At 40.1% G+C, this 72,089-nt stretch overlaps 1 protein-coding gene across 4 annotated transcripts; it reads right to left on the reverse strand.

The window, feature by feature from the left end:
- Nucleotides 1–4,279: 4,279 nt before the first annotated feature.
- Nucleotides 4,280–37,069, reverse strand: CD28 (CD28 molecule). Of its 4 annotated transcripts, none has more exons than XM_011992483.1 (4): nucleotides 36,796–37,069; nucleotides 16,454–16,519; nucleotides 13,717–13,841; nucleotides 4,280–8,347 (listed from the first exon to the last, which is right to left on the reverse strand). In XM_011992483.1, the coding sequence occupies exons 1-4, from the start codon at nucleotides 36,845–36,847 to the stop codon at nucleotides 8,219–8,221; spliced, it is 372 nt and encodes a 123-aa protein (XP_011847873.1). In that variant the 5' UTR covers nucleotides 36,848–37,069; the 3' UTR covers nucleotides 4,280–8,218. The 4 variants fall into 4 exon arrangements, with proteins under 4 accessions (XP_011847873.1, XP_011847872.1, XP_011847874.1 ...); XM_011992482.1 differs by having other exon boundaries at nucleotides 16,163–16,519; XM_011992481.1 differs by having other exon boundaries at nucleotides 8,219–8,347; nucleotides 16,163–16,519; nucleotides 36,927–37,020.
- Nucleotides 37,070–72,089: the final 35,020 nt, after the last annotated feature.

Consider the following 72,089-nt stretch of genomic DNA (forward strand, 5'->3'; position numbering starts at 1 on the left):
GGTGGGCGCCTGTAGTTCCAGCTACTTGGGAGGCTGAGGCAGGAGAATGGCGTGAACCTGAGAGGCAGAGCTTGCAGTGAGCCGAGATCGCACCACTGCACTTCAGCCTGGGCAACAGAGCAAGACTCTTGTCTTAAAAAAAAAAAAGAAGAAAAGAAAAAGAAAAAGAAAAAAAATTGTTTCCTTGGAGATTATAAGGATGTGATGCCTAGAAAAGAAGGAAAAGAGTAGAAAGGACTTGAGAAAAGAGTAACAACATTTCCCAAGGCGTTTAGGCTTTCATCAATAATATAGGCTGGGCACAGTGGCTCACGCCTGTAATCCCAGCACTTTGGGGGACCGAGGTGGGCGAATCACTTGAGGCCAGGAGTTTGGGACCAACCTGGCCAACATGGTGAAACCTCATCTCTACTAAAAAATAAAAATAAAAATAAAAAATAAAAGAATTAGCCGGGAGTGGTGGCATGTGCCTGTCGTCCCAGCTACTCGGGAGACTGAGGCATGAGAATCGCTTGAACCCGAGAGGCAGAGGATGCAGTGAGCCAAGACGCTGTCAAAATTAATAATAATAATAATAATAATAATAATAATAATAATATAGAGAAGACTCTGTCATCCTGAAACAGCTTCTCATTCCCTTTGCTTATAACTTCCCATTTCTTCTACCTCAAATAGCTTTCCTTAGATGAAAGCTCTTCCTTCTTCTTTGTTGATCCATGTCCTTCTTTCAAAAGAGATACTTGACTCTCATCACTCCCAAGAAGCCTTTACACACATTCAAACTGATTCCTTCTGGCCCTAAAAATGTAGAACTCAAAAATAAGCTTATAGCTAAGGTTGCGGCTTAGATCTAAGTCAAGGATCAGCAAACCGTAGCCCATAAGCTATGTCCAGCCCACCACCTGCCTTTGTACAGCCCATGAGCTAAAAATTGATTTTCCAAGTATAAATGGTTAGGGGAAAAAACCAAAAGAAAAGTAATATTGCATGACATGAAAATCACACGAACTTCACATATCAATATCCATAAATAAAGGTTTATTGGAATGCAGCCATGCTTATTTGTTTATATATTGTTTATGGCTGCTTTCACACTACAATGGCAAAACTGATTATTTATAGGAGACAGTATAGTCACAAAGCCTAAAATATTTACTATCTGGCCCTTAACAGAAAAAAATTTGCCAATTCCTGGTCTATGACGTTGAAAGAGTTAGAGATGTTAAATAGGAACATGTCAAAGAAATCAATTTCAGGCAAACCAACAAAGGCTATCAAGTAGCCACATTAAGACCTAAGTCCCAAAATCAAGACTAAGTGGTTACCCCTAGAGGCAGGATATATGGGACAGGAAAAGAAGAAAAAAAAACTGAAGTAATATACAAAGCAGACATTCTATACTTCGGAAGTGTGGAGGTAGTATCTGTGCTGCTCAATGCCACATCCCTGTACCTAGCCCACATCTTAGTGCTGGGCAGGTGCCCATTAACTAGTTCTAGAATGAATGAAGTAGAAGAGAGGAAGGAGAAACATAAAGCAAATGAAAGAAGCATTGCATAGGGTTGGGGATAAAAGAGGGTCCCCAACAAAAACCTAAAGTTTGTCTGCCCTATGTAATATGTCACAGGTTCTCAAAAGTTAGCAGGAACTCCCACTTGGGAAGCTAAGTATGTGCCCAAGAGACTGAAGAAATGACTAAATAATTATGGTAACTACCCTGATGCCCATTCAAGGTCACCTTTTCCACCCCTTCCTCAGTCACCAGATGCAAATATATTTAGTACAGAGACTAAATTCAGACATGGAGATTAGCAAGGAAGGAAATCAAATATAAAGCTCATGAAATAAACAGCACCACTTGTCACTGTTGATCTTTGATTAACTGGCTCTTCTTTCCGAAACAGGGCCTCCTTTTCTTCTTTTTTTCTCTCTCTCTCTCTCTCTTTGTTTTCAGGTGACACCCACACATATCCTTCAGTGTTGGCAGAGATGCTCACTCAGATAACAACTGGAGTTCATGCTGCACATTTTCATCTTCGTGTGTCATCATCACCATGTAAAACCACAACTATAGGAAAACAAAGCTGTTTGCTGCTCTTCTTCTCAACTGACATTTCCACCCAGCTCATGATTTGTTCTTTGGAGCCAGAGGAGAGTTTCAATCTATCATTGAGATAGCTCTGCCTGATGAAGTGAGAGTAAAATCCAGTCCACTCCCACCCTGAAATCCATTCACCTTTCTTCAACTTTTTGTCCCTTCAAATTCCTAGCATTCAAGGGTCTTTCATAGAGTTTCAACAGGCAAACCAGATAGGAAAATGAGCTTCAGGAAGCACACATTCTGGCCCTGAGAGTTGCACCAAGAATGAGGTCAGCTTGGAAGAGCTGATATATTCTTTGATCACCTCAAGCAATTGATCATCTCAAGCAATTTTCAAGTGTTGGGCCCAGTGTCAACACCCTGAAATGAACGAAAGTCACTCTGAGAATGTGTGTGACTTTCTGTTCTGGACAGTGGCCTTGGTTTCTAAGTGCTAGGATCCTGTGAATCTTCAAAGAGAAAGCACATATTTCTTCTGGGATGCCAAATCAGGGAAAGCCGAGAGGCCCCACCATTCACATGTGTTCTTGAAGGGGTGTGATCCCAGTTCACTGCAGCCTCAGCCTCCTAAGTAGCTGGGACTACAGGCCTGCACCATCATGTCTGGCTAATTTTTTTTCTTTTTTTTTTTAATAGAGACAGGATCTCCCTATGTTGCTCAAGCTGGTCTTGAACTCCTAGACTCAAGTGATCCTCCTGCATTAGCCTCCCAAATTGCTGACATTACAGGCATGAGTGACCATGCCCAGCCCCAAACTTTCTTATGAGCATTACTGTCAAAAAGGCAAGAGTTAAGCTTCAGTTTAGGAAACACAAACAGACATTAGAAGCAAAGTTACCAGATAAGGTTCTGGTCTGCTTTCCAGACCATCCCATTTGCTGCTGCACAGTGTGATGGTTAGGTCCCCATTACAATGGATCCAGAAGTTTCTTTAATTTTTTCTCACCTATCCATTATCTCTGATCCCGACAAGATGGGAGAGAAGAAAGGGTATTGCTTTAGAAAAGGAATCAATCTGTTTTATCATACTGGAGGGAAAAAGTGAATTCAGGGTTGTGGACAATTACAATATTCACCCAGTTGAGTAGCTAGAATGTGGTGGGAGGTGTTAGATGAAGCAAAGTTTGCATTTGATTTTGTTTTGAACTTGAGTTTCAAGGTACTAGAACCTTTTTACAGAAGTGGGTTACACTGTTTTTACTAGCACAGTAAAGGAGTGCTTATTGAGCAGATTCATTTAGTAGCTGACTTTTTTTTTTTTTTTTACCCACCTTGATCCTTTCCAATTGATTTGATTTGTCTTATTGAACTATCCATGAGTAACCAGCTGAGTTCAGTCTTTCTTGGAGTAGTAAGAGACATATAAGCTCATCTTTTTCAAGTTTAATTACCTTTATTAAGTTTAATAAGCTTCATTTCACCAAAGAAAAGAATCAGTTTAGAGATGAACTCATTGCACACCGATTTAATTGACTCTGAGTCACTTTCAGAGCAAAATTTCAACGAAGGAAACAGAAGGTACTGCATGAATTATTAGACCAGCTCTTGTGTCTGTTGTTCAACCACCTTTCCCTTCCCCTACCCACAAGATGATAGGGGGGTGTGTGTGTGTGTGTGCACGCTATTAGAGTGTTCAGCTATGATATGAGTATGACAGGTGAAGAAGTTGAAATTTTCTGTCCCCAGCATTTCCATTTGTGAGCACTTTTTGAATCAGAGTCAGAGAAGGCATTTACAGAATTTGTTGGGGGTAAAATCACCCCAGAAAAAAGAGCAGCAGGTCACTAGTGGGATGGGATTTTAACTACAAAGACAACATTTTCAGAAGTCTTAAGCTAAAGATATGTTTAAGACATAACCAATATTCCATTAAGAGGGAATTTGGGGGCTTCAGTGGAAAATCAATTTACTCCTGACAGTGGCTTAGTTGGCATGAATTTTCTAACAGTATTGGTTCTCCTCACTGCACAAAAATTTCTAAAACATAAATGAACTTATACGCATCAGATTTTCTTTCACCAGATTTGGCTGTGTATATATTTTACCTCCTGTTTTTTTTAATAAAATGAATTTTTGGACTTCTTAACAGGAAACTAGAAAATAGAACTGGCTTTCTCCCTCTCAAAGTATGATTATAACATTTAGACTGACCGTTACATAAGGCCGTGTAAAACTTATTCACTCAGTCAATAAATATTTATTATATACCAGGCACTGCTCTGGGCACTGGAGATACAGCAAGAAACAAAGCAAAGTTATTTGCCTCATGAAGCTTATAAACCATAAATAAATAAGAAAAATGTCTAATGTAAGATATGGTAAAATGCTATGGAGAAAAACAAGCAAGGAAAGCAGACAGCGTATGGGGGAGTTTAACTAGGGGAGAAGATGACACTTGAGCAACGACCTGAAGAGTGACGAGGCTAGCCAGGTCATCTACAGAAGGACATTCCAGACAGAGTAAATAGGACATGTAAAGGCCCTGAGGTAGGAACATGCCTGTGCTGGTTGAGTATTCCTGACACATTCGTATATGTCAGAAAGTATGCATCTATCTATAGGAAAGAGAGACTTCCTGAGCCTCAAATGGCCTTGCAGATAACACAGACTCCCTCACCCCGGGTCTGAGAGAATCTATGTCACTGTCTTTGACCTGGATTAGTAATAAGTCTATGCAATCAAGATCCTGGTTCTGGGTCCATTATTGGCACCATCTCTAATCTCCAGGATGTAGTTTACTTTAGCACTTTGGGATCAGTATCCAGGTTGGGTATAGTTCCCCTCTGGCAGTGCAAATGGCTGGGATAAGGGATGAGACATCCATTTAACCACCAATATCCTCATTAAAATAGCCCTGAGGACTGGTGGCTCAGTTTGTTAACCTGAGGGACTGATGGGGTCAAGGCTGAAGTTGGATCTCTCTCAAATTTCTGAGCACTCATATGACACAGAACACATAGGTAAGCCTAACCTGACAGCTCAAAGAGGTCAGCCATTGGTCTAATAAGAAATTGTGACTGAAGTCAAGCAAACAAACCAGAAATGTAACCCGCTTGAAGTGAAATTAGTATTTGAAACTCTAGCTTTTTCAAAAAAGGCTAAACTGGAGATTGACACAAGGATTTACCCCACACCTCTTTTAAATAGCAAGTTCTCTCCAGATTCATTGCCAAAGCGAAGCGTATCTATTCTGAAAGCATATTTTTCTTAATACTAAAAGACAATATTAAAGTACAAATTTAAAGCAGACATATAGTAGTTTAGTAATTTTATCACTGAATATATAGAACATAATGTACACTTGGTCTCTTTAAACTGGCATGCTTAACCCAAATAGGTGAGCTCACAATCAAAAATTACAGGAGTACCATTAATTATAAGACTCTTACAATAATAGCAGCAAATGACATTGTTTTCTTCATAACTACCATATCTGAAACTATAAAAGCATTGCTCCAACCACTGTTTTTGAACCATTTCTTGGTTCATACTAATAGTGAAAACGGACTTCCCTATATAACATTTCTTCTTTGTTTCTGTGCAGAGTGAGTAAGAAACATCTCAAGTGTGATTCATCTTTAGTAGGCCTACTTTTCCAGTCAGAAAACAAAATCATTTATTACCATAGATCAAGTCTTTCCATTTAAAAAAAACCTATTTATTTATTTGCCACTGCCATTTCAAAAAACTCTCCAGCTCTGTCATTTTCAAATACAATCTGATAAGTGGGATAACTGTGTGCCCAAGAAACTGGCAAGTGGCATAGGTGCAGGGCAAATCCAACAGTTCTTCAGCACCCAAGTACTGCTGAGTTTGATCTTCTTGGGACTGATTAAATTCACGGAATGGAAGCCCATTTTAAAATCAACCAAAGTACAGTATTTTCTATCTGGAATCTCAAGATTCCTACTCCTCCCCTCCTTACATTAAAAAAAAAATTAAAATACTTCTTTCTATACATAAAAGTGGGAGGTGCCCTATATTCCATTACAAGATAAACTATTTCAAGAAACAGTAAAATGATGGAAGTTAAAAGGTCCTCATATTATAGCACCTCATCCCTGCGTAGTGGGTTTAAATTTGTGTTACAATATTCCCCCCTTCTTAGGCTATTGCCCAGTTTAATTTTTATACATAATTTATCTAAATGGCAATAATACCAATAGCTAAATATGTCAGGCATACTACTAAATGTCAGGGATAGGCAGAGACAAAGACAGACTTGGGACATGCCCTCATGGAGATTATACTATAGGAATATAGTGACCATTTTCTCCATTTTATAGTTGAAGAACCATCATCTTAGGTGGACAGTGACTTGCCTGAGGCTATTCAACTACTAACAAGACTTGAACCAAGTCTATGTGCCTCTAAAACCTAAGTTCCTTCAACACCTGAATTAACTGAAGCATGAACAAATGGTGAGGGCTGCTGAAGGGCCATTCTTCAAGGTCCCCAGGCATATTTTAGTTGACTCAAACTGTAGGCAGAAAAATATCCATAGTCATTTCAGAGTCAGGCCTTACCCAGTCCCTTAAGAACTTTGATGTTCTCTTAAAAGATACATTCCAAAATACTTTCCCATGTTACAGGAGCAGCTGAGCCCAGAGTTTTGGAATTCTGAGCCCTAAACCACATAAAGTCCCTGTAAAGGAGCTCTCACCACGGCTCCTTCTGCCTGACACCCTCTGGAAGATTGTCACCTAATGCTGGCCACCTCCTCAGCACATGGCAAGAATTTCATCATTCCTCTTCCTTCCGAAGAAGCTTCTTGGGACTCATCCTCATACTTTAATGAATGCTAACATCCCTTTTTCACAGTATTCTCACTTCTCCTATGGACACTCTTTCCACATCCTACTTTGGATCTCCACAACGACAATAAAGAGACCAACTGTGCAACCCTGAAACATATGAAACAGGAAAGCTCCTACCTGGTCTGATTGGAATGAACTGTTAAACAAATAATCCTTCATAGTACTCAAAAAAAAATTGTGGTTTTGTTGTTGTTGTTGTTTGAGACAGAGTCTCACTCTGTCACCCAGGCTGGAGAGCTGTGGCACAATCTTGGCTCACTGCAACCTTCACCTCCCAAGTTCAAGTGATTCTCATGCCTCAGCCTCCTGGGTAGCTGGGATTATAGGTGCCTGCCACCAGGCCCAGCTGAATTTTGTACTTTTAGTACAGATGGGGTTTCACCATCTTGACCACGCTGGTCCTGACCTCAAGTGATCTGCCCACCTCGGCCTCCCAAAATGCTGGGATTACAAACATGAGCCACTGCGCCAGGTCCCATAGTACTCAAATAATTTCGACATAAAGTGACCTTATTTCCTGACATATTCTTTCTTGGTGTAGGAGAACTATTTTATTCTTTTGAAAGTATATTGTGAACATTAACACTGAAGTCTCATGACAGGGAATGAGGAAAGCAAGTTGGTTTACCTGATACTGCTTTGAGGGAATCTCTCATTTGACCAAATCCCTCATTTGGTCAAAATGACTAAATATGATCAGAATTCATAAAAGACAATGTCTATATATTTCTAAACTAAAAGGAAAACAGCATTAAATAGGAACTAAGTGGCTCATTTCATGAGTGGGAGACAGTGTTTTAATGGTTTTTAAATATGTCTTCCTATCCCTCCCCCTACTCTAACTTACCCCATTTAATTCACTAACCAAAAGATTAAACACCCATTTAACCAAAAGGAATGATTTCCTAGCCTTTCTTCTGCAACTAAAATGTCTGTGGATACCACACTTTGCTTGACTGAGATGTTCTGATGAGTGAGAAAGGAAAGAGGCTCCCAGAATCCACTCCCTTTTTGTTTTCTACCCTAACTTCTCAGTCAAGTCAATAAATACGTGGTAAGTTGGAATGTGGGTCATGGCACTGTAAGACTTGGCCTGCCACAAGAAATGTCTTTTACTTCATTTCAGAGTCTCAAAATGATCTTGATATTTGGTCTAGTCGCTCGAGAAAAATTGGCATTGGTGGCCCAACGGGGGCCTGAGGTGGCCGGCTGGAGATGAGGCGGTCATTTCCTATCCAGAGCAGTGATATTGAGCAGATGGGGGCTGCCAGCCGGCTGGCTTCTGGATAGGCGTCCGTGTCAGGAGCGATAGGCTGCGAAGTCACGTGGTGGGGCATAGGGCTGGTAATGCTTGCGGGTGGGCCCGGGGCGGCGAGGAGTCATGTTCATGTAGTCGCTGTGCAGGAGCCTGCTCCTCTTACTCCTCATCTGCAGAAAAGAGAAGTGTCAGTATGGAGGGACAATGTCATGGAAGGAGTTCTAAGACTTTGGACACAACTGTTGATATTATTAACTGTCAAATGACAGAGACACTAAAACACTAACCTTTTTTGAGCACCCTGGACTTCAGTAATGACTAATCACACCCAACTACTGACTCTTCACATTGAACTTTTCTTTGAAAAAATCTCAAAGAAAGTATTTTAGAGAAATGCGTCCCTGTTACTCTCAATGCTGTCATTTGACCTGAATTCAAAATGCATACTAATCAACATATCCACTATTGATATGTAAATACACTTGAAGGCCCTTTCTCCTTTGACTAGGTTAAGCCTGCCCACATTGGATCTTCTTACATTAGCATTTGCTTAACAAGCTGTTTTTCCATAATTAACCAAAGAGGACCTTCAGCTCCTGCAGAGTCTGGAATAATCACAAATTTGTAAAGATGGAGTCCAAACTAATGGCAATTTACAGTTCTAGACAACTAGCACATCCCTATTTCTTTATGGGTATGTATTTCTATAAAGACAATACTGTCACTCATCTCTCTTTCATAGGCTTGGCTCCCTCAGGATGAATTTCCACCAGAAGTGAGGAAAATAAGGGCAATCATTTTGCCCACCATGAATCTTAGCAAAATTTTTGACTAAGGGTTAGGAGCATCATTTCTGGATCAACGTGATAGTAAAATTTTACATTTCTTACAAATGACCCAGAAAACATCTAAAAACAGAAAGCCATCAGATTTCTGGATTCAGAATTCTCTATTATGACAAAGGTGCCTAGTTCCTGGCATACAGGCCGATACCTAAGTAGATATGCTGTACATAAATGACATGATACCTAAATGAATAAATAAGTGAATGATTTCAGCCCTGGTTTTGTTTCCATACACTCCTGCCTGAGCACTTCACACCTTCCTCGTCAAAGGGGCATGAGTAAGTGCTAAAGAAAGGTTTGAAAAAACACTGACCTCCAGGTTACTAAACATAGCTAACATGTTTTAAGTCCTCACCTTCTTCAACTCTCAGCAGCATTCTATACTATTGATAACTCTCTTCTTTTTGTGATACTATTTCTCTTTGCATCTATGACATCCCAGTTTTTATCCTACCTGTCTTGTCACTCCTTCCCTGCCTCCTTTGCAAGCTCATCCTTCTCTAACCAGCTGTTAGAATTTTTCACTGCTTGGTCCTAGGCCTTCTTCTCTACTGTATCCTCTTTCCCTAGGCAATCTCATCCACATTCACAGCTTCAATTACCACCTACTCACCCAAATTTGTATCTCTGGACTAAACCTCAAAGCCACTGTAAACTCAACATGTCTAAAATAAATTCAAGATTTCCCCAAAATGCTGGGTTTTTTTACTAGTGTTTCTCATCTGAGTGAATGACACTACCATATATACAGTTGCCCAAGACTGCCCTCCTAACCTCATCCTTGACACCTCAAGCTCCCTTAATCCCTGTCCCAGGGGACATTTAGTGAAGTCTAAAAACATTTTGGATCATCACAACGGGGAGGGATGCTACTGGCATCTACTAGGTAGAGGTCAGAGATGCTGCTAAACATCCTACAATGCACAGGGTAGCCCTCTGCAACGAAGAATTGTTTTGGTTCTACATCTTTTCTGTAAATGAAAGACTACAGCTGTCTTGAGCACAGGATCACAGCAAGGCAGGGGTAAGACCAAGGAAATGTCTGTCCCCAGATGAGTGTAGAAAACAGCTGATAACCTGGGAAGCATTTTTAGTACTTACTCCAACCCTGCGGACTCCCTTTGCCAAACCTCCAAGTGTCAGCCTCTGCCTCTGGACATCCAAACCAAATCACAGCTGGTAGAGAGGCCATAGTAATAAAGATGTCTTGATTCTCAGGTTCTTCACATTGCACGTAAAGATAATGAAAGGTCTGTTGCAGTCAACTCCCATGCTTATCCTCAAGCGATTGTCGATGGTGGACTGACTTACTATCACCCTAACTCTAAACACAGCAGTGGGATGAAAATGACAAATGCATGGCTGGGAACAAATACTATGAAGAACCTACGGTACCCATGTGTGTCAAGTATGTGTGATATGTGTGCAGGAAGTACCTACCCTATGTGTCTATGTCATCTCTACCCCTTCAACAGTGAATGTCAGCTAATGGTATGTGATTTCTGGACCATTCCTCCTTTGCCCTTCTCCCCATGCCAGCCTTACCCCCTTGTTTCCTGGGAACAGCAGCAACACACAGGGCATACGCAAGGTAATCTACTTAAGTACACATGGTCTTTAAGAATCTACTGGATTATTATACAAAGCAGACACTACCTGTACACACACTATCTACATTCCTCACATTGTGATCTGCAGTGGGGAACATAATGTTTTCTTAAAAGATTTCTTTAGACTAGGAAAACGGGCAGCTTTACCAGCACAGCTGTGTGAATGGAGAATTGAAAGACAGTGACAGGTGCTGGCCTGTGACAGCTTGACTGAAGGGAGCTCTTTATTTACTCAAATGTCAACATCAGGTCAAGAACTGAGATAGAATCTGCAGCTGCTCCCAGAAACCCGCTCAGCCTAGAAACCCACTCAACCCAGAACTGCCTACAGTAGCATATCATAGGTCCTCAGGAAGTTCCGGAAAACAGCAACTTACATCAAGGCACACTGCAGACCAGCCAAAAATAGGATCTCAGAAAATTACCCAGGAAATAGCTAAACTCCAGGGATCCATAATGGCCTAGATGCCCAGCTCAGCAAGGTACTTGTTGCTTAAACAGCAACAGCAGGAAAAGATAAGCCCAGAGTAAAAATACTATGTTATTCTACGAAATATAGACAAACTTGTATTTATACTCTTTTGGTAAAAGAGTACAAAGACACAGGTTTGAGATGCAGATAAGTGGTAGTTTTTATTGGGTAACCGAATTGACTGTAAGAGGCCACAAATGACAGGCCTGCCCAATTCACAGGGAGTCTGTAAGACAAAGTAAAACAAAAATAAATTTTTTTAAAACAAAGCAAGATGAATCTCACTAGGAATTAGTAGTGCTGCCAAGGAAAAACCCAGCGTGTCTGTGATGTGTCTGAGTCGAAAGCGAAGTTTAAATTCATTGAAAGTGAGAAGCTGTTTTTGTCCCTTTGGGTGACTCAAGTCACTCAGCAAATTGATGTCTCATTATAGTAACTGACATTCTAATGCATATTTATAATAAGTTTTCAATAATGAGCAGTGTCCTCTGCCACTGAAGGTTAAAGTAGTTCCCAAAACTACTTTCCACAGAGCTAGTAAATTACTTTGACCTAGGTCAGCATATCACAGGGGAATGCCTTTCCTGTAGGGGTACCCAAAGGGCCACTGCACCTGGCCTTTAAGTTAGAAAGTTGAGATTCCCAATGAGAGGATTGAAAAGCCATATGGTAGGCATAAAAGCCAATGTCCAGAGATTAAGAAGAAACAAGAACTAAGAATTCTAAAAACTCTAAAATTATCAGCAAACACCACGGAGGATCAAAGCTAGAAGTTAAGTTGGATGAAGACACCAAGATCTGGAAAGATGAAAGTAGTCAACTAACATCAGAGGCAGAATTCAGGCAATATTTTACAACACCAAAGCCGCACCTTCAGGGTTGGGCAACTTGCAGAAGGCAAGCCAGGCAAATTCTTAAGATGATACCTAGTATAAAGAATTTCCAGGAACAAGCGACCACTTTCTTTCCTACCCTGCAGCAGTACAGAGTAAGCAACAGGCAGCCTGACAAATGTCCATCTGAGCCCTAGGGTCTTCTGAATTGCAAGGAGCATGTGGGGAACAATTGAAAGGTAAGCTTCGGCAATAGGCCAAGAAGAGTCTAAAAGAATCTAAGACTGGATAATAGGAAGGCATGACTGTGGATCCAGGTCTGTACCTGCAGTCATCAAGCTGATAGTAAACAGAATGACTTCACATGATAAGGCTTTCAGAAATCACTGACCCATCTACGAATTAGGTAAATATATGGATTATGCCTTAAAGATGAGTATCATACTTCAGGCAGACTCATTTAAATCCTTAATCTGACCTCTCTGGAGGTTATCAATTCATCAATTCAATAAGCGTTCATTAAGCACCAAATGTACTTAATATCAAATGGAGAATATCAAGATAAATAGTCTTTTGGAGACTATCAAGAGAAATAGTCTTTTATCGGCCGGGCACGGTGGCTCAAGCCTGTAATCCCAGCACTTTGGGAGGCCGAGACGGGCGGATCACGAGGTCAGGAGATAGAGACCATCCTGGCTAACACGGTGAAACCCCGTCTTCACTAAAAAATACAGAAAACTAGCCAGGCGTGGTGGCGGGCACCTGTAGTCCCAGCTACTCGGGAGGCTGAGACAGGAGAATGGCGTAAACCCGGGAGGCGGAGCTTGCAGTGAGTTGAGATCCGGCCACTGCACTCCAGCCTGGGCGACAGAGCAAGGCTGTCTCAAAAAAAAAAAAAAAAGAAATAGTCTTTTATCTTTGAAGAGAATACATTTCTCATTGAAGAAATGACTCATCCATGCATGTAACTTCTAGAAAAAAATTCAAAGACAACATGGAGTCAATACATTCTGTACCATAACTGTGTACCTAAGAAGTTTCTGAGTAAGAATAAGTGTCACTCAGGGGTACGTTCTTAACTGTAAATGCGTTCATCAAAATGTGTTCAAACCCAGGCCAAAAATTCAATGTTGAGGAAGGTAAAGAAAAATACACCACATTTATTATGTAAACATTTACAAAAGTTGGTACTTCAATTCAGTGGTGAGAGCTCAGAAAACTCTAACTCCCATTATAGTTTCATAATGACAGCACCATACTTGGCCTCACACAATTCAACTGCTTCAGAGGAGAAAAAAATATGACTCAGATAAACAGATCTAGTTTCTTTGCTAGGTTTGAATACACAATTTCAGTAGCCAAGTTTCTCATGATTTTTGATCAAGCCAACATTGTCCATTGGCTTCAGTTGCCTAGCTTCCCAAGTTGCCTAGGTGTTTATACATATATACACATTAAAACTGTTTTATGTGTCATAATTATATTGCAAAATGGAGAGAAAAAAGGCAACTGCTCCTAATCCCTCTACCCTAATTTGCCCATTTAGCTTCTTATTTTGCCTCACCACCTACTCAATGCCTTCTGGGAAATCTAACTCATATCAGATTTTTATCTCAGATAGAGTCGAACGGGCTAAAAGAGAACCTACTCAAGCATGGGGAAAAGAAAATCATCATCATATATTAAACAGAAAATAAACCACATAGACAAAATTCTTGAATGTGTTCAGATTGCATGTGCAGTGGAAAAGTTACATAAAAGCAGTGCTGCTTCTCTTACCCAGAAAATACTAAAGGCCACTGTTACTAGCAAGCTATAGCAAGCCAGGACTCCACCAACCACCACCAGTGCCCAAAAGGGCTTAGAAGGTCCAGGAAATAGGGGGCTTGGACAAAGGTGTTTCCCTGAAAAACAAAATAGAGTGGATTAAATGATACAGGAATAGCAATTGAGTACATTTCCTTCTTTGTGAACATCAGAGAAAAATGTGAAAGAAATAAAAATATTAAACATATTACCAGCTTAGAGTGAATAGATTTCCTGTTTGAGACTTACCCAACCCCACCACTGACCATGACCTGGTCAGTTTTCATGACTACAGTTGAAAGCCATTACGTTAGGATGGTACACTGGTAGACTTGTATTCACTTGACTTTGTGGATTCTACTGTGTGATTCAAAATGGTGACTTCCAATGGCCTTAACCTACTTTACCCCTCTCTCCCATCAGAAGGTAGTTAATCTAGACCCTAAACTGCATCCTTGGAATAAGTTAAATAATATACATGTTTTCAAGCCTTAAGAAAATCATCAGCCTAATATGGCAGTCAGAACACTGGACTGCTAATCAGAGAATAAATTTCTAGCTCCAACCCTGCCTAATCGATTATATGATGATGAACAAGTCGCTTTATATCTTTAGGAATCAAAAGGGGATGAGAAGGAACCTATAGAATTCTATTCAAAATTAGAGAAAATTAGAACTAGAAAGCATACCAAAAATCCTCTAGTCCATTGATTTTCAATCCTAGCTGCACATTATCTGAGGAAATTTGAAAATATAATGATGTTCAGCACCCCTTCCTCAACCCATATCAATTACATCAGAATCTCAGGGCTGGAACTAGGCATTGGTATTTCTTTTAAAACCTACTCAGATTTATAATATATAGACAGGACTGAAAATTACTAAGTACAGGAGCATTGGTGTCCTCAGTTCTACTATAAATGATATGTGTATATGTGTGTATACATATATATAAAATACTATCCTAAAGTAGTATATCATTCATATAGGAAAAAATATTTCACTCTTAACTACAAGCAAGATAGCATAATTTTTAAACCTTTGACTTGATACAAGTGAAATATTCTGTTTGGACATTATAGATACTAGAAATCTAAATGGGACTCAGCAAACAAAATATTCACACATTAATTGTCTCTATTTTGCCAGAACACAAAATCTAATCTGCCACATTAAGTTAACGGTTCTTTCCTTATTTAGTATCCTATTTTTCATCAGCATGGTTCTGTTCCAGCATAGAAGAAAAACTATTTATTGGCATCATGCTAGGATTCAATACAAAACCGAACATATACATTTCTTATTATCATTCCACAAAAAGGAAAACCTATGATATATCCACAAAGTATACCAAAAAATCAAATTTTACTTGTTGCTACTAATAAACTGTATTCTTCTGAGTTGAGGAATCATGATTTTTTTTCCCCTAACATTTAGGCAGAACGTAACACCAACAAAAACTCAGCAGACTTATTTTCACTAATTCACAAATACCGCTTAATAGTTGTACTGAGTTTTTGACTATGAAAAAGTTAGGTGACTTATCCAAGATCGCAGAGTTGATTAATAGCAAATTTTATGTCCCCTAGTTTCTAGTTCAGCATTCTTTGTATATTTTAGAAAACGGAAAGGTACAGGCTGGGCGCGGTGGCTCACGCCTCTTATCCCAGCACTTTGGGAGGCCGAGGCAGGTGGCTCACGAGGTCAGGAGATGGAGACCATCCTTGCTAACACGGTGAAACCCCATCTCTACTAAAAATACAAAAAATTAGCCGGGCATGGTGGCGGGCTCCCGTAGTCCCAGCTACCTGGGAGGCTGAGGCAGGAGAATGGCCTAAACCCGGGAGGCGGAGCTTACAGTGAACCAAGATCGCCCCACTGCACTCCAGCCTGGGTGACAGAGTGAGAGTTCATCTCAAAAAAACAAAAAAAAAAAAGAAAGAAAGAAAGAAAAAGAAAAAGAAAAGAAAGAAAGAAAAAGAAAATGGAAAGGTACTTTTACAAAGGAAGATTACGGAGTACAAAAAAAAGAATTAATTAGAAATAGAACTGAGTCTTCCTGAGTCTTAACCCATTAGACCCAGTTGTTACTTGAGGGCACCTGGGCTTACATTTTAATGGTAACCTCTTTTCTGTCATGATCCACTCGAATGGAGAAAAATGATCTATTCCCACATGCGGTAGCTTCATCACTTACTCTCTCACTCAATGTCAGCAAAGGAAAATAAAGATATTCAAAATATAACCTTGAATCTCCTCTACAGTAAAAGGAAAAAATTTTCTGAAAACGTTGTTTGTCTTTGTTAGTATCAAATCACTTAGGCCTTACTCAACCCCACCACTGACCATGACTTAGTTTTCAGGACTACATTTGAAAACCATTATTTTAGGGTGGTGCACTGGTAAAGTTGTATGTTACCTTTCACATGGATAATGGTTCCATTGCTCTTCTCATTGTCTAGGTAAGGAGGAGGATACATGACTTCAATTTTGCAGAAGTAAATATCTGTTTGGTTAACATACAAATTCTGGAGATAGAATGTCACTGATTCATTGCCCAATTTCCCATCACAGTTGAATCCCGTCTTTGAGTAAACCTGAAGCTGCTGGGAGTAATTCCCATACACAACACAGACTTCCACAGCACTATCCAGTCCTTTATGAAGGGATGCCCGGAACTCCCTTGAGAAGAGATTGTAGGAATACTTGCAGCTAAGGTTGACTGCATTGTCGTACGCTACAAGCATGGGTGACTGCTTCACCAAAATCTTGTTTCCTGGGGGAAAAAAAAAATCATTTGCTTAGAACAAGAATATAAGGATAATTTTTCTTCCTGAAAGAAAAATGTATTAATTAACTAAATGAACAGATCTCCAGCAAAGGTTTTCTCTTGGCAGAAGATGTAGGACCTCTTCGAGGGATAATTATACTGAGAGTTCAAAAGTTAACATTTTGATATTATTTGCATCCTCTTTTGAATGGAGCAATGGAGCATGTTTACACCTAGAAGGCAGTACATGGCTTTCTGTTGGCATTGAGCACCACAGCTATACACTCAAAATTTTTAAATCTATATTCCCAAGACATTAATATTAATCATACGTTGGGCCAATTTCCTGATTGAGTGATATATTTGGAGGTGGCTTTACTGCCTGACAGACACACAAATAGATTTGTTTCTTTGTTTGTTTGTTTTTGAGACAGAGTTTTGCTCTGTCGCCCAGGCTGAAGTGCAGTGGTGCAATCTCAGCTCAGTGCAACCTTCACCCACTGAGTTCAAACAATTCTCCTGCCTCAGCCTCCTAAGTAGCTGGGATTACAGGCATGCACCACCACGCCCAGCTAATTTTTGGGGTTTTTTTAGTATAGATGGGGTTTCACCATGTTGGCTAGGCTGGTCTCGAACTCCTGGCCTCAAGTGATCTGCCTGCCTTGGCCTCCCAAAGTGCGAGGATTACAAGCATAAGCCACCAAGCCCAACCTACAAATAGATTTGTTTTTAAGTTGTGATACAGGCTTTTGTAAAGGAATTAAAATATTTTGAAACATTTTTACTTTGTTTATTGGCCATTCCAGGAGTGGGATGAAGAAACAAGAAAAAATATACCCAAGAGTTTGCTTTAATTTGTTTTCCACACCAAATTCAGAGAATAGCCTCCTCAAGAAATTCATAGATTTATTCCCTTAAATCATAAAGGGTGAAAGGCTCCAGAGGGGAGTTACCTCTCTGGTCCGTCATCTACCTTTACTGCTATCCCAACAAAAGATCAAAGAATCTGGAGACCATTTAGTTCAATCTTTAAAAGCAAAGAAACTGAAATTAGGTTATCAACTCCATAAGAGAAGAGAACACATAGATCTCATTTCCCATGGTATCCTCATCGTTGGCACATGACAATATTACTTTTTTCTTCTTTTCTAATGACTGTATAAGGCCTAGAAACATTAGCTGGTTTGTCTGAAGTCACCAAACAAGTGGTAAACAAAGCCAGAACTAAAACCCAAGTTATCTACGACCACCTGAGAAATAGACCACTGAAGCACTGAGAAACTGAGAATCAACTTTGCAACCAAGAGACCTTACAAAATTTTTCTTTTTTTTTTTTTTTTTTCTGAAGATGGAGTTTTGCTCTTGTTGCCCAGGCTGGAGTACAATGGCGCGATCTCAACTGACTGCAACCTCCACCTCCTGGGTTCAGGTGATTCTCCTGCCTCAGCCTCCCGAATAGCTGGAATTACAGTCATGCACCACCATGGCCAGCTAATTTTCTATTTTTAGTAGAGATGGGGTTTCTCCATGTTGGTCAGGTTGGTCTCGAACTCCCAACCTCAGGTGATCCACCCGCCTCAGCCTCCCAAAGTGCTGGGATTACAGGTGTGAGCCGCTGCGCCCAGCCCTCAAGAATTTTTCTAAAACAACAAACCACTTTGTGTCTTTGATTCAAATTTCAATGCAAACAAAAGCATTTTTTTTGTTCTTGTTTTGGGGTGTGTTAATAATTATTTACCTACTTGCATTTCTTTTAAGTTTATTTGAAGCAACATCCGTATACCCACACTGAAGAACCAAACAAAATCAGATTCATTTTTAAATGAAATTTACAATTTAACTGAATTTGAATTCATACACACAGGTGTTTTGTTTTGGTTTTGGTAAGAAGAGAATGGCATAGAACTAAATTAATAGTAACTTTTTGTCTCCTATATAATCAACAATGCTGGCCACGCATGGTGGCTCTCACCTTTGTGATCCTAGCAATTTGGGAGGCCAAAGCGGGAAGACTGCTTGAACCCAGGAGTTCAGACTAGCCTGGGCAACATAGAAAGAACCCATCTCTACAAAATTCTTTTTAAAAAATCGTTGCTGGCTTTATATCAAGAACTTTAAAATGAAAAAATATCTGCCCGGGTCCTCCTGCTTCCAGAAATTCTGATTTAATTGGTCTAGGATGGGGGAAAGGATTGATACTAAGTTTTTTTCTTTATTTTAGATAATAACTTTATTGAGATATAATTCAGGTACTATAACATTTGCTGTTTTAAGGTGTAAAATTCAGAGACTTTTTAGTATATTCACAAAGTTATGAATGAATCACCACTATCTGATTCCAGAATATTTTCATTACTCCATAAAGAAAGACCATACCCATTTACCATCACCCCGCTTCCTCCCTCCCTTAAATCCCTGGAAACCATGAATCTACTTTGGCCCTATGAATTTGCCTGTTCGGGACTGTTTTTATAAGTAGAATCATACAATATGTGGCTTTTTGTGTCTGACTTCTTTCACTTAGCATAATGTTTTCAAGGTTCATCCATGTTGTAATGTGCATCAGAACTTCATCACTCTTTATGACCAAATAATATTCCATTGTATTGATATACTACATTTTGTTTTTCTATTCATCACCCTTTGGTTATATGAATAATGCTGCTATGAGCATTTGCATCCAGATTTTTATGTGGACATATGTTTTCAACTGTCTTAGGTATTTGCCAGCAGTAAAATTGCTGAATCATATGGTAACTCTGTGTTTAACTTTTTGAGGAATTGTCAAACTGTTTCCAAAGCAACTGCACCATTGTACATTCTCACCAGCAGTGAATGAGGGCTCCAATTTATCCTCATCCTTGCTGACAGGTGGTATTGTCCATCTTTTCTATTGTAGCCATCCTAGTGAGCATGAAGTGATATCTCATTATGGTTTGATTTGCTATTTCTCTAATAAGTAATGATGTTAAGCATGTTTTCATGTGCTTATTAGTCATTGGTCTATTCTTTTTAGAGAACTCTCTATTCAGATCACTTGCCCATTTATTAACTGGTTAGGTTATTTCTCTTTTTATTATTGAATTATTAGAGTTCTTTATACATTTTTTACACTTTTTTTTTTTTCTTCTTGACAGTCTCAATCTGTCACCCAGGCTGGAGTGCAGTGGCACAATCTTGGCTCACTGCAACCTCTGCCGCCTGGGATCAAGCAATTCTCCTGCCTCAGCCTCCCAAGTAGCTGGCATTGGAGGTGACCACCACCACTCCCAGCTAATTTTTATATTTTCAGTAGAGATGGGGTTTTTCCATGTGGGCCAGGCTGGTCTAAAACTCCTGACCTCAGGTGATCTGCCTGCCTCAGCCTTGATACAAGTTTCCTATCAGATATGTGATTTGCAAATGTTTTCTCTCATTCTGTGGACTGTCTTTCATATTGGCTTAAAAGTTCCCCCACCTAATTCTAATATTCAATCGGGTTGAAAGCCACTATGGCCTAGTGGAATTCACCTGACAACATATTTAGAATCACCTGGAGAAATCTAAAAGCCCTTGGTTTTCCAAGGCCAATTAAATCAGAATCTCTAGGTATAGGACCCAGACATCCATTCATATTTTTAAAGTTTCTCTAGTAATTCTAGATGGCAGTCAAGTTTGAGAACCAGTGGCCTAACAGAGGAAACCTAATTTCTTATCCTCAGATAGGCCTCCACAGGCTTTTCCAATCTCATTTCCTTAAATCGAAACCCTCCTAATTAGACAGACCATTTAAGCCAACATCCCAGGAACACACTGAGCATTCCTACCTCCGTGCTTTGTCTACTAACTCCTTGGAACGGAGCACCACTCCCTTCTCAGGTATCAAAATGATTACTATCTGTATCACTCACTTGACATTTGGTCGAGTTCTACCTTTTGAACAACTCTTGTTTCACATGCTTCAATTTGCTTAGCTTTGGATTCACGTACAATTCCCCTAGGCCCCTGGTTTCCAAGTCTCTTGACAGAAAGGACCACATATTATGCTTCTTTACATAACACAGTATGACTAATAGACTCTCATTAAATAATTGTTGAGTGAAAGATGGTGATCCTGCTGTACTGTTGTTATCAGTAGCTAGGTTTGACTACCATCTCATTAAATCCTTGTTCAAAACCTGTGTCAACAACTTTAACTTCACTTATTATTTGTTCCACAAATATTTTGCAAAAGCACTGAAAAGTAAACATGCAAAGAATTAAAAGGTTCAACCTGTCTTAATACAAACATCCAATTTTTTTTGTTGTTTTTGATTTATTTTGTTTGTTTCCTTTTTTCACTTTGAAGGAGATATTAGGTCAGTTCTGATTGGAAGAGCAACCAACTCCAGCAAGTAATGCCTGCATCTCCCCTCCTTTTCAGAGAATGCAGCTTAGGCATTTGTATTCTGCTTGCTCACCCCCCTGGGAATTTTGTTTCTATTGCTAATTATTTGGATTTTGTTTTAATGCACATTCAAATTCTTGCTGATCTGCCTTTGTTAGCTGATTTAAAGAAAAAGATGAGAATGACAATAGGACTTCTTCGTGGGGATAAAAAAGGGAGTGTGGGTGGGCTGGAAAGAAACCTCAGATGGCTCCCCAGTTTGACTCTCTCCCAGCACCCACAGTGAGGTGGAGAGAGGGAAGGGAGAGGGAGGAAAGAACAAAAGCTATGGCATCTAGAGTCCAGTGGATTGCTGAATATGTCCTGTCTAACTCAGGGTGTGACGTGTTCCTAAGATGCACATGGGAGAGAAGAATTGATTTCCCAAAAATGAATGGCTTTCAATTCCTGTCCTTGGGCAGCTCATGATCTGATGGGGAAGAAAGATGTAAATAGACCCTACTTTAAACATAGTGACACAGTGATCTGCACAAAACTTCTGAGGGGAACTGGGGAACCAGCTAAGGATCTACGGAGATGACTGCTGACCTGAGTCCTGAAGGATTATGCATACATGGATTTGACCAACTTTTACTAAGTAAAAGTTAACCTGGCTAAGATATGTCTTTGTGTTGGAGACTGGGGTGAAGTGAGAGAGTGTGTTTGACCTGGAGGTGAGTTAGGGGACTGTGGGGAGGATAAGACAAAGAGAGAAAAAGAGCAGTCTGGGCAAGGGAGATGAGGAGGGTAAGAAAGAGTGTGGCAGACTTGGGGAATTACAGCTACCTTCTTTTTGCTGGGCCATGAGTTATGAAAGGGAAGATTGTCAAAGTGAGCATAGTTCACTCCATTAGAGAGCCTGGGCTCTCTTCTGAAGGTGATGAAGATCTATTGAAGGCTTTTATGCAGAAAAGTGCTAAGATTTTGCTGGAAAAGAGCTTGAAAACTATTTGTTTTGAATAAGGCCATTTGATGAAAAGCCATCCAATTTATTGTTCATGTTTACTTTCCTCCCTCTTCTTTGTCAACATAGATCATTTTTAAATTAGGTAGCTCTCAAGCACAGATACTATACTTGAAATAGTTTGCTTACTATGTGTTAATATGTGACGAACAACCTCCTAGTTTAGAGTTCAAGCTGAGTTCAAGGTTGGCTGATAAAATCTCTTGTTTCTCAATATTTATATCCTTATAACATTTGGTCCCACTTTGGTTCATGTCAATAATTCAGGGAAGCCTAAATGGGAAACTATCTCATAAGACCTCGGAATCTCTGTCTGCTTTGCAAGACACTAAAATGAAAGAAATTTACTTTTGGTGCTAGAAAAAGATAACCAGTGACTCTAAGTGATATTGAATATGAGTGATCATTGTGACTTTGAGTAAACACAGTAATTCTGATTTCTCTTATTTTCTTTTAAAATGGGGCATGTGTAAAAATGCACACCCCTTGCTCTATGACAGTGAAGTAAAAACATGGAGAAATCAAAGTAGCTGATAATCAGAATATCAGGTGACATTTGGCTTTGACATGTATTTTGGTCCTCTGAGTTTCTGAAAATCCACAGTACTTCAAATAATGTAAGAACATACTACAAATGTAAGGACATATCTAGACTCAGAAGTAACCCAAATATTTAGCTCCCTTGTCCTAACTTCTGTTTGATTTCTTCTTGCTTTCCAGTTCATGCTAGGAGTAGAAGACATTCTTCTTAGGCTACTTGGGTATTAGCAGACCCAGCCCTTTCCCTATGAATATTTGATTTTCCTTCTTGTGGGTGTTCAGGTAAGGTCTACCTAGGTCAAACCTACTAGGTTAAAAGGAACATTGTCAACCCATCCATTTTCTTTGCTTACGTTATCAAAAGATTGGCCTGACTGACATTTCTCTAACTGAATTGACAAGTTGTTTTGATGATGAATTTAGTGCTTTGCTTTTCAAAGCCTTTCCTAGCAGCTAAACCAGCTAAAGGTGTGGAGACAGGAAGCACTAACCTCAAACCTCTTTCCCTCACAGCTCCTGCTTAACAACAGGCAACATGAAGAGTGAGATTGGAGGTGAGAAGGTACTTATCTGCTGCTTGTGAGCAAGGTACTGAGAGCTAAAAGATTTCCCACAGATAATCTGTGAATCTTGTGATATAGTCGACTTCAGGAAAATTGAAGTTGCTTGAACTTCCATGAGAATGGCAGTGGGTGGTGGGGAAGCTTGGTTACAAAAAAAAAAAAAAAAAAAAAAAACTTGCCATTTACACCTATTATAAACAGGTCAATTACCATATTTAGTAACGAGGTCAACCCTCTGCACAGGTGGGGTGGTAACCACCTCTAAAGTGTGGCTCCCAGCATCAAAGAACTCTGACCTTAAAAGGACCCTCCCACCAGTTCAGTTAATGTTTAGATTTCCAAAGAAAATGAAGCCTAAAATGCAATATGGGAAACACATTGGCTTAATTTAGTATCTATGGCTTACATTCATAGGGCTATAAAATGCTCTTTCTTATTTCATCTCATCTGAACTCTACATTATCTCATCTGAACTCAGATATATATATCTGAACTGTGAAGTAAATAGGCAGGACAGTCATCTTTATGCCCATCTTACAGACGGGGAAACTGAGGTCAAAGAGGTAGATGAGTTGTCCAAGGTTACAGGAAATATAAGTGATCCTTGAAATTTAAGCTCATACCTCATGACTTCTAATCTACTGTTCATTTCCCTCTGCCATGTTGCATCACAATTTCAACACAATTTCAGTGATTGGTTCTAGATCCTCTCAAAGTTGGACTTGATAGGGAGGATGGTACTAGATGTCTGGAGTGAGGGTTAGGGAGGAGATTACCATTAAGTAGGGAAGTGAATGGAATGGGAAGAGGATCAGAACAAAATAAATTTCATTTTCCCCATCATTTTATTAGAGTCTTATCCTGCAAAAAAAAACCACTCAACTGGAAGGAAACTTGGAGATGATCTACGTCAATCCCTTATTTTAAAAAAGAGGCCATTGGGGCAAAAAAAGAAGAAGAAGTAAATGACTTTTCAAACAAGGTCACACAAATAAGGGGAGAGCTAAGATATAATTTATTTATTTAGACATCTAGAAGTAATGTTTTAAATCATGAATGGACAGAAAAACAACTTTGTTCATTCAGCAAGACTGAATTTATTTCATGCTCCTATCTAGAAAAAATTTGTTTCCAAATTTTTTGCCTCTAATGCACATATACAAAACATTTTGCTTACAATTTTGAAGCCTTCATAAAGGTCATAGATGGATCCCAAATAAGGCCTACAGACAGTATGATCACATCAAATGATCTTATAAATTATTTCTGATGCACAAGTAATAATTATACCATTGAGATCTTCCATTCCAGCTTACCCAAGTGTACAAAAGGGATTGAACATAGACATGAGTCAACATATAAAGTCACATTTCAGTCTGAACTTCACTAGGAAAATCCTTAACTTCGGGGCTTTTGTGAATTACATTTGTTTGTCATTTTTTTCCTTTTCTTTCTCATAGCACCATAGAGAAATAAAATGGCACATAGACACTGGTGAACCAGACAGTAAAGTCAGCAGCACTCAAGAGTGGAACATGTACTGGGAAGCTAAAGAAGCAGTTAGAGAGCTGGAATACATGATTAATTAGCAATGTGATTTTCCTCCAGAATCTAAGAACTTTATCAGGTTCCATTTATACACATCATAGTCTGACTTTCTTTTGCAGTTGAAAAATCAGGTTGTAAGATTCTAATTATCTGGTTTCCTTTTAAAAATTCGGACTGAACAGAATTTCATGTGTTAGGTAGAAACCAAAAACAATGAAAGCTTCTACTTTCAGCCGTCTTGCCCTGTGATATTGGTGAGCATACTGTGAAGGTGACGCTGATTTCCCTGGCATAGAAGAGCACCTCCCTCCTGACCACAGAGCTGGTTAAGTTACTGTAACTTTCCTCTGAGTACATTTCCTGTTCAGGCCCAGGATGCCCTTCAACACGTGACCATCTGTCCACTGGCTCCTTTTCAGGCTCTGTAAGGGGTAGGTTCCCCCACAAGACAACCTGCTGGTTGCTCAGGAACCTGTGAGACAAACTGTGCTCCCTGAGAAGAAAGGGGGACTCAACAGTCTACGACTCTGATAACCTTAGCTGGTGGCCTGGCTTCCTTCTGATAAGAGAAAGAGAAGTACAAAACATTCACCAGACTGTAGCACCTTTCCCCATCCTCTCTGAGCTTCAATGAAGATAAAAACAAAGCTATTCATGACCCACCATGCTTTGAATGGACCCACTTTTTCTCCCAGAAATTCATGTTAAAATGAAAAAATGGTAATAATAATGCAGGTTATGGTTTAAAATAATTCTGTGGTCATTTCATCTAGTTTTCTGTTGACTGTTATCTTGGAACTCTTCCCATTTTCACAAGAAATGAAGGTTTAAGGAAAATCTCTTCACAAAAAAAAAGGTAGGTGGGGGACTTTGAATAAGCTTGATAGCCATGCAGATATAGTTGTCCTCTGGATCCATGGGGGATTGGCTCCAGGACTCCTGCAGATACTAAAATCCATGGAAGCTCAAGTCGTGCAATTGTTGGTCTTCTGTATCCATAGCTTCTGCATCCCACAAATACTGTTTTTGATCCATGGTTGATTGAATCCACAGATGCATAACCCATGGATATGGAGGGCCAACTATATGTTGTCTCATTCCAGATCCCAAATGAAAACAGATGGCACACACAAAAGTGGGCAAGAGTAGAAGGATTATTTATGAAAGGACTGTTGGCAAAGGTGTGGCGACAGCAGAACCACAAGGGGTAGTGCCAGAGCCTGTGACTTGCAGCAGCAGAATTATGACCACCCTTAGGTCTAAAGAGACCAGGGGACAGCGAAGTTACCAGAACCAGAAGGAAAGAGAGTAGTGTAGAGGAGGCCACCATGACAGAAGCAATGACTTCCATCAAGAGAAGCAGACGAAGCAACCAGCCTTGGCCAAGATTGTGTATGTCACAACTATCAGTTACACCAAGCACATTAACTGTTCTTGACAGAAAGTACGGTTTTCAAACAAAATCTAAAGAGGTTTTAGTTCGCACAAGGACAAATGATTACAGGTAACAATAGAAATAGAAATAGAATCCTGATTAATAAATTTACTAATTTATCACACCTGTAATCCTAGCATTTTGGGAGGCTGATGCAGGTGGATCACTTGAACCCAGGAGATGGAAACCAGCCAAGGCAACATGGTGAGATCCCAGTTCTACAAAAATTACAAAAATTAGCTGGGTGTGGTGGTACCTGGCTGTGATGGCATGTGCCTGTAGTCCCAGCTCCTTGGGAGGCTGAAGTGGGAGGATCACTTGAGCCTAGGAGATCAAGGCTGCAGTGAGTGGTGATCGCACCACTGCACTCCAGCCTGAGCAACAAAGTGAGACCCATCTCAAATAAATAAATAATTTACTAAAGAAGTTGCTTTTGGTCAGCACTAATCCAAGCCCCACCTTTAACCTTTATTTGTGTTCCTACACAGGCAGACACTATAATATAGAGGACACTTGTTCTTGTCCTCTTAAAAAAGTTATTGTGCTACATATAACTGTCAGAAAGTAACTCAAAGGTCAGATAGTTCAGTAGCAAAAAGTCCCATCTGAGCACCAAGACCTAAGACATTCATTTTTGAGAGGGAAAAGTTATCAAAAACAATCAATGAGTACTTTCTGAGAAGAAATTTTGATGTGTCAGAGAATTGTCCTTTGGTATTCTGACTTCTGCTGTGACAGCGTCATTCATTCATTTATTCATCGAGTACCTAATGTACTTGATTCTTAGGAGATGGAAAGATGTAAAAGACAGAGCTGTTTCATCCTAGGAGAATTCCTAAGGCAAGTACACAATCAGCTACTCTCTGAAGCCATCTGTGGTACATGGACCCTATAAAGCGTCATTGATAGTCACGTGAAAGAGGCCTTGTTTCCAGACAGGATGATTCTGGAGGCTTTTGCAGAGGCTTCGCATTTAGCTGAGCCATAAGGTCTGGGGCAAATTTAGACAGGCTAAGATCATGGAAATGACCTTAGTGTGAAGGTTTATTGGGAACTGGCAGAGCATTCCATTTATGTAGGATGGAAACAGATGAAGATGGCCGGTACCAGTCATGGGGAGCCTTAAATGCCAAGAAAAGGCACATGGATCTTACCAGAAAGACCACGGGAGATGCTGAAGATGTCTGAGTTGAGAATGTTGTGGTACATGCTGCTTTGGGAAGGTTAGCATAACCTTGAGGAGTGCAGCAAGCAATCTTGGCTGCCCTTGGCTTGGAGCAAGGGAAGAGCTGAGGCAGAGACCAATCAGGAGGCTGATGCAAGAGCACTGATGTGAGTTCATCAGGCCTGAGCTGCGGAGGTGGCAGCTGGTATGAAAGGGTCGAACAAGGCATTGGTGCTCAGTTTTACAAACTGATAGTGAACAGGAATGGAAACTGACCCAGAGTTCATGCACTCGGTAAGGGTGTGAGTGGAGGTACCATTGACAAGATCAGGTAAGTTAAGAGGAAATTTGTTCATCCTGGGGGAAAGATCTAGAAGTTGTTAGAAGCACAGGACTAGAGTTGGAGGAAGCCAGTTGGGGACAGAAATGTACATTAGGAAGTTCATATGTATTAGGATGACAGTTAATATTAAAACCGCTAAAAACCATCACCTGTGCTGTAATCCATCCCTATCACTCAGAGATGCCACCCAGCAATGCAGGATGTGAGTGCTCTGGGACCAAAACTTCCTAAACCCAAAGCAACATAAACTCAGGTGCAGTGTGACCCAGTCCCTACCGTTCATAGGTCAAATCTGCTATTTTCCTCTGATCTCTTAATGTTAGAAAGACAATCTAAGGGGACAACGTAGCAAGAGTACCTTAACTTACATGAAAGTGGAACCCGTACCAAAAGCCACCAAACAACTCCCCAAAATCAAATCTTACTATCCTAAAAGGTTGCCTGTAGTCCAAATAGAAGGTAACCAGGGAATTATAGCTTTCTGTACATATATATTATTATAGTAATTCAGTTAACAGATCAAAAGAAAACCCATAGGTATAAAGAGACCTCCTCTATTAATTTATTATTTTCTAAATATATGTTTTAATCTAGTAACCAAATTTGAGAGCCATATTTTCCTCCTGAGCCACGATTATCCTGATCCCTCATTCAAAACAACTCTGTAATGAAGACAACAGTACATTTTTCCTGTCTGTTCCATTCTGCCTAAATCACATACCTCTGAAGAATCTGCTCAGGATCACCTTGTCATATACAGAACCCCCAGGTAAATATCATGGCCCAGAAGTTTACATAATTACTGTGTTGGACCTCAACATTGCATAGGAAAATAGGAGACAGCAAAGGCAGCATTGCCCCCTCAAATCCAGCAGTCATTTCTAAGCACATTAGCAGCATCTAGGATCCCAGTTAGCAATCCCTGCAAGAGATTTCAGAGATGGCTGGTTTGTAATTTCTTCTATTTGCTCTATCAGGTCATAAGAGCATCCACAAGGGGTGGGGTAGTTGAGCTGCCTTGTTAGACCTGACAAAAGCTAGCTTTTTAAAAAATTCCACCTCAGAAGCACTTTTAAGCCAGAAAGTAGACCTGAGATATCCTCCAGCCCAAACTCTTCATGTATCAGATGAAGAAACCAAGGCCTAGAAAAGTTCTGTCACAGCATGACAGACTAATACTCCTAATCACATCCCTCACCTTGAGAAATCCTTGGGATTAGCTTTTGAGTTTGAAAAAAGAGAGGGCAAAAGAATAGCGGACTGGCCTCCCTAAGCCAAGGTCAAGCAACCATATCCTTGTTCCAAAACACACAGGGAAATGCTAAGATTAACATCCCTGACTGGAAACTGGAGCCCCGCCCATAATGTTGGGCAGGGTTGGTTTGAACCCTGTGACCCTGTGATCTCAGCCATGAGCTGAGGTCAAGCCTAGCCATAGTGTGCATTGTTGAGGGCTCAAGCAGGAATTTAAAGTATAAATGGGCTAAGTCTTCAGAGAGAAGGCGTGTATTACCCAGTAGCCCTTGTTGATGTAGGTTTAACACTATGACCTACTCTGAGAGATTTGTTTGTTTTTAACCTCAGGTTCACCAGTATAGAATCACTCATCTACCATAGCATCATCTAACTTATCTCTACCCCCGTAAGTCTCTTCTCTTGCTCCCCATCTTCTTAGAGGTTTGTCCTCCTCTCTCTAATACACCCATCTCCTATGCAACCCTCCCCATCTCCTTGAGAAAACTGCCCCCACCCTCTTTTTTTCCTCTCTCTCCTCCTCCTTTCTTTCCTAATAATAGCCTTCTCTACCTTCCAGCCCTGCAATGCTACACATACACACACTCTCTCTGCCCCCCTCCCCTCAGGTCCAGCACTTGGCTCCTTCCCCATGTCAAATATACTTAAGTCACTCAGCCATTTGCAAACATTTATTGTTACATGCACAAAATACCATGGTAGATATTCTAGATGATATACGTTCCTAACTGTCTTTACCTTATCTATTTCCTCTCCTTTTCACTGTCTCTGTTTTGTCCCCCTCCACTTTTTCTTAATCCTGTGAAGTCTTATCCTCCTTCTCCATGTCTCTGCCTAAACTCAAAAGTCCCAGCTGGTGTTTCAGCCAAATCCCAAACCATTATTCACACCTTTCCCTCCTATGTTTAACGCCATTAACCACTATCTTTTTGAAACTCTTTCCCTCGTTGGCTTTAGTGGCATTCCGCTAGCCTCACTGTCCCCTTGCCTCTCTCACCACTTTCTCTGTCTCCTTCACTAGCTAACCATCCTTTTCAGCTGACTCCCATCAGAGCCAGTTTCCAAATTCAGCTCCACTTTCTGCTTTTCTACAGTTATGCCCTCTCCTTTCGACTAGCCATCCATTCCCATAACTTCAGCTTCATTCCAAAGATGAGGATTCTGAAATATTTTCTTCTTACCCAGGCCATTACTTCAAAATGACTTGAAAATAAAGTTTGAATTTCTGTTATCAGTATTCAATCATTTGCCTAACTGGATTCTCCCCTGCTTCTCCATGACCTCACACATTCAGATTTGCCATCTGTCCTGAGAACATGAAACAGTACTCCTGGTTTAATTTCTTTATTAATCCACCTTCTCCTTCCTGAGACAACACAGCATGGGTAAGAACATGAACCCCAGAGCAAGCAATCCGGATTTACACACTTAGTACCTTTGTGACCATAAGCAAGATGCTCTACCCACTCTGTGCTTCAGTTTCCCCATCTATGAAATAGTATAATCATAGCAATCATAGTAACTACCTCATAGGACTTGGGGGAAGGTTAAACGACTTAATACGGGGAAAGCCAGGCAGAATACTACCTGGCACATTATAAGTAAAAATAAATGTTAGCTAGCAATTATTATTAATAACATTCATTCAGATCTTGTCTACTGTCCAGTCTAATTCCCAACTCTCCATAAAGGCTTACCTTTCTACATAAATCTTACCAGAGTATTTGTTTTATGCTTTCTCATTTTGTTACTAATTCATTCATTTCCTTCCTCAACAAATATTTATGGAGTAACTACATGCTTACAGCATTGTGCCTAATACAGATGTCAGAAGGATGAATAAGACAGGATTCTGCCTTCAAGGAGTTCATAGTCTAGTGGAAAAGAAAATAGATGTGTCAATACACAATAATAATTTGGAGAAACTTGAGAAGGAAAGAAGTCCCTCTCTTTGCCGTTTGGGGTCTCAGAGAAGGCTTCTTCAGGTGAGAGGTATAGAGGACACGTCAGATTATAAAAATAATGTATGCAGACCAAAGTCCTTAAGTCATCAAATAGCATGGTGAGGTAGTGACTGCCAAGTGGTATTTATCTGTTTCCAGATGTTATATCCTCCTGTTATATATAATCTACTCAACTAAAACATAGAGGCTGTAAAAGCAGAGAGAACTCAGTTAACTACCTAATTACTTGTACTACACAATACTTGTGTACTGATTTTACATATATATATATATACTTTTTTTTTTTTTTTTTTTTGAGACAAGTCTTGCTCTGTCACCCAGGCTGGAGTGCATTGACACAATCTCTGCTCACTGCAACCTCTGCCTCCTAGGTTCAAGCAATTCTGCTACTTCAGCCTCCCCAGTAGCTGGGACTACAGGTGTGCACCACCACGCCTGGGTAATTTTTGTATTTTTAGTAGAGATGGGGTTTCACCATATTGGCCAGGCTAGTCTCAAACTCCTGACCTCAGGTGATCTACCTGCCTTGGCCTCCCAAAGTGCTGGGATTACAGGTGTGAGGCACCACACCCAGCCTATATTTCTTTTTATATTCTCTGAGACTCCAATGGAGATTAAAATATGAGAAGTTTAATAAATATTTGTTAAGTTGAGCTATACTTCCATCAGAACTCCTCTTCCAAGACCACAACAAAGGCTGAAGTCCCCAGAAGCTTCTTCAAGGAGGTGGATCTTTCACCAGAAGTCTAACATGAAAGACAAATAGATTACATGGTGGACTGTGAGCCAATAAGGTGATTCAGATGTTGCAGAAAGGGGCTCACAATTAGATCAGAGGCCAAAATGAACTATGAATGAGTAGTACTGAATGACAGCATCAGGAACCATTAACCTGGTTACACTGTCAGCCACAGTACCCAAGATAATGAAGATGATGACAAAGAAAAAGATGACGACAATGGTGATGCAGAGATAAGGGAGCAGCTCAAAGTTAAGTAAATTCTCCACCACCTTGCAGGTTCTCTTCCAGCAATGAAAACAGAAGCACGTGTAACCTGCATGGTGACACCAGACTAAATAAACATGCCTTTGAAATTAACATTGAAATAGTGAGAAGTCTAAACTCTTTTTTCCAAGCCTTTACCAAATGACTGAGTAGTTCTTGATCCTATCCAGTGCACTTCTCTTCTAGTGTTTGGAGTCATCAAAATGAGATTAACAAGGAAAAAATTAGATACTTGCATGCAGCCACCTGTCTGTGGGGCCTGAGTTACCTTCCCCCCAGCTTCAGGCACCAATTGTCATGCTATAGTTATCAGGCTCAAAGCTCTGAGTGAATTGTCTTGGTTTTTTGGTTTGGGGTTTTTGGTGCTAACACCCTGTCATTGGCCAAAACCGGCCAAAGAAATCACCGTAAAAGAGACACAGATATCTTAACACAGCTTAACCAGAGACCTGTTCAGTCAGTCACAAAACCACCCAGATGTAATTTTTCCAGATGCTCAACTCAACTATCTACTGAGGAGAAAAGTTCCAGCCTCTGTGAAGTTCCACAAATAATAAATTTCTTGAAGAAAAAGGCAAACAAAAATTTAACCAACATGAAAAAGAGAAGAAGATTCTATCCCTTGCCATGACCTGCTGGGAAACAATTGTGCTTTGAAGGAGTGTCTGTCCTCTGATTTTTAGACAACAAAGTCTGAAATGAATTGTGTATCCTTATCAATGCTACACTAGTTAATAAAGGGCTTTTGTGTTAGAGATGATAAACCACAACAAAATTTTCTTCTGGGATGTTGGTGGCATAAAAATTTCATCTTGTAAATGTCAGCACACTGCATGCAGGAAATACTTGGAGGAAGATATCCACACAAGATAAAAGCCAAATGGTAATCATATGGCATTTCTCCACCCTTGAAAAAAAGAATAAAGACGTTAAAAAGGAGGAGGGTCTATGTCTTAAAGAAGGGGAGGCAGCTAGATCCTCTCCCCTTCCATAGTAAAAGTTTGAATGTGAGAGCTTTGAAGGTACAATCACAGATTCATTTCTATTTCTAATCTATTTGTGGCAATGACTCATTCCATTTCCTGGTATTGATACATTGATATTAATTTTACAGTCCTTGCTGTAAACGTCCTTGCTGGATGGTCGCCTTAAAAAACACAATGTGGGCTGGTGGCGCAAGCCTGTAATCCCAGCACTTTGGGAGGCCGAGACAGGCAGATCACGAGGTCAGGAGATCGAGACCATCCTGGCTAACACGGTGAAACCCCGTCTCTACTAAAAAATACGAAAAAAAAACTAGCTGGGCGAGGTGGCGGGCGCCTGTAGTCCCAGCTACTCGGGAGGCTGAGGCAGGAGAATGGTGTAAACCCGGGAGGCGGAGCTTGCAGTGAGCTGAGATCCGGCCACTGCACTCCAGCCTGGGCAATAGAGCGAGACTCCGTCTCAAAAAACAAACAAACAAACAAACAAAAAACACAATGTGTTAACTAGGACATGGTAGTAGAATAAAACAAATCCTTAAGCAATGCCTATACTTTTGAAATATCCATCAAATTTACTTGAAATGACAAAATATCCAGTCAATTTCTTTTAACAGAAAAACTGGCCCCCACGTTTTGGAAGTCATGTAAATGTGGCAACCTGTTGATTTTTCGACATCCATCTTTTCACCTTACTTTCCAAAGCCCAGTCTCAGAGCAAGCCTTAACTGTGAGAAACGAATTACTTCTTTCCATATACAACTAGCTCAGGGGGGTGGGAGAAAAAAAAAAGAAAGAAAGAAAAAAAAACAACTAGCTCAGGAGAGTCGTTGGCTGAAGACTAGAGTAAAAATAAAATTTTTAATTACTTTGCTTTGCTGATGACTTTTTATTAAATGTCAGTTATTTTCCTGCCTTCCGTGCCTCACTCAGAAAAATAAGTGCTGAGGGGAAGGCACTGGAGAAATTAGCTCTGTCCAAACTGGCCATTTTGACAGTTTTTTGCCCAAGTTTTGGAGAAGTGAAAAGGAATGGCCTCATGGAAAAATAAGCAGTATTATGGTGATTTTTCTCTTCATACTGCATGATTAGGCTTCCTAAGAAAAATAGCCAATATGGCCTGAAACATGTGACCAATGTCATGTATTTTGTGCATACCATCCTTCTATCATCAATCCCAGAGCATTTCCCTTTTAAGGCTCTGTAGTTCTGGGCTGGACTCCTATCCCAAAGTCCAGCAAAATCCTCTCTGTGGATCTCAGTTGCGCAATTATCCAAGTCTGGTGGAAAAGATGCAAAGGGTTTATCTAAGTTATGGTTTCCTCACTCTTCCTAAATCACACTTCTTTAACTTAGCCATAAATATCTCTCTACACTGTCATCCAACTCATAGGGAATCAGGTTGGACTTAACCTTTATAGAATAAATATTTTAAGCTATGCGATGAACAAATAAGTTACATTTACATTATTAAATTAATGGAAAAAAGAACTATTCTTCATATACATACATACACATACATTATTAACAGAAAGAACGACTATTCTTCATACACATACATACACACACATGCGTGCACACAGATACACATCTCAACACAGGCATAACAGTGGTTTCTCAGACCTAGCTAGGACAATTACACTTTGACCAGAGAATTTCCTTATCTGTAATTTCTTCATGGAAGGTGTATACGGAGAAAGGGAAAGCACACAAGAAGCTTTGCACTATTTGATTCGAATGCATCATAATTTTTGTGTGTGTGTGTGAGACTGTTGCCCAGGCTGGAGTGCAGGGGTGCGATCTCAGCTCACAGCAACCTCCGCGTCCCAGGTTTAAGCAATTCTCCTGCCTCAGCCTCACAAGTAGCTGGGATTACAGGCGCATGCCACCACACCCTGCTAAATTTTTTGTATTTTTAGTAGAGATGGGATTTCACCATGTTAGCCTGGCTGGTCTCCAACCCCTGACCTCAAGTGACCCACCCGCTTCAGCCTCCCAGAGTGCTGGGATTACAGGTGTGAGCCACCGCACCCGGCCGAATCATACATTTTTTATGTTGTCATTCTTTTCTTGCTCCTAAGTTTTCTTATAGGAAAAGACTGGAAAAGTGTCCCCTTCACTCCCATCCCTTTCCTTCTTCATTAGATAGTCACTCAGTATCAAATGCTAAAAGTTATTAGAAAAGTGAATTGGCATTTGAAAAGTAAATATATCTCAAAGCAGAAAACAAAGGCCCTACGTGTGTGAACTCTCCAACCACTTATCCAGCTAGCCCCCTTTTAATAAACGTTCTGAAGAAAACATGCAAAGTTTTGAGTCTTACCAAAAACTCTTCAAAAGAGAGGGAATAAGTTGATGACAGATAGGTGTCCACAAAGCACATCAGAAAAGTATTTAGTGTACAATTAACAATTTTAAATAGTTTTCAGTCAGGGTAGGCTTCCTTTGACTAACAAATTAAGAAATTTTAAATATTCTTTTAAATAAGTTTTAGACCTTTTTAAAATAAAATTTAAGGATTCTTGTAGAATATATTTGGTAGCTGTAAATGCTTGGTACCAGATCTCATTGCCAACTCATGTCTTTCATTATATCAACACGTTTTATAAATATACACAATTTGTGCTCACTGGTACATCAGCCCATAATATAAACGGGTATATATGCAACTACTGTACCTCTGAAGATTGGAAAATTATACTCTTTGGGCTACATACACTTAATGTTTAAGAATAACAACAAATAATGCAGTCTCTGTACTGCCAAAATAAGAAAGAAAATTGAAGACACTGGCTTTTCAATGTATCTTTCAGGGAAAATAACTGTCCTTATTTAAGCATGACTGTTGACCCCTATCAGTCCAGTTTTTGAACCAAGCGGGGGCCTTTTTCTAACTCTGAGAACAAGTTGAATGAGCATCTTACTCCAGTCCACCCAAGCAACAAGTTCTTTCTGTTAGGAATTGTGCTTGTGATTTTCCGAAGTTAATTTAACCCTGGATTTACCTGGGTCCATGAAATTACAAATCACACCATGTTAGATGGAACAGCATAGTAATCAACAACACTGGCTCTGAAGTCAGACTAAGGTGGTTCAGACCCTGCCTCCAATAGCTGCCACCTGTACATCCCTGGGCAAATCCCTTAATGTGCCTACCCCTCAGTCTCTTCATCTGAAATGAAGTTAACTCTAATACCTACCTTCTAGTTAGGAGAACTGTGCGCTGCTCAAAGTGCTAGATGTATTATCCTCCTCATCATCGTCACTGGGAACTTAAAGAATTTTAAATCTAAGAAAATACATTTTGGCCGATTGTAAAAGGAAACTAATTTATTAATATTGGTATTGCAGCAGCTTCTGTGGTGACTCCAGGATTCAAGTTGGAACTCATTCAATTCAGGTAGATAGAGTAATTACAATTCACATTTATCTTGCAAGCCAAGCACGGACTGAGCTAAGCCCTTCACATGGATTATTTCATTTTACCTCACAATGAACTTGAGGTGAGGTTTCTTATTATTCCCACTTTACAGATAAGGAAACTGAGATTTAGAGAGTTTAAATTGTAGCCTAAGCTTAGCTAGTGAGAATTGGCCCTGTGATAGGAACACAGGCGGCCTAAATTCAGAGCTTCCAGAACCAATCTACTTACAGCAGCTTTCTTAAATTTAAAAAAAAAAAAAAAAAAGAAAGAAACTATATATAAGTTAAAAATTCTTGCCGGGCATGGTGGCTCATGCCTGTAATCCTAGCACTTTGGGAGGCAGAGGCAGGTGGATTGCTTGAGCTCAGGAGTTCAAGACCAGCCTGGGCAACATAGTGAAACCCCGTCTCAATTAAAAAATAATAATAATAATAGTAATAATAATAATAAATTCTTGAGACACTATCAACTAATAGCTAGAGAAACATCACTTGTTTCCAAGGGACTTTTGTTAAGATACTATATTGTAGTCTGAGAATCATTGATTTTCAAAATAACACATTGCCCTGTTATAGCAAAACTACACTTCAAATGTTCAAATTTCACACATTGTTAGAAATTTAAAATAAACTAAGCCAGTCGAAAGACCTCAAAAAATATTTAGAGAAAGTAAGAAATTAAAATTGTTTACCTGTTACTTGAATTGAGGGGAGTAAGTTGAGAGCCAAGAGCAGCCTGAGCATCTTTGTCCTGACGATGGGCTAGGGTTCCAGCCCCTCCTCCCCGAGGAACCCGAAGTGTGAGGGGAACTGAAAGACGCACCTGCCAAGGCCTGAGAGTCTCCGTCATCCACGGCCACCACCACCGCCACCATCCCCTTAAGGCACATGATCAAGGCACTCAAACCACAAGGCATCCTGACTGCAGCATTTCACACAGGATATAACATTGTTTTGATGACTTTAGACTTTTACTTCTATTTTTAAAGACTTTTTTGTCACTGAAAAATAGTCGGTCACTACATGATGGGCTTATGGGAATTATTCTTCACTGATGGATATCAAGAGTTGTGGAAAAGGGGTGCTTGAAATCCAGCAGAGATTAAAGGGGAGACAAAGTGTTCTTAAGAAAGAACAGGCCGGGTGCAGTGGCTCACACCTGTAATCCCAGCAATTTGGGAGGCCAAAGCAGGTGGATCACTTGAGGCCAGGAGGTCAAGACGAGCCTGGCCAACATGGTGAAACCCCGTCTCCACTGAAAATACAAAAAATTAGCCAGGCATGGTGGCGGGCACCTGTAATCCCAGCTACCAGGGAGGCTAAGGCAGGAGAATCACTCGAACCCAGGAGGTGGAGGCTGCTATGAGCCAAGATCGTGCCACTGCACTATAGCCAGGGCAACAGAATAAGAAAAGAAAGACAGAAAGAGAGAAAAAAAAGAAAAGAAAAGAGGTAGGAAGAAAGGAAGGAAGAGAGGGAGGGATGGAGGGAGGGAGGAAGGAAGGAAGGAAGATGGAAAGAACGAGAGAGAGAGGGAGGGAGGGAGGGAAAGAAGGAAGGAAGGAAGGAAGGAAGGAAAGAAAGAAGGAAAGGGAGAGAGAGAAAGAGAGAGAGAAAGAAAGAATAAAGTCTCTCGCAGAGGAGAGATTTTCATAGGATGGGGACAGGTTGTGTCAAAAAGACAATGGTAAAAATTCTATTGAGGAATTGGGAAACATCCACATAAATGTTTAAAGGAGTTACAAATATTAGAAATGTAACATTTGTGTGGAACATAAGGTAGCCCTCTGGAGCATTTAGCACACAGTGCTTGATTTATGTCAAGCCTCCTCCAACTCACTTCTAAGAACTTTGCAAAACCCATTCTACTTGCAAGCAGCCAGCCAGCTGAATATCTGGGGGAGGTTCCCTAGGCAAAGGGAAAGTCAAAACAAAATTCTTTGTTCTTAGCGGGATGGTAAGACAACCAAAAGCCCCTGCGTCTCATGCTCTCTATGTCCCTCAAGGTTAAGTAATAGGGCACAAAAGGAGGCTCTGTAGCAGGATTTCTGAGACCCATAACCACCTCTCTGCACCCCTCTTCCCAGGCCCCTTGCAGAGAGGGTTATTCCACCAGCACAGCCAAATGCTCTCTTCTTCCGGCACCTACATCAGTATCTTGTACTCAATGACTTCTTCAAAACTTTTCCAGTAATTTTTTTCTTCTTTTTGATAATTTAAACTTTGTCTAATTATTCTAGTTGGGGATTTTGTGTTTGTGGGTTGTTTTAAAAGATAACTTGTATCGCTTTTTATTCTAACTATAAAAGTAAGACATATTTCATAGAGAATGTTTAGAAAAATTATAAGCATTAAAACAAGATTCATCCATAATCTTACCACCCTAATATAAACACTGCTAATATTCTGGTCCACTGCCTTGCATCTGTTTGTCTATTAAGATTTTTACATCTTTAATATCATGTTTTACTTACAGTTTTCATCAGATATGTACTATTATTTGTTATATCTTGAACATTTTCCCACGTCATTTAAGTATCTTTATAAACATTATTTGTAACTGATGCATAATATTCCATTCTATAATTATATCATAAATTGTTTAACAAACCCCTAGTGTTGTTACCTTTTTTTTCTTTGCTATTTTAAAATGCTAGAGTCAACCTCTTTGATGACCTAGCTGTAAGAGGAGGCAGGCTTCATGTCCCTCCCTCCTGATCTGATAAATGACAGATCAAAAGTGTTTCCTCTCCTGGTAGACCTTCTTTGTTCACACTTCAATTTTGCCACAAACACAGTCTTTGTGAACCCCCCTTACTAGCACATCTTTTGGTCCTTTGGAGAAATTTGTCCTTGGAAATGATTCATTCACACTTCTGAACTGTAGGTAAGTGACAAAGCCATGCCCTGAGTCCTGGAGAAGATTCACTTCTGGAATTTGACTCAGCCTTCCTGGCTCTGATCCTCTATCCAGTTAGGGGAACCCATGCCTTACCCAGGGCCTGAAGTCTATCTGGGGAAAATTTACAGATGGCAAGGTGACCTTTCCTAAAAGGTCATCCCTATTCTAGAGCCACCAAACTACCCAGATCTTAGAACAAGAGGCTCTGAGACTCGTTATACATACCAAGAATATATACAGTGGAAACATAGATACCCAGTAGTTTTCCATAATCAACAACAAAAGGCTAAGGAGTGAGTTAATAACTGTCTTCAAGCATGTTAAAGATGACTACATAGCATCTAGTTAATACTACGTAAATAGTAGTAATCAGGTCAAACTTCGCTGAAAAAGAAACAGTTCACTCATCTGGTCTAACTCCTTTATCTTGCAGAGAAGGAAGCTGCAGCCCACAGAGGTCAGCTGACTTATACGAATTCACAAAGCAATAATTAAATATTATTGGCCTTATTATTTGACCAGCCATATTTGATTTTCATTCCATAGAATAAAAAGAAACACAAACTTTGACATTTGCCTTCCTTTGTTTTAACATGTATGACACTAAAGAAGCAAACCATTTCATTAGAATCCTTTCACATTTGCTTTTGAAATCCAATGGCATTCACATATACCAAGAGGTAGAAATTACAGAAATAACATAAGGACCTTAAATCCAGCAATACACAGGACACTAAGACCCTACAACATTTTCGGTAAAAATAATAGCATTTCCATACCAAGAACTTTACATTCCAGATCTCATTTAATACACAACCTGTGAGGAAGATTATTATTATCATCCCCATTTTACAGATGAGCAAACTGATCTGAGGGGGGTTAAGAATTATCAGAACAAAAGAATGTCATTTTTCACAGAATTTGCAAAAGCAATCCTGAAACTCGTGTGGAATCCAAAAAGAGCTGAATAGCCAAAGCAATCCCAAGCAAAAAGAACAAAGCTTTGAGGTGTCACATTACCTAACTTCAAATTATATGATAAGATTATAGTAACCAAAACAGCGTGGTACTAGTATAAAAACAAATACATAGAACAATGGAACAGAATAGAGAACCCAGAGATAAAGCCACTTTACCTACAACCAACTGATCTTCAACAAAGTTAACAAAAACATGTGCTAGGGAGGGGACTCCCTATTCAATAAATGGTGCTGGGAAAATTGGCTAACTATATACAGAAAAATGAAATGGGGGCCATACCTCTCACCATATACAAAAATTGACTCAATATGCATTAAAGCCCTCAATGTAAGACCTGAAACTATAAAAACTCCAGAAGAAAACCAAGAAAAAACTCTTCTTTACATCTGCCAAGGCAAAGAATTTATGAACAAGTCCTCAGAAGCAAAGGCAACAAAATAGACACATAAGACTTAAATAAACTAAAAAGCTTCTGCACAGCACAAGAAACAATCAACAGAGTAAGCAGACAACCTGTAGAATGGGAAAAATATTTGCAAACTATATTTTCTGACAAAAGGCTGATAACCAGAATCTACAAGGAACTGAAACAATTCAACAAGAAAAAAGAACCCCATTAAAAAGTAGGAAGAGGACATGAACAGACATTTTCCTTTCTTTTTGTTTTTTTAAATTTACTTCAAGTTCTGGGATACATGTGCAGAACATGCAAGTTTGTTACATAGGTATATATGTGCCATGGTGGTTTGCTGCACCTATCAACCCATCATCTAGGTTTTAAGCCCCATATGTATTAAGTATTTGTGCTAATGCTCTCCCTCCCCTTGCCCCCCACCCCCTGACAGGTCCCAGTGTGTGATGTTCCCCTCCCTGTGTCCATGTGTTCTCATTGTTCAACTCCCACTTATGAGTGAGAACATGCGGTGTTTGGTTTTCTGCTCCTGTGTTAGTTTGCTGAGAATGATGGCTTCCAGCTTCATCCATGTCCCTGCAAAGGACATGAACTCATTCTTTCTAATGGCTGCATAGTATTCCATAGTATATATTTGCCATATTTTCTTTATCTAGTCTATCATTGATGGACATTTGGGTTGGTTCCATGTCTTTGCTATTGTAAATAGTGCTGCAATAAATATACGTGTGCATGTCTTTATAGTAGAATGATTTATAATCCTTTGGGTATATACCCAGTAATGAGTTTGCTGGGTCAAATGGTATTTCTGGTTCTCGATCCTTGAGGAATCGACACACTGTCTTCCACAATGGTTGAACTAATTTACATTCCCACCAACAGTGTAGAAGAGTTCCTATTTCTCCACAGCCTCGCCAGCATCTGTTTCCTGACATTTTAATAATCTCCATTCTAACCAGCATGAGATGGTATCTCATTGTGGTTTTGATTTGCATTTCTCTAATGATCAGTGATGATGAGCTTTTTTTCAGGTTTGTTGGCTGCATAAATGTCTTCTTTTGAGAAGTGTCTGTTCATATCCTTTGCCCACTTTTTATGGGGTTGTTTGTTCTTTTCTTGTAAATTTGTTTAATTTCCTTGTAGATTCTGGATATTAGACCTTTGTCAGATGGATAGATGGCAAAAATTTCTCCCATTCTGTAGTTTGTTTGTTCACTCATGGTAGTTTCTTTTGCTGTGCAGAAGCTCTTCAGTTTAATTAGATTCCATTTGTCAATTTTGGCTTTTGTTGCCATTGCTTTTGGTGTTTTAGTCATGAAGTCTTTGCCCATGCCTATGTCCTGAATGGTACTGCCTTGGTTTTCTTCTAGGATTTTTATGGTTTTAGATTTTACATTTAAATCTTTAATCCACCTTAAGCTAATATTTGCATAAGCTGTAAGGAAGGGGACCAGTTTCAGTTTTCTGCATATGGCTAGCCAGTTTTCCCAGCACCATTTATTAAACAGGGAATCCTTTCCCCATTGCTTGTTTTTGTCAGGTTTCTCAAAGATCAGATAGTTGTAGATGTGTGGTGTTATTTCTGAGGTCTCTGTTTTGTTCCATTGGTCTATATATATGTTTTGGTACCAGTACCATGCTATTTTGGTTACTATAGCCTTATGGAATAGTTTGAAGTCAGGTAGCAGGATGCCTCCAGCTTTGTTGTTTTTGCTTAGGATCCTCTTGGCTATATAGGCTCTTTTTTGGTTCCATATGAAATTTAAAGTAGTTTTTTCTAATTCTGCAAAGAAAGTCAATGGTAGCTTGATGGTGATAGCATTGAATCTATAAATTACTTTGGACCATATGGCCATTTTCATGGTACTGATTCTTCCTATTCATGAGCATGGAATGTTTTTCCATTTGTTTGTGTCCTCTCTTATTTCCTTGATCAGCAGTTTGTAGTTCTCCTTGAAGAGGTCCTTCACGTCCCTTGTATGCTGTATTCCTAAGTATCTTATTCTCTTTGTAGCAATTGTGAATGGGAGTTCACTCATGATTTGGCTCTCTACTTGTCTATTAGTGGTGTATAGAAATGCTTGTGATTTTTGCCTATTGATTTTGTATCCTGAGACTTGGTTGAAGTTGCTTATCAGAAGGAGTTTTTGGGCTGAAACAATGGACATGAACTCATTCTTTTTTATGGCTGCATAGTATTCTATAGTATATACGTGCGATCTCAGCTCACTGCAACTTCCGCCTCCCGGGTTCAAGCAATTCTCCTGCCTCAGCCTCCCAGGTAGCTGGGATTACAGGCAAGCACCACCACACCCAGCTAATTTTTGTATTTTTAGTAGAGATGGGCTTTCTCCATGTTGGTCTGGCTTGTCTCAAACTCCCAACCTCAGGTGATCTGCCTGCCTCAGCCTCCCAAAGTGCTGGGATTACAGGCATGAGCCACCACACCCAGCCCATACACGTGCCATAGTTTCTTTATCCAGTCTAGCATTGATGAGCATTTGGGTTGGTTCCAAGTCTTTGCTGTTGTAAACAGTGCTGTAATAAACATACGTGTGCATGTCTTCATAGTAGAATGATGTATAATCCTTTGGGTATATACCCGGTAATGGGTTTGCTGGATCAAATGGTATTTCTGGTTCTAGATCCTTGAGGAATTGGCACACAGTCTTCTACAATGGTTGAACTAATTTACATTCCCACCAACAGTGTAAAAGACTTCCTATTTCTCCACAGCCTCGCCAGCATTTGTTGTTTCCTGACTTTTTAATAATCACCATTCTAACTGGCATGAGATGGTTTTCTAAATATACAGTCTAAATATACAGTTTTCTAAGTATACAGATAGGTTTTCTAAATATACGGTCATGTCATCTGCAAACAGAGAAAATTTGACTTCCTCTCTTGCTATTTGAATACCCTTTGTTTCTTTCTCTTGCCTGATTGCCCTGGCCAGAAGTTCCAGTACTATGTTGAATAGGAGTGGTGAAAGAGGGCATCCTTGTCTTGTTCTGATTTTCAAAGGGAATGCTTCCAGCTTTTGCCCATTCAGTATGATATTGGCTATAGGTTTGTCATAAATAGCTCTTATTATTTTGAGATATGTTCCATCAAGACCTAGTTTATTGAGAGTTTTTAGCATGAAGGGGTGTTGAATTTTATCAAAGGCTTTTTCTGCATCTATTGAGATAATCATGTGGTTTCTGTCATTGGTTCTGTTTATGTGATGGATTACATTTACTGATTTATGTATGTTGAACCAGCCTTGCATCCCAAGGATGAAGTCGACTTGATCATGGTGGATAAGCTTTTTGATGTGCTGCTGGATTCGGTTTGCCAGTATTTTATTGAGGATTTTGGCATCAATGTTCATCAAGGATACTTGCTTGAAATTTTCTTTTTTTGTTGTGTCTCTGCCAGGTTTTGGTATCAGGATGATGCTGGCCTCATAAAATGAGTTAGGGAGGAATCCTTCCTTTTCTATTGTTTGGAATAGTTTCAGAAGAAATGGTACCGGCTCCTCTTTTTACCTCTGGTAGAATTCAGCTGTGACTCTGTCTGGTCCTGGGCTTTTTTTGGTTGGTAGGCTATTAATTACTGCCTCTATTTCAGAACTTGTTATTTGTCTATTCAGGGATTCGACTTCTTCCTGGTTTAGTCTTGGGAGGGTGTATGTGTCCAGGAATTTATCCATTTCTTCTAGACTTTCTAGTTTATTTGCATAGAGGTGTTTGTTGTTGTTGTTGTTGTTGTTGTTGTTGTTTTGTTTTTTTGTGTTTTTTTAAAGACAGAGTCTCACTTTGTTGCCCAGGCTGGAGTGCAGTGGCACGATCTCGGCTCACTGCAAACTCTGCCTCCTGGGTTCACACCATTCTCCTGCCACCACGCCCGGCTAATTTTTTGTGTTTTTAGTAGAGACAGGGTTTCACTGTGTTACCCAGTACCCTATTTTTTCGACTGTTAAGTCCTCCAGAAATCTGGGTACTTTCAGTTTCTCCCAGGAGCAGCCCTATATTAAAATTCTGAAAAATTAAAAATCTTAAGAAATACTTCTTGTTATTAAGCCACTGTTAGAGTTTTGGAGAGGGCCCAATAAATAGAACATACTGGGGAATGATCCAAATGACTGGCAGATGAAAGCCAAGATACTATGTTTGTGATTGGTCAGGTTAGGTTGGAGGAATGGCTTAATGTGAGGGAGGACCTGTAAATCTACTAGCTGAGCCCAGAATTCATCAGTCTTTCCTACCCAGTCTCAGATGGCATGAAACCATGTCAGGGAGAGTCTATTCCCGGAGGAAAGTAGAGAGTGTTTACTTTTTTTTTTTCTTGAGATGGAGTCTTGCTCTGTTGCCGAGGCTAGAGTGCAGTGGTGCAATCTTGGCTCACTGAAACCTGCAGCTCCCGAGTTCAAGTGATTCTCCTGCCTCAGCCTCCCAAGTAGCTGGGATTACAGGCATCTGCCACAGCGCCCAGCTAATTTTTGTATTTTTAGTAGAGATGGGGTTTTGCCATGTTGGCCAGGCTGGTCTCAAACTCCTGGCCTCAAGTGATCTGGCTGCCTCGGCCTCCCAAAGTGCTGGGATTACAGACGTGAACCACTGTGCCGGCCTAGAGTGTTTGCTTTTTGTGGGCAATTACTCTCCAGGGCAAAGCTAGAAGGGTAGAGTCTGGCAAGGGCCCCATGAAGGCAGCTTATGTTCAAGAGGAAGCCAGGTGGGGCTGGGCCACTCATACCTAGTTATTTCTTCAAAACTTAACAGGCTTTTCTGCTGCTTTGGAGCAGAGTGAATTAAGGGCGTTGGAGGGGAATGCCTTTTCTCCACATTTTCTCATTCTTTAATTCATTCAACTTACAGACTTTCAGGAGTTAGCCACACTATTAAACAGATAATTACTAACTTTTACAGATGGAGCACTGAAGCTTGGAAAAGTTAAGGGACCTGCTTAAAGTTACAGAAATTAGTTAATGGCAGAGCTAGGATTCAAATCCAGGCAATGTGGCTCCAGGGCTAGTATTCTTAACTCTTTCCCATGTCACAGGCCAGTGCTGGAGACAGGCCTGTGAGCAAATAATTACAGTGTAAAGAATGAGGTAAGTGCTAATGGAGGGACATACACTGCGCTAAGGGAATGAAGGAAGGAGTGACTAAGGTTTTGTGTAGGACATTTGTGCAATTTCCCTTGCCCACTGCCAGAAATTAACAAAGCAGAGTCTTTTGGGGGTATGCTTTGTTTTACTATACGTGGATGCAGATATAGAGCTCGATTCATGTTGCCTTGCTGCCCCTCCCAAACATAACAACACTTAAAATAATTTGTTCCTGACATCCTGGACCCCCTCCAAGAGTTTGTCCCAGCTTTTGGACAAGGCAGAAACAGGAAAAGGATGTCCTAATGTTCCCTGACCAGAGACCTAAATTGGAATTTGGAATAGTTTTGTAATTTAAATCATTGTTAAGATTTTATTGTCCTGTACTCTGTAGTGTGTGTGTGTGTGTGTGTGTGTGTGTGTGTGTGTGAGAACATTATATATCAGCCACCACACATGTACTATATACAGTCACTAAAATCAACTGTGAGATTCCTTAAATTTTCTATAGTTTGTAGATCTATGTTTAAAAGATATTTTGTTTTTTCATAAAGGAGAATTAATATTTCTCAACTCAAATACTTTTTTTGCTATGACTTAATCATAATTTGGTAGTAATATGTCACAATTTCTGCTAATAACACAAAAACAAACTCACTTCTATGTTTCATTCTCTCTCACTAGAAATTGTTTCAATTTGGCCCCCTATACTGATTCATTTCTCAGCTTATCTTTGAGATATTGAACATCCATACCTTTGGTATTTTTATATTACTTGATATTAGAGCGTCATTGAGTTCATTTGAATAGACTAGACACCATAAACAGGTGCTGTCTGCCATCGCCAAGTGATGGCCTATTCACGCCAGGATATTAAGCATATCCTGCAGTTTGGTAAACAGCAGGTGGGATTCTAATCCATTCAGCATGGAGCCCCTCGTTCTTTCCTCTGTAGTGAAGGAAAATCTCTGGGAAGTCCCTGCTCAGGAATTCTCTATAGCTTTAGCAGCCAGTGAGTCTCATTCCAAAACGACCCAAGAAGAGGACTGGATCAATTACCCCCAAGCTTCCTCTCCACATCACCTATTTCTTGAAGTGACCTCAGAAATCCCACAAAAGTTCCAAGTTGCCATGTAGCCCCTTTCTTTTACTTTACTCCTTTGGGGTTTCAGGGTTGGAGAAATCCTCTCTCCTTTTCAAAGCTGAAACTGCCTGGGAGCTTTGAGTCTCTGACTCACTACTAGATTGCTCTCCTATTAGGGCCATAGAGAAGACAGAGTGAGACAAGGCCATTCTCACACCATGGAATAACCTCTCGGGCTTATGGTCATCAAAGCAGATTCTTTGGTCTACAGGAAAAAGGTAACACTCTTAGACCCAGCAGAGGCATCATCAAGGGAGTTTTGCAGGAGGAGGGACAGCCCTGCTTACTCAACTGGTCAGGGGTTACCACACAAGTAGCTCTACCCTCACAGCCTTTCCTTGCTTAGGCATACCAGTGTGTCATAATGGTGCAGCTAGTCTGATAAATGGAACAGTTTTGGAGGGAGGCACACTGCAATAGCTTTGCAACAAAAGAGGCTATGTCTTGTCCATCATCCAAAGGAGTTATCTGAAAATCAACGACTGTAGCAAACCACCAGCTGTCCTCCAGCATCAATTTTTTTTTTTTTTTCCCTATAGTAACAGAATTCGCAACATGTAGCTGGGAACAGCCATGGCCATATAGGTCTGAGGTCAGCAGAGTTACATGATAGAAGGCACCTGGGTTCCAGACCCTTGGCCTGCCATACTGGTCCTGGACTGCTTAGTTCCAGATTGTTAGATGAGACAGAGGAAACCATCTAGTGTGCTTAAACTGCTATTATTTTAGGTCTCTGTCAAGGAAGTCAAGGTTTATCCTAATTCAGTGACTTTGGATTTCAGCAGAATAGAGTCAATGTTAGTCGAGAACATGGCCTCATTACCCCAAGTTACCTGTTTTCAACAGGTAGCCTTACTTCTCTCAGAGATAGGTTCCTGGGACACTCTGTAGTTTCCATTGAGGGTGCAGCCTTTTGGGGACTACTATAGAGATGATTTCTCCTGTCTCATCTAAAAATCTGGACCTAAGCAGCACAGGACTGGTATGGCAGCTCAAGGATCTGGAACCCAGGTGTTTTCTATCATGTAAATCTGCCAACCCATATGGCCTGCCTCTTCCCTTTAAGGGTACAGCCCAGAAATGGCATCACTTATGCTTACAAAGAGAAAGAAAGGGCTATGATATTAGGCGTCAGAAAAGGGAGTAGAGATCTAGGCTTTTCACTTCAACTCAAAAATCCTGCCCAAGACTGACACTTACTCCTTTAAACATTGCCATATTTCTCCGGCACACCCAATGATTGACGTCTGAAAGAGCAGCAGCACTTTCTCAGACATGACTACAGTGTTTAAATGTGTTGCTAGGGCATCTATGGAATTTTCATATTCTATCTTGGGAAAGAAGTCTGATATTTCTTTGATGCTACATTCTTCTTTAGCCAGAAATACAAGGAAACCACTGTTTGCTGTGGCATTTTGGCAGAACTCTGAAGTGTGGTCTGGATCTGGGAACCCACAATCCAAGAATAAGGCACCATTTACGTACAAAATTGTTGAATTTGGATGGAAACTAGGTTCAGCCATACTTGTGAAGCCACTGTCTTGCAGGGTCAAAAAGAGCTTATTTTTCAAGTAAGTGTGTTTCACTGTTTACTGGTGACTACCAAAATAATTATTTCCTGTGTGGGTCAGTAGGAGTGAGGTAATCTCAAGGAAAATGTTCCATTGTGCTTACTGGGCTGGGCAGTGCAGCAGCTCCAGACATTCTCTTAAAGCAACAGTAATTGCGTTGAATGGTTCATATGCCCCTGGGAGGGAGATTCATTTTTCTCTGATACTTTGAGGATCTTGTCAGAGACAACAGATGTGAATATATACATACATATACACATGAACATATCTGTGGATGTGCTTAGCAGGTTGGTTCATTTAAATAGTTTTATAGATGTTTTAGAAAGATAGTTCTGGCTGGGCGCGGTGGCTCACGCCTGTAATCCTAGCACTTTGGGAGGCCGAGGCAGGTGGATCACGAGGTCAAGAGATCGAGACCATCCTGGCCAACATGGTGAAACCCTGTCTCTACTAAAAATACAAAAATTAGCTGGGTGTGGTGGCACGTGCCTGTAATCCCAGCTACACGGGAGGCTGAGGCAGGAGACTCGCTTGAACCCAGGAGGCAGAGGTTGCAGTAAGCCGAGATCTCACCACTGCACTCCAGTCTGGCAACAGAGCGAGAATCCATCTCAAAAAAAAAAAAAAAAAGAAAAAAAAAGAAAGTTAGTTCTTTATGAGTTACGATAATGTGCTCTGCTTCTCTCAATGTGAAAGTAGAACCTCACCTTGTGCAAGTTGTCATTGGTTTACTTGTCTGTTACAAACCACTTGAGGGCATGCTTTATTTGTCTTTGTCTTCCCAGCCCATACTAATGGGTCTATCACTGAGTAAAATTCTGATTAATCATTTGTTGGATGAATGAATGACTTGCAGAGGAAGTGAATTGCAGGAAGGTGACTACCACCCAAAAGTTGACTTGTACCATGACACTGACATGAGAGAGTTTGCCAGAAGGAGTGCTTAGCCAGCCAGGATTGGAACATCCTTGAGGTGCCACACTCCATGGTTCCAGAGATTAAACAGCTCTGTGCTTCATATCACCATCTTTCCTGGAATCAGAATTATCCACCCCAGTTGTTAGATTCTGGCACAACAAGTAGGGTGAATTGTGGCAGCTGGATCAACATGTGACAGACAAACTAGGCCAAATGGGATATCACTTCTGGTCCATGAAATGGAGGGATGCTTTTGAATATTCGATACTTCACCGCACTCACTACCTTCCACGACCACTCTCATATAGGAGCCAAGAGCGTACATTGTATATTATAGAAAATATTCCCCTATTATAAGAGGGAATACTCACTATTGATTAATCCACTTACCAAATTTTTGTTGTGTGCCTGCTATGTGCCAAGCGTTGTACTGCTGCTAGAGTACACAGGTGGACAAACAAGATGTGGTTCTTGCCCTTAAGAAGTTCACCCTTTGGCCGGGTGCGATGGCTCATTCCTGTTATCCCAGCACTTTGGGAGGCCAAGGCAGGTGGACCACATAAGGCCGGGAGCTTGAGACCAGCCTGGTCAACATACTGAAACCACATCTCTACTAAAACACCCAAAAATTAACCGGGCGTGGTGGCACACGCCTGTAATCCCAGATACTCAGGAGGCTGAGGCATGAGAATCACTTGAACCAAGGAGGCAGAGGTTGCAATGAGCTGAGATTGCACCACTGCACTCCAGCCTGGGCAACAGAGTAAGACTCTGTCTCAAAAAAAAAAAAAAAAAAAGAAAAGAAAAAACAGTTCAGCCTTTAGTGGAAGAGTCAGACAAATAAAATACATAAAACAATTATGTTTTATGTGGCCAGTTATGAAAAATAAACTAGATATTGAGGTAGGGATGAAATGGAAGTACATAGAGGGGTGAGAAATAACTGTCAGGAGGAAGGGAAAGGCCTGAGATGAGTAAAGGGGAAGAACACTTTAGAGGAAAAAAACACATGTTAAAGACCCCAGGCCTAAAGTAAATTGGCGTTTCGGAGGATATAAAACAATGCCCATGAGTCTATAGCAGAGTGAGTGAGGGGGTGAGTGTGTTCTCACTGGCAGAAGTCCTCTAAGGATTTTTGGATCTATTGTCAAGGACATGATACCAAATGGTGGATGCTGACTGTTTGCAGAGCGCTCAGGAAGCTTTACATCATTACCCACAGCAAGAGGTCTGAGCTTGAGTCTGGTCCTCCCACTGCACGTGTAATCTCAGATACTACATGTTCCACCCTGCTGAGTAATAGTGTGTAGAACGGAATGTTGGACTTTATCTAAAATGTGGGAGTAAAAAAGTACATGTGAAACTGTAGAATTTATCATTCTGGTCCAGGTATCATGAGGAAAGGAGAAAACCATGGTTGGGAGCGGCCATCCACACCCAACTAGTATTTGGAACTGAAGGCTATAGAGAATTCTGCTACTGAGGTCTACAGTATTATCTGCACTTTCTGCTCCTTGATCTTTCACTGCATATACCATCTGGGAAGTGTCCTTTATGGTTGTCATTAAAATGCTGCCAGATTCCAGTATTGAGACCATAGGGAATGCAGTGGTGTGCATTTGTGTGTTCGTGAGTGTATATGTGTGTGTGTCATCCACGTGTGGGTAGATAAGATGCTAACAGGAACAGGATATACTGACATATTCAGGGGTTCTTAACTAGGTGTCCAATGTAAACTCAGTTGAGAAAAAAATTACACATTCATTTTCATTATCATCTCTACTGAAATTTAACATTTCAATGATATATTTAAGTAACAAACTACAGTATTTTTTGCAGTACTTGTCACTTTGTCATCAATAGAATCACAGATATTTTCAGGTCACATTATAGTTGTTGCAGGTATCTCAAAATATGACTTATGCTTACCACACTTCAAAACTATGGTAGTTATCGACTGGATGCAGAGGCTCATGCCTGTAATCCCAGCACTTTGGGAGGCCGAGGCGGGTGGATCACGAGGTCAGGAGATTGAGACCATCCTGGCTATGGTGAAACCCCATCTCTACTAAAAATAAAAAAAATTAGCCGGGCGTGGTGGCAGGCGCCTGTAGTCCCAGCTACTCGGGAGGCTGAGGCAGGAGAATGGCATGAACCTGGGGGGTGGAGCTTGCAGTGAGCCAAGATCGTGCTACTGCACTCCAGCCTGGGAGACAGAGCGAGACTCTAAAAAAAAAAAAAAAAAAAAAAAATTATGGTAGTTATCATACCATAGTTAGATTTAATATGTTAATGAAGCATATTTATTACTATATCATGAACATTTGTTTTTAAAAAAATTTTGAAAACTACATTTCAAAACTTTCCGTTTTCTTTGCAATCCTATGTATTTTATTTTATGCATTTCAAAACATAATTGTGAGAAGGGGTCTTCAGGTTTCCAGACCACCAAAGTGGTCCCTGACACAAAAAAATGGTTAAGAGCTGTCAGACTTATTGGACACAGTCTTGCCAGCTGTATATAAGAGGAATGTTGGGGACAAAATGCCCACACATCCTCTTTCATATGAGACCTTTTTTTGCATTCTGACTGAGTGGAAAAAGGGAAGAGGCAATAAGTACTTAATCTCATGCTTGCACAGAAACACATACATAACTTTGTCCAGCTTGCAGACTAATTCAGAGACTGAATTTCTGAGAAATAAAAAGAGAGTAATGGATATAGAGAGCTTAGAGAGAGATCTGAGAGAACAAACCCACAATCTTGGGTACATATTGTGCATTTCCATAAACCTTCCCTAAGTAGAGATCTGGGAAAAGAAGGGACATAATTTTCTTGAAACTCTGACCCCTAGGACCTGGAGAAAGTCCATTCAGCCAGCCAGAGCCCTCCCTATTCCCTCGGGTGGTAGCCTCAGAGTCCTCAGGGACAACATCTGCAAGCGGGATGCAAATCACTAGCCTGTCTGCCACCCGTCATTGCTCAGCACCTTATCGATGCTATTTATAGGAAGTCTGAATTTCTCAATAGAGACACAGCATCAACAGCAAGCCCTGAGAAGTTAGCCTGGTTTCCCACATGTCTGAGGGTGGACCCAGAGTAAACACTTCACCTTCACTTCCCTCTGCTGAAATTAAAATGCTTCTATTTCTGCAGCTTGAAGGGAAGAAAGAGAGAGGGAAGAAGAAATGTTTGTTCATTTCTTCAGAGATTTTAGAAATTGAACTTGCAAGGAGGATCTGTCTCCAGTTAATCAAATAAAAATTCTTCGTAGTAGCACAAGACAATTTAAAACTAGAAAAACTCAGGAACTGCATCTGACAAAGGTCTAATGCCCAAAATCTACAAGGAACTTAAATAATTCAACAAGCAAAAAACAAACAACCCCATTACAAATTGGGCAAAGGACAGACTTCTCCAAAGAAGACATACATGCAACAAACAAGCATATAAAAAATCCTCAACATCCTTAATCATTAGAGAAACACAAATCAAACCACTATGAGATGCCATCTCACATCAGTCAGAATGGCTATTATTAACAAGTCAAAAAATAACAGATAATGGCAAAGTGGCAGAGAAAAGGGAACACATACACTGCTGGAAAATGAGGCCATTCACTCACCCCCATCCTCCGCTTCCCACCCTCCACCACACAAACCGAACGATGGTTTCTGATAATGCCCCTTTCACTCATTCACACAGTCTAGTGGAAGCTCATTCTGAAGTGATGGTTTAATGGCAAAGAGCAAGAAGCCAGAGTCAAAGAATCCGGCAGCTTTCCCAAGATTACAATCTTAGACAGGAAGGATTGTGTTTGAATCCTTTTCTGCTACTTACTAGATCTTTCCATCTATAAAATGGAATAATACTGACTCCTATACAGTATTTCTATGAGATAACATGTGTGAATTGAAAAATGCCTGATCAACGCTAGTTCATCTGTAACTGCTATAACTTGTTTTCCTAGACAAATGTGACAGTCTCAAAGGAAGCTTGCTCCTGTTTAATGAATGCTAAAGTATTAGCTGGCATCCTAGGGCCATTTCTCATTGCCTCGTTTTTTTCTCCTGCAGATTATCCTCTACTGCTTATATCTTCAGTCTTTCTCCCTCTGCCTCCTGCTGCCACCTGCTCCCGCCTTGGGGACCTGCCTCCCTGCAGAAAGCAAGCGTCCTGCTCTGGACCATGTGGTAGCTTAGTGGTAAAGACTCTCTCCCCTGAGGTGGTACCTGTGGTTTCTGGGCAGGAACTGTGATGGGTGGGTAGGTCTGCCTAATAATTCTGGGGTGCTTGTTGTGACTGCATAGCTCAGCCACATTCTCAGGTAGTCCTCTATCAGTGACATTTTCCTCTGTGTCTGCCTGACTCCTTTGTCTTTCTTGGTCTGTCTTATAGGATTTAGAACTGAATTAGCAAGTAGGAAGGAGCAATTTATTAGCCATCTCAAACTCCAACAATGGAAAAATGCCAAGATTTAAGGGACAGGTGGGGAACAGCAGCCTGCAATCTGATCTGGGTTCATGGCTTTATTCTCACCCTGACCTGGGAGTCTCAGGAGTACTATTTCCTATGCACCTCCTCCCCTTCCTATGCTCCCCATTGAACTGATATGAAGTTTCAGAAATCCTGTACAACACAGTGAGTCAGACAGCTGATTTCAATCCGTTGGCACTGCTGTAAGAGATTCAACCTATTTGAAATCCTGGCTTTCATATGCTGCTACCTCCTAAATCTGTCCCGGCAACCCAGACCTGTGGGCTGACCCATATCATGTCTTGGGCTGTAGCCTCTTTACTTTTGCTCTTTACCTTACTATTGGGTATCTTGCAACATCTCAGATTCAGGTGTTTCTTTCTCCCCGAGTTCCTTTATTTTTCCTCCAATATTTCTAGGTGAAAGCACACAGTCTTCAGTTTTATCGCCTGTGCCTATGAGGGTTCCTCATTGCTCTCAGTACGAAGAGCAAACTGCTTAGCAAGGCATAAAAGGCCCTTTGTCACCGACCTCAACTACCTGTCACCTCCTGGGCCCTTCCTCAGTGTCCTTTCTGTTCCAGCCACACTGAGCTCCTTGTGGTTCCCTTAGTAAGCCATACACTTTAAAACTTTTCCAAGTAGTGTATACTTTGCTTGGACGGGAAGGCCCTCTCTTCGCCATGCTGATCTGGCCAGTTTTGGTTATCCTCCAACTCATAGCACCTCTGGCCAGAGAAACCTTTTCAGGCAAGTTAGGGCCTTCTTCCTCAGTATTTCTTCCAGACTTGAGCTCCCTGGAGGCAAGAGGACTGCCTTAGTCTCTCCTGGCCCCACAGTGTAGGGCAACACCTTCTGTGTCGTAGTCACAGAACACAGGGTTTGGGGTAAGCAAGTGCAGTTTCAAGGTCATTATAAGCCTTCCTACCCTCCTTTTTTCTGCTTAGAGGCCAGTTACATAATTCCGATTTTCCAGAAGTCCTATAACAATTTGGCATAGCAAAGCTGGGTGCATTTCATACAATGAACAACCTAGCATGAGAGGTCAACCTAGATCAGATTCCTGAAAGGGATGAGATTTCCTCGTGTTTCCACTATTGACTCTGGCTCCTCAATGAAGAGAATGATGAGCCAAGTGCCAGTCATTCCAAATCTGAGCCATCTGTAACATAATGGAAGCTAAATTCTGTAAGAACAAGTTTAGCCTGGAATTTTCCTCAAGACAATGTATACATGACATCATATGCACTGTGATGTTAATGGGTGTTTCTGGATGGATTCTCAGACAAATACTAGATTTGTTTGGACCTTGTCTTGGGCTGTAGCCTCTTTACTTTTGCTCTTTACCTTACTATTGGGTATCTTGCAACATCTCAGATTCAGGTATTTTTTTCTCCCTGAGTTCCTTTATTTTTCCTCCAGTATTTCTAGGAGAAAGCACACAGTCTTCAGTTTTATTACCTGTACCTATGAGAGGTTAATAAAGGCTTCGTGTGTGTGTATATATTAAGATGTGGAAGTATAGTCACTTAGGGAGAAAGAAAATTACTGCCTTTTCTAAAACTTAAAGGAAAAATTAAGGCTTAAAAACTTTTTGGGATGCTTTTAGCTTTGTGCTATATCTAGCATCTAGCAAATGCTTGATACATTTTGGCCATAATTGTTATTATAATTATTAATATTATTAATAGCAATGATAGGATTTGGTACATGAAAACAGGTTGTATTTTTATTCCAATGCCAAAAAGCAAGTGTGGGGAGTATACTCTGCTGGCCCTAAGTTCCCCATAGGAAGTAGAGATTGCATATATTAGCTGGAACTCGCCCAAGCTACTTTTGGGACAAACAGGATAATGTGTTCAGAACAGAGGTCAACAGCTGTTACTCCTCTGTGACATTCTGGAGATGTGGACAGATGTATTCAGATTGACCTTCCTTATTCAGTGAGTGTGGGAACTGGTGGGAAGGGGTAGGGGGAAGGGAGATGCAGTGAGGGGGAAGATGAGAAGGTTCCCATGGGGGCCTGGTAACATGAGAGACCACAGAGAGCAACGTTGAAGTTAACAGTTCTATTTCCTGGAGGGGCTGTACTAAACAACATGTTAGGGGAGGAAGGCCCTTAACATTGTTCCAAAAGGAGGAAAACCAAGCATGACAGTTTTCCCAAGGCTAGGACAAGACTGCAGTTCCTGAAGGGGCCAGAGGTTGCTTCCTTACCATTCCACTGATTGCACAGTAGGGAATCAGAGAGGGTCAAATTAGGTTCAATACAAGATGTGGAGTGAAATGCATTCCTTACCTTGCCCTCTCAACCCCAGTCAAATTTAATTAACATTCCTGTTTCCAGAAAATATACAAATGTCCTAGTGGTTTCAAAAAAATAAAAAAAAATCAGCCAAACACAGAGCTCTTGATACCTTTGTGGAATGTCAGCAACAAGGCAGGTGGCTGGGCCTCAGTGAGCCCAAAAAGAGCACAGCTCAGTGAGACCATTAGATCTTCAGAATAACAGGATTTTTGAGAAGTGTAGATTTCTCTAATAACAATCTCTTTGGGTCCTAAGACTTATAAGTTTATACTGTCATAATAATTTAGATGGAATATGATTGGTGATAGTTTCCCCAGCCTTTAGTGATGGCAATTGACTTTTTTTTTTTTTTTTTTTTTTCTTTTTTTGAGACAGTGTCTCACTCTGTCACCCAGGCTGGAGTGCAATGGCGTGATCTCTGCTCACTGCAAGCTCCGCCTCCCGAGCTCACACCATTCTCCTGCCTCAGCCTCCCAAGTAGCTGGGACTACAGGCACCCGCCACCACGCCCAACTAATTGTTTGTATTTTTTAGCAGAGACGGGGTTTCACCATGTTAGCCACGATGGTCTCTATCTCCTGACCTCGTGATCCGCCTGCCTCAGCCTCCCAAAATGCTGGGATTACAGGCGTGAGTCACTGCGCCAGCCTCAATTGACTTTTTTCTGTCACTCCCCCTCTGCTTTTTTTCAGATGATCAAGTGAATGGACCTTTTGTCATGGAGCTGTCCTGAAGCTCAGATCAGCACTGCCTGGGTTCATGATGTATCTCTCTTGCTGACAGTACACAAATTCATGATCTGGTCAGGATTAATTTCTCCAGGATGATGTCACAACTACACAAGTTTTGCATCTTCTATTGTCTGGATCTACATGAATATAAAGTCAGCAGGGAAGTAATAAGAACCACATCATATCGTAGAGTAAAGGAAGACTTTGCAAGTCACACATAGACTTCTGCTGAATCTTTATAAAGTTGGTGGCTGAAGGTCAGATTTGCGTATACAGAAGGTACATTTCTCTGTAAAAACCTTGCTCTTAACCTCTGCATTATCAATCAATCATATGATTAAGCTGCTAGTTTGTCAGGACTGTGTCTATCTTTCACATGATGCTCAAATCTAGAGTTTCATTTTTTGAGTCAAAGTTGAGTTCAAATCTCTTCTTTTCTACTTGTTGTATCATTGTGGACAAATTACTTAAGTTTTGTAAGATTAGATTTGTTTATCTATAAAATGGAGATTAATGGTAGTACTAACTCCCTAAGTTGTTATCAGGATTAAATGAGATAATGCATACATAATGCTTAGCACAATACCCGGGGGCAGGATGCCTCTAATAAATGACAGCTGTTGCTTTCATAACTTGAAGTAATAGGCCTGTCTCTCTAAGTGATCAAAAGGTTTTTAGGTAATTGTTTTAAGCGATTTTTAACCACGTTTTTCATGTAACACATTATTTTTCATGTAATCCTTGATAAAGCCTCATAAATTGTTCCTGCAAATATGTCTTTTTGTAATATTTGTTTATTCAGTGGGATTAGTCAATCAATATGGCCATTATTTCTGATTTTTCTTTCTCTTAGGTTTAGCATAGTGTGTGTGTGTTTGTTTGTTTTCAGGCTTTGGTCCTGCTGGTTTGTGATAATATGCATGATTTTCTTAACTTCATCTTTGTCTATTTTTTTTGACAAAGTTTTTCATAGCAACAGCTAGAATAATACCACACAGCTCAAACACAAAGTCCCAGGCTTCATTATTTCCCCTACAATCACCATGTGATAATTTGAATCTCTGTAACGTAGAGCTTTGAGGAAGATTAGAAACTGAAATGAAAGCAAGTTTCTATCTGGAATTTAGATCAAAGAAGATACTATCCTGGTAGGCTTGCTGTGTATGAGAGAGCCGTGGGGCTTCTCATTGACCAGCTTGACCACAATAATTCTTAAAGACTCTTCAATGATACTTTGCTGTTTATACTGGCATATATTATTAAAGGATTGTACATCAAGGAGGAATACTACGCTAATTTAAAAATAGGGTTCTGGTGGCATTCATGCTGTAGAGTAAAATCAATCCACATAAATATATCGAACATATATTCAAGGATACATTCTGGTTGCTCCAACAAAGATTTATTCAGCCCCTACAGTAAGTGTGAAATGGAGATTCATCAAACCTTCTTTGTGTCTTAAAGGCAGGGGAGATTTACACTTTGTGTAAGATATGGACAATATATCAAGTGAGGTATTCTCATCCCTATTTGACACATGAGGAATTGTGGCTGTGACTTTCTGAGATTATTATATAACTAGAAAGTGGTCCAACTACATTTGATCCCTAAATCTGTGGGACTTCAAGTCTGTGTGTTAGCTGCTGGAATTCCCAAGTCAGTTACCTTTCCTGTTCTGCATTCTAAATGGTAAACTGAGTCTGGGTTTGCATTCTGTGCAGGAAGCTCCTCATCTCTCAAGGTCCAGAAGGGAATCACAGGAGGCCCAGGAGAAAGAGGAGGGAGATGCTGAGTGGCTAGGCATGACTCTGGCCTTGGCTGTAAGAGAAATGAGTTGTGAAGATGTTAGGTCTTTGAGTCTTCTGCATCACTGAGCACAGCTCAGACAGGAATATAGGGTAGAGAACAGACAGCAATATATATGTCCTAGCTAGTGGCAAGATGCTATTTTCAGCAAGAATATATCTATTATCATATCCCTGGGAAACCAGGGATGGGAAGATTACCATGGCCAGAGTACCAGAGAGAAAAAGGTTCACAATTGCAAGCATATTGATTGGGGGTCACAAAGCAATGGTGGAGTGTTTCATTCCTTCAGTAAATGCCTTATTGAGCCCTTACTATGAGCTAGACAGAGGGGATACAGCTGGAAATGAGAGAGACATGGATTCATCCTCATCATGTTTATAGTCTACTGGAGGACACAGACATTAAACACTTAATGGCACGAACACAACTGTAGTTACTTTTTCTTCTCGGCATTCCCACTATGCCGTATAGAGTGCAGTGGAGATTATAGCAGGGAGACCTGGTTTAGATGGGTCAGAAGTGGGGAGTGTGTGTGTGTAGTCTATGGTGGCTGGAGACAGTATCTTTGAAGAGGTTTTGTTTACTCTGAACCTGCAAGAATGAGGGCAATTTACTCAGATTAGAGAGAAAAATCCTGACCAGAGAGCAGTAAGTGGTGAAGGCCCTGAGATTGATTCCTCACTCAACTCCCTCACAGGATCTTATTTTCAACCTTAGTTCCTGTTATGTTTCAAACAACCTATAGAATTTGGTCACCTGTATTATATTTTTCTCTAACAAGCAATGTGGTTGGGACTTCAATCTGTTCACTGATGGACTAATGTTGTTTGTTTCATCATGATACATATGTCCTTGAATATCAAGGGCTTGTGTGGATTTAACAAATCTGGAATTTCTCCAGAAAAATACAGGTAAACTTTTATGAAGCACAGTTAATTATGACTTCCCAGAGCCATTTGGGCCACTCCACTATTTCCTAAGTGACTCCACTCAAGCTCTAAAGAGATATTAGAGCTTATTACCATATTAGATGTCTTGCAACTGAAAGGTAATGAATACCCTTATGTTTTTGTCCTGATAACTCTTAAAATTAAAAAAATATATACTTAGGAGGAACAAATACAGGTTTCTTACATGCATATATTGCATAGTGGTGAAGTCTGGGCTTTCAGTGTACCCACCACCCAAATACTGAGAATTGTACCCCATAGGTAACTTTTCAGCCCTCACCCACTTCCCACCCTCCCACCTTTTGGTGTCTCTAATGTCTGTTATTTCACTCTGTATGTCCATGTGTACATTGTTTAGCTTCCTCTTTTAAGTGAGAACATGTGTGTTTGACTTTCTGTTTATTAGTTATTTCACTGAGAATAATAACCTCTAGTTCCATCCGTGTTGCTGCAAATGATTTCATTCTTTTTTATGGCTCTGTATTATTCCATGGTATCTGTAGATGTGTATGTGTATATCTGTGTGTGTGTGTGTGTGTGTGTGTATATATATATATACGTACACACATACACTACCTTTTGTACATATGTGTGTGTGTGTGTGTGTGTGTATATATCTCCCATGTGTAGCTATATCCTATATCCTATATTCTTTATTCAATCCTCTGTTGATGGACTCTTGTGTTGATTCCATATCTTTGCCACTATGATTAGTGCTGCACTAAACATGGGAGGGCAGGTATCTTTTTGACATAATGATTTCTTTCCCTTTGGGTATATACCCAGTGGTGGGAGTGCTGAATCAAATGCTAGTTCTATTTTCAGTTCTTTGAGAAATCTCCATACTGTTTTCCATAAAGGCTGTACTAATTTACATTCCCACCAATGGTATATAGGCATTCTCTTTTCTCCTCACCATTATTGGCTGTTTTTAGACTGTTTATTAATAGCCATTCTGACTGATGTAAGATGGTATCTCACTGTGGTTTTAACTTGCATTTCTCTGATGATCAGCGATGTTGAACATTGTTTCATATGTTTATTAGCCATTTGTATGTCTTGTTTTGAAAAATGTCTGTTTAACAAGCAAATGCTGAGGGATTTTGTCACCACCAGGCCTGCCTTACAAGAGCTCCTGAAGGAAGCACTAAATATGGAAAGGAAAAACTGGTACCAGCTACTGCAAAACAAAACCAAAATATAAAGTCACCATGAAGAAACTGCATTAACTAATATGCAAAATAATCAGCTAGCATCATAACAACAGGACCAAATTCACACATAAAAATATTAACCTGAAACATAAATGGGCTAATGCCCCAATTAAAAGACACAGACTGGAAAATTGGATAAAGAGTCAAGACCCATCAGTGTACTGTATTCAGGAGACCCATCTCACATGCAAAGACACACATAGGCTCAAAATAAAGGGATGGAAGAGTATTTACCAAGCAAATGGAAAGCAAAAAAAGCAGGAGTTGCAATCGTAGTCTCTGATAAATCAGACTTTAAACCAACAAAGATCAAAAAAGACAAAGAAGGGCATTACATAGTGGTAAACAGATCAATGCAACAAGAAGAGTTAACTATCCTAAATATATATGCTCTGAAAACAGGAGCACCCAGATTCATATAACAAGTTCTTACAGACCTACAAAGAGACTTACATTCCCATACAATAATAGTGGGAGACTTTAACACCCCATTCAATATTAGACAGATCAACGAGACAGAAAATTAACAAGGATATTCAGGACTTAAATTCAGCTCTGAACCAAGCAGACCTAATAGACATCTACAGAACTCTCCACCCGAAATCAACAGAATATACATTCTTTTTAGCACTGCATAGCACTTATTCTAAAATTGACCACATAATTGGAAGTAAAACACTCCTTAGCAAACGCAAATGAACGGAAATCATAGCAAACAGTCCCTCAGACCACAGTGCAATCAAATTAGAACTCAGGATTAAGAAACACTCAAAACTGTGCAACTGCATGGAAACTGAACAACCTGCTCCTGAATGACAAAATTAAGGCAGAAATAAAGAAGTTCTTTGAAATCAATGAGAACAAAGTACCAGAATCTCTGGGACATAGTTAAGCAGTGTTAAGAGGGAAATTTATAGCACCAAATACCCATATCAGAAAGCGGGAAAGATCTGAAATGGACACCCTAACATCAAAAGTAAAGTAACTAGAGAAGCAAGAGCAAACAAATTCAAAAGTTAGCAGAAGACAATAAATAACTAAGATCAGAGCAGAACTGAAGGAGATAGAGACATGAAAAACCCTTCAGAAATTCAATGAATCCAGGAGCTGGTGTTTTGAAAAGATTAACAAAATAGATAGATGACTAGCCAGACTAATAAAGAAGAAAAGAGAGAAGAATCAAATAGACACAATAAAAAATGATGAAGGGGATATCACCACTGATCCCACAGAAATACAAACTACCATCAGAGTATACTATAAACACCTCTATTTGGCCGGGCACGGTGGCTCACGCCTATAATCCCAGCACTTTGGGAGGCCGAAGTGGGTGGATCACGATGTCAGGAGATCGAGACCTGTAGTCCCAGCTACTTGGGAGGTTGAGGCAGGGTGCTGGTCGTTCTCTTTTTGCCTGTCCAGATCTATTTTTAGCACTTCTCTTCTTTGCTTCCTCTCAGGAGTGGACCACCTTGGACCGCATCATCTAGGCTTTCTTCCCTTCTGGCTTCCAGTTGGGCTCCACCAATTGCAGGAGATTCAAGGGTGAAAAGAGAGAGACCAGAGTATTTGCTCTGCCTACTCTTTCCCTAAGTGGTTGCATTCCTCTACTTATGTCCACAGCTTCTCTTAGATGCCCCTCTCCCACGGCTACTGTTCTTTCTGGGTCTCTAACACCACTCACTCTCCTTGTCCCTGCAGGCCTAGGAGCAGAAGTAACAGCTTCCCAACGTTGCTAGTCCCCTAGGTGCTTCATCATCTTTGTTAGTCCCCTTAATCCTACCTGCAGCCCTACAAGGAGTCCCTTTATTGAAGTGTCTTTCTCTTAAAGGAAACCTTTGACTGTGCCATCTCTTTCCCACCTGGACCATGATTGAAATAACTGATGAAGAAGGACAGGAAGACCCATTTGGGGATGGACACATAGGCCATGCAAAGCCCAATATCAATACACATTTGTCTCATTCAGAAAAATTACCCTTATTTTGATTACACCTCATTTAGCAGCCTTCTGATAGTTTGACCTTCCCTGTTGTTTTGGCTAAAGACATAGAAGACTTTGGTCAAAACGTCCCTATATACAGAGTCTTGTGAGAGCTTAATATCTCTTCTCAAATCAACAGATACTACATGGGAAGTCAAAAGGAAGTGGTTGTGACTCAGTTTACTTTTAGTTTTCCAGGGGAAAAAAAAAATCAGCTGGGCGCAGTGGCTCATGCCTATAATCCCAGCACTTTGGGAGGCCAAGGCTGACAGATGACCTGTGGGAGTTCAAGACCAGCCTGATCAACATGGAGAAACTCCGTCTCTACTAAAAATACAAAATTAGCCAGGCATGGTGGTGCATGCCTGTAATCCCAACTACTCAGAAGGCTGATGCAGGAGAATCACTTGAACCTGGGAAGCAGAGGTTGCAGTGAGCCAAGATCGTGCCACTGCACTCCAGCCTCAGCAACAAGAGCAAAATTCCATCTCAAAAAAAAAAAAAAAAATCAGAAATTTGAAGGGGTGGCATTCTCAGATGAAGAGCTCTAAGATCTGGGTTCAAAGATAAAGAATCTGAAGTTTAACAGGCACAAGCTTCTGAGAATACAGCCACTAAGTGAGCTTGGATTCAGACTCAATTTTTGTAGTCTAACTTTCTGATCTATTTCCATCTGCCCCTTTATAGTTTAACACGCACGACTCTTGACCTATGTTTACAAATGAAGGCAATTTCTCACAACCTAAAATTTTAATACAAGAATAAATTCTCACTCAAAAGATAATATCAGTAAAGATTAGTTCATTGAGGCTGGGTATGATGGTTCATGCCTGTAATTCCAGCACTTCAGGAGGCTGAGGCAGGAAGATCACTTGAGGCCAGGAGTTCAAGAATAGCTTGGGCAACAAAGCAAGGCCCTGACTCGACAAAAATAATTTTTCTTTAACTAGCCAAGCATGGTGGTGCACACCTGTAGTCCTAGCTACTTGGGAGGTTGAGGTGAGAAGATCACTTGAGCCCAGGTTACAGTAAGCTATGATGGAGCCACTGCACTCAGCCTGGGTGACAGTGCAAGACCCTGTCTCTCTAAGACACAAACACAAAAGATTACTCCCCATTGAGAGAATTCTAAAAGGCATCAGCCAAACAATAATTACTCTTCTATAGAAAAAGCAGGAAAAAAAAAAAAAAAAAACCAACCACCTTGGTCTAGCATTCCAAACCTTTTACAATCCAAAGCCATCACACCTCCTAAACTCACTGACATCAAAAACATACCATGCTCCTTCCTGCCATTTGGCCTTTGCTCACTCTATGACTCATAACCTGAAACACCTTCCCCTGTCCTCTCCATCTATCCCGCCTGATTCTTCCCCTGTCCTCTCCATCTATCCCACCTGATTCTTCGGCCTTCAACCCTCAGATGCAATCCCCATTCCTCCACAATGCTTTTCCAACCATGGCAACACATAATGTTTTCTTTCCTCTGAGTATCTCTGGCACTTACCGACATCACTTACTGAATTACATGACACTGTATTCTTTGATCATTTCACTATCTCCCTCCAATTACATTCCTGGGGTAATTCTTAGTGATTTCAGTATCCTTCCAATAACCTGGCCTCTGCTGTCTTTTTATTTACCCCTATTTAGTTGTCCTTTACAGCACTTCACCACCTAATCCCTTCTTGTCATTACCATTACTACCATTAACTGAACCCCCTTCATAATCTTAATTTCAAGCATTTCATCCTCTAATCACAACCTGCAACATTTCAGATGACTCTGACTATAACCCAATGCCCTCCAGTTGACAAAGCCTACCATCTTATCATCACCTCTCAAGACTTTCGTGTTCTTGTTTTTCTCCTTAACCAGCTTAAAGTCCAATATTTATCACGATATTCATTAACCTATTAGGTACACCTTTAATTCCCTATACCTTTTCTACCTCCTTCATGCTCTGCCTATTCTGTACCTGTATTTGAACATGGCTTGGAAGAAGCATAGAATCACTTTGACTGTTCTTAATTTAAATTGTGACTTTCCTTACTGACTCTTTCTTAAAGCATTCAATTTGGGTTTTGTAGAAACAATAATCCTCTTTCCTTTTGCATTCATAGACTTACCTCTTATTTCATTAAGTAATAACTAAGTATAGTAACAAATGCAACCAGTATAAACGGGTTTGGGAATAAACCAAGTTTACTCTAAGTAAGCATAAAACTGAAGATAACAGAAGCGTGGTGTATAATAGTGAGTAGCCTACTAACATAGAGTGTGCAGAGTGCCACGGACCTCAGCGGGATGTATTACAGAGGATGTGGAGAACCTCTATTAATCTGGCAAGTTAATTAAGTGAGAGTCAGTTGTGAAAATGTCTACTGTACATGTATCCCTGAAATTATAGACTCTGTAAATTAAAATCTGCAGGCCAGGCACAGTGGCTAATGGCCTGTAATCCCAGCACTTTGGGAGGCCGAGGTGGGCAGATCATGAAGTCAGGAGGTCGAGACTAGCCTGGCCAACATGGTGAAACTCCGTCTCTACCAAAAAAAAAAAAAAAAAAAAAAAAAGTAGCTGGGCGTGGTGGTGTGCGCCTGTAACGGGAGGCTGAAGCAGGAGAATTGCTTAAACCTGGGAGGCAGTGGTTGCAGTGAGCCAAGATTGTGCCACTGCACTCCATCCTGGGCAACAGAGCAAGACTCTGTCTCGGGGGGAAAAAAAATCTGCAAATAAGCAAAAACTGATTTACCTCTTATCACTTCTTTATTTCCAGTACAAATAGTCGATTTGGGGCTATATTTGTTGGGTTTATAGTAAGGCTATTGAGAAGCCTATCCATTTGCCTCAAGCTTCTCCACCATTTGGTAGTCATGGTACCATTTTGGCTTCATTCAATAATGGTCATTTCCTAGTTGGTGTTGCAGTATAAATATCAAGCTCTTTAAGATAAAGTAGCTTCACCCAGAAGTAAATTACCTCCTCTACAAAGCATGAAGATACAATTAAGGCCAGTGTCTCTCAATCATTTGTTTTCATTATTGTTGTCCCCCTAAAAAACATTTTCAGACATTTTTTCTTAATTGCCCCCATGAAATTTTAATATTATATAAACTATGTATCTATGTGTTTTTATATATATATATATATATATATATGGCTTTATACATTAAAAAGTAAGATTACATATACTCATGACCAATTTTCACTTCCTTGGGGGTGACATAGCCCCTGTTGAGGATGCATGACTAATGGCATATGAAGTGCACCCTGTATAAGGTTCTTATTTGGTTGTCCTCCATAGTTGACAAGGTAAACACAAATGGGAGGCTCATTGGGTAGGTGGAGGAAGTCTATTATAATAGTGAAGCAGTGAGTAGTGTCCCATATTTCTATTTTTTTTCTTTTCTTTTTTTTTGAGATGGAGTCTCACTCTGTCACCCAGGCTGGAGGGCAGTGGTGCCATCTTGGTTCACTGCAACCTCTGCCTCCTTGGTTCAAGCAATTCTCCTGCCTCAGTCTCTCACATAGGTGGGATTAGAGGCATGCACCACCACGCCCAGCTAATTTTTATATTTTTAGTAAACCCAGGGTTTCTCCATGTTGGCCAGGCTGGTCTCGAACTCCTGACCTCAGGTGATCCACCCACCTCAGCCTCCCAGAGTGCTGAGATTACAAGTGTGAGCCACTGCGCCCAGTTCACTTATTTTATTCTATCTTTCTTTCTATCTCTCTTGCTGTCTTTATTCTTACCAACTCAGCTCTCATATTTTTATTAAAATGGTAAGCAATTCAATACCAGACTAAGAATAAAGAAGACAGTATTTTCATCAAACATTTTATAATATTAAGCAACAGTAACAAATATGCCTTTCCTTTTTAGATAATTAGCAGTTTCTTTTACCTGAGAAGTAAAATATCTGTGAATACTATTATCCAGTGTCATCACACCATTTCATGTACCCTCTCACCTTCATACTTGCTTATTGTCAGTAGCATATATATCATGTGTGTTAGCAGCACAGTTCAGAGATCCACATGATAGCATTCAGAAAAAAAGAAAAGAAAAAAAATCAAAAATGAGAAAAATGTGGAAAGAAAGGGAAAGAACACTGGGTGGGGGAAGAGGAATCCTGATTTACATCCAAAAATTTCAAAGAGAACTATGAAATATCAACTTAATAGTAGTTTATTGTCCTACTATATTAAGGTCAGTTTGTTCCTTCACTGTTCATCTTCTAATACGGAAGAGTTATTTTCTTAGATCTGGAGCCAAAAAAACATGTGTATCCTGTTCTGTGTATAATTATCTCATAAGCTTCTAAGAGTAGTCTTTCTTAAAAAAAAAAAAAAAAAAGAGTAGTCTTTCTGACATTTGGAGAGCAGTGCAAATTATTATTACTCCTATTTTGTATCTCTATATCCATCTGAAAAAAAAAAAAAAAAAAAGAGTAGTCTTTCTGACATTTGGAGAGCAGTGCAAATTATTATTACTCCTATTTTGTATCTCTATATCCATCTGTCATCTCATTTGCTTTTTTGGTTTGTTTGTTTTCTTCTTCCATTTCCCTTTCCTGGTATATCCTCTCATACTCTTAATGTGCAGGAATAACATCCCTGATTATAGACAATGGTAATTTTTTAGAGCTTTAAAACTTCCGTGCAAAATTGGATTCTGACTTGCTTAATAGTTATCAGGATGACGAGAAAACAACTTTGGGGAAAATCAAAGTACCACTAATGATTAGCTGGTGTTTGCCCAAAAATTGATTTTTGATTTTACAAACTCAATTACTGCAAGAGGCTAGAAGGGAAAAGAGGAAGCAAATATAAGACACATTTCTTACAGGCATCCAAAAACTTCGCAAAACTTTGAATTTTCCTGCCATTTTCAACTCAAATCTTTTAGTTCAATATTTTTATCTACATTGTTTCTTTTGATAGAATTAGGAATTAAGTATTTGAGTGATTATTTATATAAAGTTTGTCTTCCTCCATCAGACTGTACACTCCACAAGAGCCAATGCCTTGTCTATTTTGCTCACCATTACATCCCCATGACAAACACGTGGCCTGTACATGGTAGATGCTCAATGCATTAGTGTTATTGAATAGACTGGATGGGAGATTCGGTTAGTTGTGCAATTAAATAGATTGGATGGGAAGAATAGTTTGACATGACACTTTTCTCGATGCAGAATGATGCCGTGAGAACAACTGTTATTTTTATTCAGTCATCTTAATTTCTTTATTTATTCATCCTAGGGCTATGTGGTGCCTGAACAAAGACTATTAAGACAGTCCCTGGCCTTTATTGACTCCTAATCTATAGAGAGAGACAGACGTAAACCAATAAATCATAATACAGTGAGAGATGAGAAATAATAAGTATCAAGTCAAAGGAGAGAGAAAAATAGCAATCCAATTGTCTCTTGTTGAAATCAGAGTTGTATCTCAGGCAGGCAATAATCTAAAGTAGAAAAAAACAAAGGATTTAGAACTGAGTTTTTGTTTTGTTTTGCTTTGTAATGGGATCATTGAAAATGAAGCCAAACTAAACTGGGGGCTTTGTCCATCTAACCCTATTCAGGTCTTGGTTTAAATATCACTCCTTCAGAGAAATCTCCTCTGATTCCTCGCTGCACACATTCACTGGGTTAGGGCCCCTCCATGCCCTTTCACTTGACTTAGAAGTCCATAAGGCCAAAGAACACATTCGTCTAATCCACTAACTATTATATCTCCAGAGACTAGAACTATCTCTGGCACTTAGTAGATGCTCAACAAATGTTTAATGAATAAAGTCTTCCTTGCAATGTATTTACTTTTCTCTTTTCAAACCAATTTATCTCACTTTTCCACTCTACAAACAGAAAAAATTCTACTCCTCTCCAAATAATCTTCTTTGCCTTTTCCTTCAAGATGACTGTTTTTCTAATGTTTCAAGACATTATCATTCAATAACTGGAAGTAAATTACATTTTGTATATCTATATCCAGTAGGGAATTGGCCCTGAAGAGATAACTGAGGCTTCTTCCTCCACCCCTGCTGAGCATCCTCAAAGACTAGGCCTGTTTGTAGACTCCCAGTTTTCCCATGGGATTTCTCCACACCTCATGTGCACAGTTTCCACAAGATTTGGGCTGAGGAAGGGAGACTTTCTCTTGGAGAGTAAAGTGTTCTCGAGGGAACAATGAAAAGTCAGCATTTACTATCTGTGCCTGAAATTAATTCTCACCCTCTGCTTTCAGTAAAGCGAGGAGAAGCAGCTCAAAATCTCAGTTTAAGGCTTGATGTGCTTCAGATATTTAGAAACAGAAATTTAAGAAGGACCTTGAAAGAGGCTCCATTCCTAAAGCACCAAGTTCTGAGGTCAGTGGATCCTGTGTTTGGTGCTTCCCCAGGCCATCTGGCAGTCAGACAGAGATATTTTAAGTCATGGCAAGGCATGTGGCAATCTCAAAAACCACACCCTTTGAATGTCAGCCTCCTCCACCAACATGGGTAAGTCTGACATGTGGCAAGAAATAAAGGCCAGGCCATGAGGATACCAGCCCCACTGAAGTGCTGTTGACTTTTTTAAAAAAAATATGATTAGTACAAATTTCTTATTCTTTTATTTACTAAATGTTCTGCTGAAAACTGGAAAAGTCAGTCAAATTTGGATGTTTCCAGATGTCCAGATGTGTCCTAGATACAGCCTAGATGTCAAGAAGAAACTTGAATTGATTTAAATATGGGGTATTTTTTTTCACCGTAGAAATATCTCTTCTGAATTATACACAGTCTTTCACATGACCTGGGAGGAAACAATAAAATATAATTACTGAGGAAGGATATGATTGATGCTCACAAATATTGGCTGAAAGTAGACACAGAATTAGAAAAGTTGAAAAGTTTCTTTTAATAGTGTCCTTTTCTCACACACACATTAAAATGATTACTAAAAGAATATATGGGGACTTTTCAGCTGGGATGTCCTGTTTAGAGGGGGGATTGAGACGTGAAGCCAGCAGGACTTCCTTGGTCAAGTGGGGACTTGGAGAACTCTTCTGTCTTACAAGAGGATTGTAAAACGCACCAATCAGCAATCTGTAGCTAGGATTGTAAAATGTACCAATCAGTACTCTGTAGCTAGTAAGAGGATTATAAAATGCACCAATCAGCACTCTGCAAAACACACCAATCAGCGCTCTGTAAAATGCACCAACAGTGGTCTGTAAAATGCACCAATCAGCAGGATCCTACAAGTAGCCAATCACGGGGAGGATTGAAAAAAGGGCACTCTGATAGGACAAAAACAGAACATGGGAGGGGCCAATAAGGGAATGAAAGCTGGTCACCCCGGCCAGCAGCTGCAACCCGCTTGGGTCCCCTTCCATGCTGTGGAAGCTTTGTTCTTTTGCTCTTTACAATAAACCCTGCTACCCTCCAAAAACAAAAAGAAATAGAAAAGAAAAGAAAATATGGGGACTTTGTAAAAGTATATTAAATATATACTTGCTGTTTTCATTGTAACAGATGTTATATCACTATATAGCAACTGTAACAACTGATGTAACTGAAATCTCCTGGAATTTCCTGTTGGTTCTTATTTCATCTAGAAATAAGGATTTCTCTTTGTGTTTTTTTAGTTAAAATAATTCACCTTTAGGGAAGGAGTACCACCTTCTGAGGCCCTGAGTTGATGGCAGCAGACAGAACATCTCTGGATGACCTGGTTCTGGTACCAGTCCTACTACACATTATTCACCAGAAAAACAGACCAAAGTTCTCATCATTAAAAAAAAAAAAAAAAAAAAAAGATAAGTATGTGAGGTAATTTATATGTCAATTATCCTGCTTTTGCCATTCTACAATGTATACATATATCAAAACATCATGTTATACACCATCAATGTATACAATTTTTGTCAGTTAATTGATTGATTAATTAATTGAACTAGATCAAAGAATATCTCTAAGATTCTTCTTCATGCCAGTGTCCCACAATTCTTCAGTGCCCCCACAATTATTTTGAAGACAAATTAGGGAAGGACTGGGTCAAGGGTCTGCCTAAATACAGCATGCAGCTAACTGTTCACTGGAATTTTAGAGCTTGCTCTCAAAACTTATGAGCCAAATACTACTTAGCCCAGGGCCTGGTAGTCAGGTTGGTTCTCTCATTTCTAGTCGAGGGCCTCTGCCTCAAACTTGCTCTGCTAGATCCTCAGTTATTCCAAGAAGCAGCCAAGCTTGATGCCCCTCTTTGTATTTATTGGAGCTGGAGGTCCTGGAGCAGCAGTGTATCTCTTGTGTCTGGCATTGTTCAATCCAGATGTTAGTTGGGACAGAAAGAATAACCCAGGGCCCTGGAACAAACTGGGTCCCAAGAATCAATATAAGTTCTGCTCAGTGCATGTGGATTACAGCAAACTGAAGAAAGAAGGTCCAGATTTCTAAGTGAAATGTTTCACTATAAAGCTGCTTTAGAATGAAGGTTTTCCAGAAGCCATCTGCACAATTTTCCACTTAACCAGGAAGTATTTCTCCTCTAAATACATAAAATCACATTGATATAATGTGTTGAAGATTACACTTTAATTAATCAATAACTGAAACTTGAAAAAAAACTTATGAGCCTAGAAAAACTTGCTGCTTTGTATTTTTCGTTTCTACTTTTTGTTTTTGCAGAGATGAGGGCTAAACCAATGAGGAAGAGGAAACACAGAGAAGACAGTTAATGCTTCAAAAATGACAACAAACTTAGGAGTCATCAGCTCATAAAATATACCTGAAGCCATAAATTGGAATGAAATCACCCTGGGAAGATATATAGAGTGAGAAAAGAAATAAGACTGAGATCTGGGCCGGGCGCGGTGGCTCATGCCTGTAATCCCAGCACTTTGGGGGGCCGAGGCGGGCAGATCACGAGGTCAGTAGTTCGAGATCAGCCTGACCAATATGGTGAAACCCTGTCTCTACTAAAAATACAAAAAATTAGCCAGGCATGGTGGTGAGCACCTGTAGTCCCAGCTACTCAGGAGGCTGAGGCAGGAGAATTGCTTGAACCCAGGAGGTAGAGGTTGCAGTGAGCCAAGATCACACCACTGCACTCCTCCCTGGGCAACAGAGCGAGACTCTATCCCAAAAAAATAAAATAAAATAAAATAAAATAAAATAAAATAAAATAAAATTCAACAAAATGTAAATTCAATTATTCAGTCACACATTTCAAGTATTCAATAACCACATGTGGGTTACTGAGTACCAGTAGCTACCATGTTGGACAGCATACATATAGAACACTTCCATCAGCACAGAAAGTTCTACTGGACAGTACTAATCTAGAAAATCTCTGGCCACCATCACAAAGAAGCAGAAGAAGATGTGCTATCTGCCTCAATCTTTGGATAAAGGTGGAAAACTCTCCCAGTGAGAAATTGATGCATTAAGCACGTGTCCCTTCCAGGTGTGAGGTACAAATTTGTACCACCCTTATGTGCTAGAA

The sequence above is a fragment of the Mandrillus leucophaeus genome, unplaced genomic scaffold (genome assembly GCF_000951045.1).
Source record: "Mandrillus leucophaeus isolate KB7577 unplaced genomic scaffold, Mleu.le_1.0 Scaffold411, whole genome shotgun sequence".
NCBI lineage: Eukaryota > Metazoa > Chordata > Mammalia > Primates > Cercopithecidae > Mandrillus > Mandrillus leucophaeus.

Bases quoted from the DNA above. Each gene is read 5' to 3' on its own strand.
- CD28 (XM_011992481.1), bottom strand. From the start codon at position 37,020: ATGCCTTGTGGTTTGAGTGCCTTGATCATGTGCCTTAAGGGGATGGTG. The intron at 16,520-36,926 runs GTGCGTCTTTCA...TTTTTCCCCCAG, and splicing joins AGACTCTCAGGCCTTGGCAG to GAAACAAGATTTTGGTGAAG. The intron at 8,348-13,716 runs GTAAGAGAAGCA...TCTTTTCTGCAG, and splicing joins TGGCCTTTAGTATTTTCTGG to ATGAGGAGTAAGAGGAGCAG.